A 52,231-nucleotide genomic window follows, 5' to 3' on the forward strand; every position below is an offset into this window, starting at 1 on the left:
CAAAGTTTGAGGATATTACAAACCCACATAAATCATTATATGCAACTAACAAAACCCAGGAGTGAGAACCAAAAAGGGAAATTTCATTTAAAGCAACTACAGAAGCTATGAAATATTTGAGCATGATTCTACCAAGATTCATCCAGACACTATGTGAATCTAACTATGAAAAATTTTTTGTAGAAATAAAGACAGACCAAAGTAATTGGAGAAATTGCTCATGGTAGCAATTGTGCATGTTAAGTCGATACAATATAATAAAAATGACAATAGAACCTAAATTAATTTACTTATATGGTGCTATACTAATCAAACTCCCAAAAGGTTATTTTGTAGAGCCAAAACAAAAAGTAATAAATAAATAACAAGAGGTAAAGAATATCAAGGGTAATAATGAAAAAAAAAAGTAGGAAAGAATGGGGTATTTCAGTACCAAATCTCAAATGGTATTACAAAGCAGTACTTATTAAAATGATTTGGTCCTACTTAAAAAGCAGAGGGGGAGGGGAAAGAAAAGAGAGAAAGAGAAAGAAAGAGAGAGAGAGAGAGAAAGAGAGAGAGAGAGAGAGAGAGAGAGAGAGAGAGAGAGAGAGAGAGAGAGAGAGAGAGAGAGAGATCACCAGAACAGATTAGGTACACAACATAAAGAAGAAAACAAACACAATATCATGATGTTTAATAAGTCCAAAGACCCCAGTTACTGGTATAATTTCTCATTATTTGGCAGAACTTGCTTAGAAAACCGGACAGAATACTCAAAAAAATTAGGTTTAGACAAGAATCTCAGAAGTTATGTTAACATAAGCTCCAAATGGCTACATGACCTAGATATAAAAGGACACATAGTAAACAAACTAGAGGAGCAAGGAACAAATTCCCTTTCAGACCTTTAGACAGGGGAAGAATTCATGACTAAATAAGTGATAGGATCACACAAGATAAAATGGACAATTTTGATTGTATAAAATTAAGGTACTACAAACCTAAACAAATCTAATACTATAAAAATTAAAAGGCAGAGAGGTTACTGGGAGGAAATCTTTGCAACAAGTTTTTCTGATAAAAGTCTCATATCCAAGATATGAAAGGAACTAATTCAAATTTATAAGACTAAAAGTCATTTCCCCAGTGGTTATAGCATATTAAAGGGCATTTTTCAAAGGCAGAAATCCAAGCTATTAACATTCATGTGAAAAAAATGCTCCAAGTTACTAACAATTAGAGAAATGTGAATGAAAACAACTCTGAAGTTCCACCTCACTCCTATCAGACTGCCAAAAATGACAAAAAAGGAAAATTACAATGTTAGAGGAGCTATGGGAAAACAGGCATCCTAATGTACTGTTGGTGGGGCTGTAAAATAGTCCAAACATTCTGGAAACCAGTTTGGAGGTACACCCAGAAAGTTACCAAATGTATATGCCCTTTGACTTAGCCATACTATTACTATGCTTATGCTCCGCAATAGATAGATAGATAGATAGATAGATAGATAGATAGATAGATAGATAGATTATGAACGAATGAATGCATAAGTAAATGAATGAATGAATGGACATGAAACTATATGTAACAAAATATTCATAGCAGCCCTTTCCATGGTAGCCCAACATTGGAAACTAAGGGAATATCCTCTATTGGGTAATAGCTAAACAAATTGTGGCACATGAATATAATGGAATGCTATTGTGCCATATTATGAAGTAGGCAATTTCAGGAGAAACTGAAAAGACCACTATCAATAGATGCAGAGTTAAGTGAGCAGAAATGAGAATTTATACAACTATAACATTATAGAAAAAAACAATTTTGAAAGTGTTTAAAACTCTGATCAACAAAATTATAAACCAGAAGTGTAAAAGGTTGAAGATGAAAGATATTGCTCAGTTCTTGACAGAGATGATGAACTTAAAATGTAGAGACATACATTTTTCAGATAAAGCTAATGTGGGGATCTATTTGGACAGACTGTGTAGATATGTATGAAGGCTTTCATTATTATTTATACTTATTATTCACTGCTATTTATAATTATTCATATTAAGGCTTTAAAAAATTTGCTCAAGTGGGGAGAGGTAGTAGGAGAGACATTAGTCTTTAAAATGCTTATTATTTAAAAATGCTTAAAACTGAAAAAATGAAAACAATAAACTATTTAAAAAGAAAAAATATAATGACTATTAGCCTGTCCCCAGTCTAAGAGCACCTTTCTCATTATCCAAGATTTTCCTTTTAAAACATAGTTTTATTTGTTGTGAGGACTGTTTTGCCATATAATGTGGGGGTGTCACTGTATGACTAAAAGGGAGGCAGAATGGACATCTCTAGTCTCTTCTCCCCCTACCCTTCTCCAAAAAAGATTTTAATTTCTAGCTGGAGGGGAAGCAAGATTGGAGCCTGAAGTATGGCTTCTCTGCTCTCCTCAGAGGGAGATGGTACCAGGACTAGAATTATATCTGTCTGCTCCCTTAAATATGATCAATCGAGGGCATTAGGTTTTCAGGTTCAAGCTAAATTCTGATCATCGTTTCTTTAATGGGGAAAGGAACACCCCAAACTCTATATCAAAGGGTTTGGCCCTTTTCCCACCTAACCCCATTTCCACAATGAACACTCATAGCACTTGGCCAAAAAACTCATTTATCCAAATGGGTAGCAAAGTAGACATCAGGGAAAATATATCTAGGAGAATATGTAGTAGACAATACAGAATGGGGGAGCTCTCCCTTTGAGAGTGAGATAAGTCAGCTCTGCCAAGAGAGTTCTAAATGTCACCCAAGGGGAAGTTTCCCAGTCTCCAACATAGCAAGCTAGGGATAGTGACATGATGGAAACTGCCAGCTTGTCTCATGTTGGCTTCTTCCCAGAATCTTTTCTTTCAAACAGCCTAAAGGAGGTTGAAATCTTCCATATTCTCTCTCAAAGATGGAAACCAGAAGCTCCTGAAGTGACTGCAGAACCTAAAGAGATTCAAAGAGCTTGAAGAGAACCGAAGACCTCTCCTCTCTCCCACTCTTGCTGCTCATGCAGGCACAGAGCATTGAAGTATACTAATGAGGATAGAGTCCTTTCATACCAATGGGCTTTGGGATTGGATTACATTCCTCCCCTGGACCAAAACTCTTTGCAGTCCTTCTCAAAATTTGACTGGGGCAAGTCTAAGACCTTTAAATATACAACATAAACACAATCATCAGTGCTTTAAAACAGTGAGAATTATTTTCTTGGTGTTCCAGATAACCAACCTTCAGTACCATTGAAACAGAAATAAACAAATTCCCATTAACAATGCATGCAGTTGACATGCTATACAGAACATCACCTAAGAGGAAACTACAGTGTCAATATAGCTAATTCCACACAGAATAAAACACATACACATTTAGAAAGTACATAAAACTATTATGTAATATTTTATAACATTGTATAGTAATTTAAATATTATATAATACAACCATTTTTGGAGAGCAATCTGGAATTATGCCCAAAGAGTTGTTAAACTGCCTATACCCTTTGACCTAGCAATACCACCACTAGGTCTATTTCCAAAGATCATTAGGGGAAAAGGAAAAGAACCTATATGTTCCAATTTATTTTATTTATAGTAACTCCCTTTGTGGTGGCAAAGAACTGGAAATATGCCATAATTAACATGTATAGCATTATATGCAAGGTCCTTTTTACCTGGGCAATCTCTAGTATTGTCACCTAACAAGTATAACATCGTAACTTAGCCCAGCGGACTGGTTTAATAGGCTTGTTACACTTATTACTGACCTCTCTGATCCTGCAGTAGGCAAGCTAGTAGTTGGCTGTGGCTGACCATAAGGATCATTATGGACCAGTTTGTCTACACCTGGGCTGGCAGTCATTACAGGTTGGTTATCAGTATGTTTAAGTTCTATAAGTTGAGTCTGTAGTAATTTTGAGCAAGAAAGAATTTACCTCTAGGTTGAGTTCTCTTGCCCTGTAATAATGTATGCAGTTTTTTCTTCCCTGGATGCATTACTTTCAGTGCCCAAATTTCGGTCAGAAAATCTTTGAGCAACTGGTGGACAGTTTCTTTTTCTCAGTCTTTTCCTAGTTGAGTATCCATCGGTCTTCTCCAGTTGCTCCTTAGAAAATCTAACAAATTCACCTATAGGCAATAAGTGAATGTAGTGAATAGCACTGATAAGGCCTCTTCCATTCTCTGGGGCTCTTTTGTAAACCGATAAGTTGCTAAGTCTCTTGAACTGGTAAAAATCCAGTGGGATAGAAGAAAGCAGTCTTTCCTTGTTCTCTTCAGACACAGAAATATAGTAATATCTACTACACCAATCTAAGATTACTAGATTCTATGATGATGCTATTAACCAGCATTCTTTGAGATGGTTTCTGAGATCTTCCATCAGAAACAGGAATTCCCTTAGATCTTTCTCTTAATGATCAGGAATCAATAAGCTAGATTCTTTTGCACCTCGAGGACATCCCACATTTCATTCACGCAATAAGAACACCCTATATCCTCTTGCTGAGTTCTAGCCTAAACCTATTTTTCCACTCTTGTGGTAATGGGGAGTCCCCAAAGTCAAATACCTCAGGGTCTGGCACAGAGGGTGAACAGCTGAGACTACTGCTGTGTTCACTGGAATCTCTTTCTTCTACCCTCTTATAAGTCTTAGCATAATCCACATGGATGGTCAAAGTGTGCAGGTATAAGGTCCCAGCTTGTCCCTTAAGAATTTTGAAGAGACTAGAACTTCCAATCAATGCCAACACTCCAGTGAGTGTTAGAGGGTTTGGACATATCGGAACCAGAGTGTCCACTTTCCTATTAATGCCAATAGAAACTTCCTTGGGAAATTTCAAGTTCACCTGGATGTATCCCAAGTATGAATAGTCTTTATTACTCAAATCATCAAGTCCAAGCCCTGTCATAGGCTTTAAAGGTATTTTACCCAAATATCTGTCATAAAAAGATTGGGAAATGATGGTAGCTTGAGATCCACTGTCCAGGAAAGCATTGAAGTCCACATTCTCAATTTTCACCATTTACTCCTGCATGAGGTCCTATGAGTCCAAGTGGAACAGATCCATAATGAACTGATGATGAATTCAATGTGACTGTCTTTGGTACCCAGGGTGACCTCTTTCCCTGGCTCTGCTCCAGTTTCCCAAACCTGGATCTGAAGATTTTAACTTTTTGATGATCAATGCTGTATTATCTTTGCCAACATGAGTATAGCCATCCACAATTATAAGGAAAGGTGGATTTGTTACTCTGATTCTTACCTGATGGAGGTGTTATTATGTTAGGCTTTCATGTCTTCCATTTCCTTGGCGCTCTGTCTCTCCAAGGAGAATAAGATTATGCAATGCCCCAACTTAGACCTGATTATCTCCGGTTTTGTAACTGCAGCTCAGCATTGGTGGTGCTGTTGTCCTGCTTTGCTCCTATGGCCCACACTTGAGAAGGCCTGGAGACTGCTAAGGCTGAGTCCCAAGGATTATATTGATCCTTGAAGTTCAGAAGCACCTGTCTCACCTCAGCCATCGCTAGCAATGGTTTCTGCATCTTCATAGATGTGATGACATCAGATGCATGAGGGTTATGTACCAAGTCCTTGAACAGTCTCTGCAGTGTAATTTTTCCTGCATTCTCAGGATCCACAGAACCTATCTGTATCAGTCTTTGCATACATTACCCCACCTGAGGAGGAATTCAATAGGCTTTTCTCCTTTGCACTGCACCACATTAGAGACAACATTAGCATGGGAGCTTCTGATTTACCCCCACTCCCATCCCAAACATCTCAGCTAAAGTTTGTATACATTGATGCCAGAAAATATTTGGCCTTACTGCCTTTGTAGCTACACGTTTTATGTTATCTGTCAGTCTCATCACTTTGCCTAGTTCAGGGGCCTTCCAGTGTGTTCCAGGCATACTCTTGCCTGTCTAATCACAGTCTCCCAGGACTGTTCGGGGGACATGGTTCATGTCTAGAGAAAATGACAATTTGGCGCTTATGGTATCTGTTTACCACAGGAGATGTGGCATCCACTTTACTCATAAATGAAGTGGAGTTCTTGAATTTAATGGTGACATTCAGTCTCTCTGTAGGAATGCTTCCCTTAATTAGAAAGGGCTCCTACCTCTTTAAGCAATTCCTCATCCTCAGAGGATGGAGAAGTCTGAAATTCCCAGGAACAACTCCCTACTTGTCAATTTCTCAGGCATCTCTCCATGGTCAAAATTCTCAGGAAAGATTAGAGAAACTTGCTAAGTTGCCTCACTTGTCTTAACATCAGTGGCCTTAATTATACACTCTTCTAATTTTTTCACTTTTCTGCCTGAGAAAAGCAAAGTGATATTCTCTCTCTCTCTCTCTCTCTCTCTCTCTCTCTCTCTCTCTCTCTCTCTCTCTCTCTCTCTCTCTCTCTCTTCTCTCTCTCTGTCTCTCTGTCTCTTGCAATTGATTCTCTTCTGTACCAACCACTGTACCAACCACAAGCATTTTGTATAACTGCTTAAGTCACATTTCTTTGTCTCTGAGTTAAGTTTAGACATTCATAGGTTCAGAAGTTCAGTCTTCTTGAGTTGTTTACAAGTTCTATTTCCCTGTAAATCATTTTAATTCAAAGAAACCTGTTGTCTCTATGCCACTAGCTGCCCTTGACCAATTAGATGAAATCTGTTATCTCTGTGCCATTACTTATTATTGAAGCTGGACTAAATTAATCAGAATTTCATAGTGATAAGATGGAAGGAGGGATTGCTAGTCCTACATCCCCAATTTCCAACCAATCATGTTGTTCCCCCATACCTATGATGCTTCTAACTTTGCAACCAATTATATTGTTTTCCCTATTTATGATGCTACAGGATTCGTAACCAATCATATTGTTTTCCCCATCTGTGATGCTGCTTTCTAGTTTTTTGAATGCTTTTCCTTTTGTACATAAAAATAATCTGTCAGCCCTCATTCAGCATCTTTTGGCTTGCAGAGGAGCTATATTGTACATTGTACACAATTTTCTGTACTAGTCTTCTACCTTTCTGTTGTAAAGGAGGTATATTTCACCATCTGTTTTAGACTGTGACTTGTTTTTAGTGATCTTTTCATTTACATTTTTGTAACTATCATGTATGGTGTTCTCTTGGTCCTGTTTATTTTATTCTGCATCTATTCATACTGTCTCTGTCTGTATACTGTCTCTTTAAGGTCCTATTCATAAGGAGCAGTCCATGGTAAAAAGGGTCAGAAAAGTGATTTGTTTGTAAAGAAAGATATTTATATTAATTTTCAAAGTGTATGGCATTTGTTGTTGTTTAGTCATTTTTTCAGGCTTATATGACCCCATTTGGGGTTTCTTGGCAAAGATACTGGAGCGGTATGCCATTTCCTTCTCCAGCTCATTTTACAGATGAGGAAACTGAGGAAAATAGAGTTTAGAGACTTCCTCAGGGTCACACAGTAGTTAGCATCTGAAACCAGATTTGAACTCAGAAGAGGAGTCTTCCTCACTCCAAGTCTGGCACTCTATCCACTGTGCCACCCAGCTGCCTGTATGTTACCCCTACTATGGGTGAACATTTTGATATGAAATATGAGTAGAACCATTACTTTTGTATAAACTGCTACAATACCTGTATAAAAGAGCTTTCAGATGAAATTTTGGAAAGAAAATGATCTGTGGTATAGATTTGAGGACTTGGATCTTTTTGTTAACATTGTGGAGTGATGCTTAGATTGTGTGGGAACAGTTTAATGTCATAAAGAGACAGAGAAAGATCTTTATTAAAAAGCAGAGAAAACTAAGTGTGAGGAGACCATTTCAATGGCACTAAAGTGACAGGTTGTCTTCTTGGAGACTTCAGAAGTGAGGCATGTGGATTATCTCATCTATGCTGTATCTATATATTTAATTGCTAAAGAGGGTAAAACTAAAAAAAATAGGAAGTCACATAAACATTTGGATACAGAGATATGATTTTAAAAGGACTGATGACTACCTATGGAAAATATGATGAGTCATGACTTTGGGAGCAAAAAAAAAAGTCAAAGAGAGTCAGGAGGTTCTCACTTCAGCCACTGAAGACAAGGACAGAAGGACAAGAGAAGAAAGCAGCAGCAGCAGGAGAAGAGGACCCTGTGGAGAAATGAAGGCACAACAAAGAGTCTGAAAATCTTCTCCCTGTTACTGCGGCAGTCAGAGGGAGTCAGCCAGGAGTTGCAAAGAACTGACATCATTAGTCAAGAGCTATCCATTCACATTGCTCTTCCTCGACATCTAGAGGTTGGTGACACTTTTCACATGAATCTGTTGCTCTCTCCTACTGCCACCCCTTCTAAATGAACACAGAATGCAGGTTGAAGATCTACAAACATCATTATGTTGAGTGGCTGGTTGTTTGGTAGATGACATTTTGTATGGGAGCTCAAGAGCTAGTGAGGAAAAGAAATGTGTACCCTTCAATAGGGTTACCTCTCAGACCATGAAGGAATTTGAATGTCACTCAGAGGGGGAAGCTCATCCCTGGGAACTTAGACCTACTAGTATGAGAGGTTGGAGGAAGGAACCACACCCAGAGAGAAGTGGAGTATTTCATGGGACATTGTATAGGTGTTTACATATCACTTTCTCTACAGCCTGAAGCACAGATTTAAGGGGTTACATAATGAAGGCATTAGAACAGACCAGCCCACCCCATAAGTTGTTCATTGCACATAACTCCCCATACTTCTCTGAATTCTTCATACTCGTCATTTCTTACTATAGAGTAATATTACATTTCAATCATACACCACAACTGATCCAGCCATTCTAGAGAGCAATTTGAAACTATGCCAAAGGGCTATAAAACTGTGCATACTCTAATCTAGTGTTACCACTGCTAGGTCTGTATCCCAAAAAGATCATAAAAAGGGGAAAGAGCCCATATGTACAAAAATATTCATAGCAGCTCTTTTTATGGTGGCAGAGAATTGGAAATTGAGGTGATGCCCATCAATTGGGGAATGGCTGAACAAGTTGTGGTATATGAATGTTTATTTTGCTATAAGAATATTACTTGCTGTAAGAAATGATGAGCAGGCAGATTTCAGAAAAACTTGGAAAGACTTACATGAACTAATGTTGAGTGAAGTGAGCAGAACCAGGACAACACTGTACACAGTAACAGCAACATTGTGCAATGATCAGCTATAATAAACTTAGCTCCTCTCAGCAATACAATATCTTAGACAATTCCAAAAGACTAATGACAGAAAATGCTATCCACATCCAGAGAAAGAACTATGGAGTCTGAATGCAGATCAAAGCATACTATTTTTACTTTTTTTGTTTTCTCTTTCTCATGTTTTTTCCCTTTTGTTTGATTCTTCTTTCATAACATGACTAATGTGGAAATACATATTTAAAAAAAACAATCATACACCACAAATTGTTCAGCCATTCCCTGATCGATGGGCACCCAGTTTGTCTCTAGTTCTTTGCTGCCACAGAAAGCAATGCAGGGCAAGAAAGAAGCTATTTCATTAAACAAGAGTTATTCCAAATGCCTGATTCTACTGCAGTGACTGGTTCACCAATCTTCAACACCAACAAGTTGTCCTAATTCTGAATGTTCAGCCTGTACCTTAAGCAGTGTTTCTTGAAGGTAAAAAAGTCAAGAGTCCTGAGCAAGAACCTTAGAGATAATAAGCAATATATCATCAGCAAAGCTTGGACTCCAAGTGAGGCCCTTCCTTTTACATTAGGCTTACATTCAACAAGAATTTCAGCTATTGCTAATTCCACTTACACCTGCATGTGGAACTATGCAACCATCTTCAATAACATTTTTGACAGTTGGCAGGCCTTCTTTTCATCTGATTTGTGTGAACATGTGCTTATTTTGTCTCTTGATCAAGAGGGTGCTAGGGAATTATCAGATTTCTTAACAAAGAGAAATTTCTCTTCTCCCAATGCATTTTCACAGACAAGTATTGCATGTCCTAAATAGTGAGAATTTAAATTATCAAGAGAATTCATAGTCAATTCACCATATGCAAAAGCCTGTCTCTCCATGTTTCTTTCTTTCACTCTCTACAGGGACACTTTGTCTTCTTTTACATTATCTTAAGAAAATGGTTCAATTCTCTTTTGATTAATAAAAAAATCTTTTGTCTGGATCACCACATGCTTTCCTCTTTATTTCTCTTATATTCTTCACTGTATCTTCAATGAATTTTTTTTTCTGTTCTTAATAGATTCTCTTCCTCCTCTGGACTTTTTAAAAAATCCATAATGCACTTGTAGTTTTTCATACTCTAATTATACATTGAATGTAAGGATGGAGACATCTTCTATTCTTTTCCTTCATATAAAAATGTCTAGTACTATGGTCCAAGACCAGCCTTTTCAAGATTGTGTTAATTTCTAACTTACGTTTCATCTCCATGATCTCTATCATGAAGAGATCAAAAGGTTTATTTGGCTTTCTGACAGCCAAATTGAGCCCACCACTGCATTCCTTGTGAATTTTAACATGCAAAGATGTTCTGGCCAAAGTACAGCTAGGTAGCACAGTGAATACAGTATTAAACTTGGAGTCAGGAAGATCTGAGTTCAAATCCAACCCCAGACATCTACTGGCTGTATGGCAGTGGGCAAGTAATTTAATGTTTCTCAGCCTCAGTTTCCTAATATGTAAAATGTGGGTAATAATAGCACCTACTTCATAGGATTGTTGTGAGAATCAAATGAGATAACCTATGTAAAGTGCTTTATAAAATTTAAAGTACTACATAAATGTTGTTATATATAAGTATTTTGCTATCTATTTTCTGGCTTATTTTAACTTGACTGAAAACTTCAAGTGCATTTGTCTTTGTAATGTCAAATCCTTCTGTTCTTGGATGTAGACCTTCAGAGATGCAGACATCAATCTATTTCAGCAGCTCTCAATAATTAGAACATTTGAAGTGGTACCATCACAATAATGTCATACTGGGCTACTGTTACTTTTCCTATTAAGGAGGTTATTGGATATTATATTTGCATCTCATGTAATGCCATATTGCTGTCTTTGGTAAGCTTGATGTCACCAGTGCTACAGACAAATATCTTCATGGTCCTTTTGGCCCCAGGCTTATTCTCAGTTCCCAGGGGTATATGAAATGTTGACAGCCAGCACTCATCTCTGGACTTCAGCTGACATGGTTCAGGGTTAGGTGGTATTAGGCAAGTCAGACCTTAATTCCAAAGTAGTCACAACTTGTTTCCTGTCCATGATTTTTCAAAGATCATCAAGGGCAAGTAAGTAATCAGTTCCACTTCTTCCAGGACCTTGTGATACAATTAATCCAGGTCTTATGACTAGAACTCATTAAGGACCATTAAATATTGCTGTACTATAGTTTCACTTATATTGGCTTTTCCTGTTAACAATTTTTGCTCTTAAAATCAGAAGACTATTCTTCTTGGTAAAAGAGAAACAAAGAAACAATCTAACAGTTTTGCCTTTTCTGTCATTTGTATCACTGTCTGCTCCACTTTAATCAATAGTCTCATCACTATTTAAAAAATGTTTTATTCTGAACTTAAACACACACACACACACACACAAAAAGCATTTCCCAATTAGCAGAATACAAAGAGGATTGTATACAAAACACATTAAATTCCACACATTTCTTTCAAAAATTTTCTGTTTAATCTCCAAAGGCCTCATGATGGAAAATGCTATCCACATCCAAAGAAAGAACTATGGAGTTTGAATGCAGATCGAAGCATACTATTTGCTGTGTTTTGTTTCCTCTTTCTGGTAGTTCCTCCTATTGGTTCTAATTCTTACTTACAACATCACTAATCTGAAAATATGTTTAATAAGAATGTATATGTATAGCCTATATCAGATTGTGCACTGTCTTGGGGAGGGTGGTGGGAAGGGAAAGGGAGAAATAATTAAAACTCAAGTTTATGGAAGTGATTGTTGATAAATCAAAATAAATTGATAAAAAATTTCTTTTCATCCGCACTTCCTTCTGAACTTATTTCTGTTTGGTACTGTGCATTTAGGAAGTGCTTCAGTGGTCTTTTTTTTTTTTCCTAAGCCGGGGGCATCACTACTGCTAACCTGCTCTCTCCTCAACAAAACTTTCCCAAGTAGAAATCAAAATTTAAGAAAAAACCCTTGTAACAAATAATCATAATCAGGGCAATGTTAGCAGGAAATTGCTAATCACTACTATTCATCACTTCTTTCTCTAACTATTACTGGATGATCTCTCCCCAGTGGCATCTGAGGAGTTTCCTAGGAATAAGTAGGAGCATCAAAGTTGCTTCCTTCTAAGATTATCCAGCTTTACCCTCTATGTTAAGAGCCTCATATGAAAAACAACTTTCTTCCCACACCTCCATCCCTTCCCCTATTGCAGAAGTCAGGTGTGGAACATTACATGTCAGGTTTTTTTTTTCCACACCTAACCTTTTCTTTTTTAATTTCATAACATTCAGTTTCAATTGTTTGGGGATTATTATTCTATTTTCATTGTTGTAATCATTTTGTGTATTGTCTTCCTGGTTCTGCTTATTTTACTTTGTATCAGTTCATGTAAGTCGTTATTCTCTACATTTATCATGTTGTTTCTCAGAGCAAAGTAATATTCCATTACATTCACATACAGTTGTTTAGTCATTTACCAATCAATGAACATCTACTTTCTTTCCAGTTCTTTGCTACCACAAAAACAGACCTTTGACCTTTGTTATAATGGATGGTTCTCAGGCTGATTTCAGAAAAATCTGGAAAGACTTACATGAACTGATGCAAAGTGAAGTAATTAGAACTAGGAGAACAGTGAACACAGTAAAAGTAATACTGTACAATCATCAACTGTGAATGCTTAGCTATTTTCAGCAATACGATGATCCAAGACAAGGACTCATGATGAAAAATACTATCCACATCCAGAGAAAGAACTGACAGAGTCCGAATGCAGATGAAAACATATTGTTTTTCACATTCTTTATTTTTTCATGTTTTTTTCCCTTTTAGTCTGTTTCTTTCTTTCACAATATGACTTATATGGAAATGTTTTACATGATTGCATATATTTATGTATATATATATAACCTATATCAAATTTCTTACCATGTTAGGGAAGGGGGAGGTAAAGAAAGGAGGGAGAAAATTTGGAACTCAAAAACAATTTTTAAATGAATGTTGAAAATTGTTTTTACATCTAATTGGGAAAATTAAATATTTAAGAAATAATAACTGGCTCTCTAGAAGGAAGAGGGAAGACGATAAAAGGGGAGATCTAAGTGGTATAAAAACAAAGAATATCAATAAAAATCTATTTTCTTAAAATTTGGTCAAAAATAAAATGACCTGTGACAAAGAGTTAGATCCTTCACAAATACACATATATATATGTTCAACATACACACAGGACCAGAAAAATAGCATTTCTCCTGCCATATTTACAAAAGAACAGATATACCCACTCCCCACCAACACACCCACAGAGGGGCAAGCATATTCATTCCCCACTTATAGAGAGAAGTAAATGCACTCTTTGCCCTCTTTTTCATATATTAATGTATAAGGGTCAGTGCAAATATTCTCTTACACATATACAGAAGGACATACTTGCTTTACTTCTAAAATACCCAAAGGGGTAAATATCTGATCTCACATGCATACACATAGAAAAACCCTCATTCCTGACAAAACACACCCACATTCATCCATCTCTTTCCCACATACACCCATAGGGTGAAGTATCCATTGATATATCCACACACACAAATGAAGGAAAGTACCCCTCACTACGGAGGCAGACACCGATCTCTCCCTATCAACATCACCATCCCATCCCACCAATACACACATATCCATAAGAGAAAATTTATCTCTCAAATCTACCTAGAAGAGACGACACCCATATGAGCAGATGGATGCCATTTTCCATCTCTCCCCCTTCTCCTCTCAAAATGCCTAAGCCTCATTCACTCACTGACTCACATAGACCCTCTGTCCCTATCTCTTTCTCAGTCATACACACACACACACACACACACACACACACACACACACACACACACACACACACAGGGATAGACACCTCTCACATCCATCCCATTCTGTACAACCCCCAGTCTTTCATATACACATAACACATCACATACCTTGAGACATCAAACTACAATCCATGAACACTGCTGTTATAATAAAATTAATTTAATATTAAATCATACAAGTGCATAGTCCAAGCTTAGGTATAAAAAAATGGAATGTTGAAGTCTATATCCTTGATTTGTCAAACATTCAAATCAATTAAGTCCTTTCCTTAAAGGAATCTAAAAGCCAGTAGAAACTACACTTTGCAGCAACACATAAAAAACATACCTTGCAGCAATGTGTGCCCCAAAATACACATCTGCTCCACCTCAGTGGCAACTTTAGGAGCTGGCAGAAAAGAACTATTGCACCAAGATCTAGGGTAAGAGCAAGTGGGGGGGGGGAGCCTCCATTCCCTGAGCTCGCCACAATGCTGTAGCTTAACAGGAAACCTGAGAGGCAGTGCTAGTCTCCCCTGCTTCCGCTCCCCACATATGTCATGTCCCTAGTTAAGGGCTTCCTTCCTAAGGGCTACATGAAAGGGGGGTGGGGTGAGGAAGGGGAAAGTAGGAGGAATTAGATTCCCCAGTCTCAGAGAGCCTGCACAAACAGGGAAATCCCTAAAGGTCAGACCAACCCTCAAGGGCAGCCTGCACTGACAGCAGTCTGTACCCTGAGTTAGCGAAAGGTTTCAGCAAGAGGTACCTCAGCTCTGAAGGGCAGGCACCTAACCTGGGTAGATGGTAGGTCCTATTGTAAACAAACAGTACTCCAGAGCTTAGCCTTCCTTCCTTCTCTCTCTCCCACCCGCCCTGCCCACTGAGGGCCAGGCACAGTGGAATGCATAAGGTAGCAAGCGACAGAAACAATTTCCAAGAAGCAGGCAACACAGTATTTCTGCACAAAATACACTGTGGTCCCTACAACGAAGACCAACCCTGGCTCCAGGCCAACAGGCTGATTTCTTCTTTCTTCCCTCTTCAGGGAGAGGGCAAATCTGTTTGCTCATCTGACATCATGGTAAGCTCATGTTCAGACAGCTGCAGCTGATGCCCTGAAACAGACAGAATCCTCCTGGGGACAGCTGAGTCCTGGCCTGCAGGACAGCATAGACAGGTGCAAAGCAAGGCCTTCACTGCAGAGGAGCAGGAAGAAGGGGTTGCAGGCATTCATCCCCCCCACCCCCACCCTTTGCCTGACCCTAACTCAGAGGTATCTTGGCTGCAGAGGTACAGCCATAAGGGCAAATACAGCATTTCTAGCCTTACTGCTATTGCGCATGGGGTACTTGGGCTGGGTCTGCTCCAGCCTCTACTCCAGGCAGCCCTCCACACCACTAGGCTTACCTGGCCTTGCACTTCCTACCTGACAAAGACAGCATTATTGCACAACTCCTCCCTTCACATTACAATAGGAGCTTCTCCCAAAATAGCTAGTGCAAACTATAGTTTGTTGGTTTGAATTTGGTTTTATGCTGCTGCCCAACCCCAAACCTCAGGCCAGGGTATTGTGGAAGCAGTATTAAGTTCACCAAGACATATCGGGTGTAGTTACTTATTAGGCCAGGGGCAGTGGTATGCTAAAGGATAAATGCCCATCCCCTCCAGAAAGCTGAAGAAGGTCACCTTGGTCAGTCAGTTTACCTGCTGTGACCTCACCCTTCTACCTGGATGCCAGAATCCTTCCCATACTCCCTGTTCTAGCCAACACTAATTGGCTACTTTAAATACCACAACAAAAAAAGACCACATCCAATGTACAACATTGACAAGCAAAATCATGGCCACAGATCAACAATTAGATTTTAAAAACAGTCCAGGAAAAATCAGTTTGTTTGTTTGTTTGTTTTTAAGCATCTTCTCTAAGGGTTCTCTTGCTTCACCCAGAATCTTCTCAGATCAGCACCATGGATGAACTCCAGAGTTGGGTTTACAGCAGAAATCCCTTGGGCCTCCCCAAACCCCTCACTCTGCATGGACAGAGAAGAGGCTACACTGCACCTGGAGGCTTCTCAGTCAACAATCTGGCCAGAACACTCTTACTAAGAGCACTTAAAATAGGGCAAGAAGAGTCTGGGTTACTCCTCAACCTGTTCTTTATCCTTTTTCTCTAAGATTAAAAAGCCAAATGGTTTTTCTATTCAGATAATAATGGTTTCCTCCTTCCCTCCAGGGGGTAGGAGAGGAGAAAAATGTTCTAAAGAATCATGTTATTGCTGGTTCTCTCTGAAGGCTTGGTCCTGGTCCACTTTGGTCTACTGAGTTCATGTAAGCTAGACATCAGAGGAAGTCCCCCAGATTCCATCAGTCCCCACTGGCTGCAGTCACAAAAGGCACATGAGGATGCACTAAGTGAGGCTCCCTTGGCTGGGAAAAGGGGACAGAAAAAAGGGGAGGATTTTTGGTCAGGTTTGTTTTCTCATTGGCATTTTGTAAAATAAAGTACAAGATGCTGGACATTCCTGGTGTCGGAGAGGAAAAAGTCTCAAAGAGATTGCAAAACCATCAGGGGGACAGGGAGAAAGGGGTAGCCATTGACTATCCACCTCTGAGTGCACAAATAAGCCTTCTGGCCCAAGAGAAAAGGCCTATGAGGGCTATGTCTTAGTGGCAGACAGCTGGCCTCTGACGGACTTGCACTGAGGAAGCCAGGACACAGCATCCCTTCTTGGTGTAGAAATCAATGAGCCGTTGCCACATTGGACAGCAACTCAAGAGGTAGTGATTTCCTGCAAAGGAGGAAACAAGAATTAGAAGCCTTAACGATCCCTCACAGGCGTACTAGACTTTATGAGTTATAGAACTTCCATATTCATAACTTGATTTGATCCTCATAATCCACTTTCCCCTCTCTATTCTATCCCTCAGGAGATTTCCCTATTTCCCCATTTCACAGATGGAGGCCCAGAAGACCTTAAATGACCAAAGTAACACAGCAAGTTAATGTCTACCCTGGGACCCCGAGAACCAGTATCCTTGATCATCCGGTGTTGAAAACATCTACCCTAAATGAGGATAGACTGAAAAATCAGGTCTCTAGCCCTCCATCATCTCTTGGGACCAATTCATCCAAATGAATCTGCTTTCACCCAACCTCCCACCTACTCTCCTCCACCATATTCAAGCTAGCTAGTTCTCTTTCCAGATCATACCATGGACCTGAATGTCCAAGATCCTGGCCATTGCTGTTCCACTACCCTTGGGAAAAGTCAGTTAGTGAAGCCCCAACCACCACCCCATTTTCTTTCCTACCTCCCCCTTCCTCCACCCTGTGTATCACAGCCCTCTGCATGGGTACTTTTTCTGAGAAGCCCTGCCCCAACTCACCAATGATGCAGAGCCCCTCTTGGGCCCGAGTGATCCCCACATTGACCTGATGTGGGTCACTGACAAAGCCCAGGTGTTTCTTCAGCCAGCTTTTGGTGGGCCTCCCATCAATTTCACCAAGAGGGCAGGAGCGAACTGTACTTAGTATAACATATCGCCACTCACTTCCTAGGAGGTGAAAGTGAGGAACAGGAATGACATCTAAGCAATGTGTACCTCAGTCCCACTCATCTGAAGTCTACCCTGATTATCCCTCCTTTCTGAGCTACTTAAAGCACCTTACTTTACCCCACACCAAAAGCAATTCTTCTTCCACTCCCTGCCCCCAACCAATTTAAACTCTCAGAATCTCTTTCATCATCTACTTCTCACATCAGAAGTCCTTTTCCCATATAATCTCCTCCAGGAAGCCCTCCATGACTAAGGAAGGGTTCTTTATTTACCCTACTGCCCCATATTCAAAGTCCTATTTCTATCCTACCTCCTTCAAGGAGCTTTCCCTAATAGAAGAGTCATTTATACACTGAGCACTCTAGCAACACTGCTCAGAACACAGACCAAACAGCAGCTTCCCTCTTCTACCAGGTCTAGGGCCCACCTTGGCTCTTCTTGATGGAGGAGACGGTCACTCCAGTAATGCCCTCCTTTAAGAGCCGCTTGTTGATCTCTGAAACCTGGGCATTGTATGGGCTGAGGATTGCAATGTCCTTGGGTTTGATGGTCCTATCCAAGGTCAGCTGCTTTGCTATTCGAACCTGTAGATACAGGAAGCACAGGAAAGTTTAGGGTACAACATAAGGGTAATTCTGTTCTAGGCAGCAATCCATCTTAGTGAATTTGTCAATCTATTGTGCCAAAAAAGGCTCTTATTTGTCCTATCCAGGTTACTAGGTAATGCCTGAATCATTTTAAAAAATATTGTTTTATTCTTCCCCAATTACATGTAAAAATAATTTTTAACATTTTTTTAAAATTTGGAGTTTCAAATTCTATCCCTCCCTCCTTCCCTTCCTGAGATAATAAACAATCTTATATAGGTTGTATATATGCAATCATGTAAAACATTTCCATATTAGTCATTTTCTGGAGGAAGAAAGAAAGAAAAGGAAAGAAAGAAAGAAAGAAAGAAAGAAAGAAAGAAAGAAAGAAAGAAAGAAAGAAAGAAAGAAAGAAAGAAAGAAAGAAAGAAAGAAAGAAAGAAAGAAAGAAAGAAAGAAGGAAAGAAGGGAAGAAAGAAAGAAAGAGAGAGGAAGGAAAGAAGGGAAGAAAGAAAGAAAGAGAGAGGAAGGAAGGAGAAAGAAAAGAAAGAAGGAAGGAAGAAAAAAAATAGTATGCTTCAGTCTATATTCAGACAACATCAGTTCTTTCTCTGGATGCAGATAGCATTTTTTCATCATAAGTCCTTTGGAATTATCTTGCATCACTGTATCGCTGAGAATAGCTAAGTTATTCACAGTTGTTCATTGTACAATATTGCTGTTATGATGTACAATGTTTTCCAAATTCTGCTCACTTCACTCTGCACCAGTTCATGTAAGTCTTTCCAGGTTTTTCTGAAACCATCCTGCTCATCATTTCTTATAGCACAATAGTATTCCATCACAATTATACACCACAACTTGTTCAACCATTCCCCAACTGATGAATACCCCCTCAATTTCCAATTCTTAACCACCACAAAAAGAGCCACTATCAATATCCTTGTACAAATAGATACCTTTCCTTTTTTTTTTTAATGTCCTCCTTTAATGTTAATTTTAATTTTTAAAATCTAGTAGTGTGTTAAAGGGTATGCGTGGTTTTATAACCCTTTGGACATAGTTCCAAATTGCTTTCCAGAATGACTGGTTCAATTCACAACTTCACCAAGAATACATCAGTGTCCTGGTTTTTCCACCTCCCCTCCAACATTTATAATTTACCCTTTCTGTCATATTAGCCAATCTGACAGGTGTGAGGCAGTACCTCAGAGTTGTTTTAATCTGCGTTTCTCTAATCAATAGTGATTTAGAACATTTTTTCACATGACTATAGATAACTTCGATTTCTGCCTGAATCATTTTTTAAAGATCAGTTCCTAAATTCCAGGACATTGGTCAATAATATCTTTTACATTTCCATGATATATAATGTGACATCATAGTATCAGAGATTTAGAGAGAGAAGGGACCTTAAGAGGCCAATAAGCCCAAACTTCTCATTTTTACAAATTAAGAAACTAAGTCATGGAGAGGTTAAGTTACTTACGCAGCACATAGTTAATAAGTATCTAAGGAAGGATTTTAACTCCAATTTCAATGCTCTATCCACTATATCACACTGCTTCTCAATAGGGCAACCAAAAAAACTAATGTGAGAGATCCTAGGTTGTTTTAAGAGGCACAGCATAGAGAATGTGTATGCTCTGCTCTGGTTAGAGCACAGTTGGAGTATTGTCTTCAATCTGTTCCAGTCAAATGGGACCACTCGCTATTTCCCATACACGACATTGCATCTCTTGTTCTGATGGATTCCAGAGGGCAGGACAATGAGTGGAGGATAGAGAGAAGCCAATTTTAGCTCAGTATGGAAGGCCTTCTTAACATCTAGCACTGTCCAAAAGGGGAAAGAGTAAACTAAGCAGGAGCCCATCAACTGGCTAATGGCTAAAAAAAAACAAAAACAAAAACAGGGCACATAAATATACCTGAATGTTACTATGTAGTTAAAAATGACTAATTCAGATAATCGGGGAAGATTTGTATGAACTGATATACAGCAAAATAAGAGTAAAAAGAAGAGTAATCAACTGAAAAGGGTATTCAGAATAAATAATAATTACAACAATGTAAAGAATAACTGACAGTGTGAAATGTGAGCCGTAAAGTATGAAAAAAAAACTTAAAGGAACTAATTGAAAAAAAACAATCATGGAAAACAGATAATGAAATATGCCTCTTTCCTCAGCAGAAATATATGAGAATTCTAGGGCACAATGTTCTATAGTGGGTCAGATGTAATCATTGTATTGGATGTTTTTGCTTTATACATTGTGGTTCAGGCTGGAAGAGAGGAGATATTAATAATAGTAGCATCTAATATTTACATAGCCATTAGAAGGTGCCAGGAACTGCACTAAATGCTTTATAATTATTATCTCATTTGATCCTCACAACAACCCTAGGAGGTAGGTGCTATTATGATCCCTATTTTACAGTTGAGGAAACTGAGGCAAACAGAAGTTAAGTGACTTGCCCAGGGTCACACAGCCAGGAAATGTCTGAGGCTGGATTTGAACTCGCCTTCCTGAGTCCAGGCCCAGCCCTCTATCCACTGCATCATCTAGCTGCTCTCATATTTCCAGAAATGACTGTGATGTAAAAAAAAAGCATCAATAAACTTATTTTTAAAAGGCGGCAAAAATAACTTCTAAAAGTAATGTTGATAGTAAGAGCCTACTAAATTTCCCTCCAAAATGGGGAAAGAATTGCCTCAGGAGAAGAAATGGCCCATTGTTAGAAGTTTTTTAAGTAGAAGCTGGATGATGACTGTCAAGGTAGTTTTAAAGAAGATTCTTACTTGGAAAAGTTTGGAGTACATCTGATGACCTCTGATGGCCTTTCTAACTGAGACTAGGATCCTGGTATGTCCAGGGTGGTTATCCTCCACGAGTTCTGCTCCAGAGCCCCAGGCTACTGAAGCAGTTGATAAGGTAACAGGCTGTCCCCAGCCAAAAGGAGAGAATTTGTTTTTGGTTTTGTTTTGAGAGAATTTTTGACTTAACTTCTCAATAAGGGTGGGTGGGAAGGAAGGAAGGGAGAAAATCTGGAACCCAAAGTTTCAAAAACAAATGCTAAAAAAAATAGTTTTCACATACAACTGGGAAATAAGATATACAGGCAATGGGGTATAGAAATCTATCCTGCCCTACAGGAAAATAGAAGAGGAAGAGGATGAGAGAAACGGGGGGGGGTGGGATAGAAGGGAGGGCAGATTATGGGAAAGGGCATTCAGAATGCACACTATCTTGGGGTTGGGGGAAGGACGAGATGGGGAGAAAATTCAGAACTCAAAATCTTGTGGAAGTGAATGTTGGAAACTAAAAATAAATAAATTAATGGAGAGAATTTTTGAAAGGATAACAGCAGCATTTCAGGTAAATGGTCCCTTTGAACCCCTGAACTCTGTGATTCACAGCACTCACTACCAGTCTCTTGCACCTAGGATAATTTCCAGCCCTTTAGTTGACCCTCCACCTCCCAGCTGTGACCTGAGCACTCACCACCTGCTCCACTTCATCCTGGTTGGCCCTGGAGTTTTCATTTCCTTCTTCAGTGGAGACCAAAAGGCTCTTTTCCTCTCCCTGGACATAGCCAAAGATAATGGGGCAGCTTTCTTGATCTTGGTGGCTGAAGACACTTGGTGTTCGCCTTAGTTCCACACTAGTCTTCAGTTTGCTGTCATAAAATTCTTTGGAAGGGAATTTGCAGATATCCTTGTGCTATTAGGGGCAAGAGACAGAGTAAGTTGGAACAATGAGCACAATCCATTTTGCCCTTCTTGTATCCCCGGCACCTAGCAGAAAGCCTGACACAGAGTAAGCATGTAATAAAAATTGGTTGACTAACATCCCAAGGTAAAGGAATTTGCCAGTCAAGAGGCTATAAATGGGCAGAATGGCCAAGGCAGCAGCCAGATAAATTTGTTCCACCATGGCCTCAGGACAGGAACCATCTATAATATCTGTGGAGAATACAGTAAGTACCAAGATCCATCCCCTTAGGGCACAACCACTGTTACCGATGATGCAACATCTCAAATAAGGATGTCCATCCTGGTGGCCTTTTCTGGTTATCTCACTCAGAACAGAGCCTGTCAGTTAGAAATCCTTAAGCCCCCTCAGCTTGTTCAAATGCCCATGTTCATGCCTTCTATATCTTCATTAGACTTGTCTTTTTCATTATATTCATACAACAATGTAATGTAGCACCAGTCTGTCATACGGCTGAGAAGAACACAGACCTCAAAGTTGAAGAGAAAGAGTTATGACTCAGGGGTGGGGAACCTGTAGCCTTGAGGCTACATGTGGCCTTTCAGGTCCTTAGGCGTGGCATTTTGACTGAGTCCAGGTTTTATAGAACAAATCTTTTTATTAAGGGGGTTTGTTCTGTGAAGTTGGGATTCAGTCGAAGGGCCACACATGAGAACCTAGAGGGCCACATGTGGCCTCAGGACTGTGGGTTCCCCACCTCTGACTTAGGTGGTTTATTAGTTGATAGCATTTCAAAAGGTAATAGGTAATAATCGCCAGAGGACCAACACTCAGAAGACACAAGGGTGGGGAACCTTCAGCCTCAAGGCCACATGTGGCCCTCTAGGTCCTCAAGTGTGGCCCTTCAGCTGAATCCAAACTTCACAGAACAAACCCCCTTAATAAAAGGACTTGTTCTGTAAAACTTGGACTCAGCCAAGGCTGCAGGTTCCCCACCCCTGCACACAGCCCAAGTGAACTGCAAGATATTTGACCTCTACCTTGAGGCTACTGTGTCAAGACCTCCTGAGCTTCTCTCCCCTTCCTACTTCTTCTTCTGTCCCCTTCTCTTTATCTTGCTCTTTCCCTAACTTCTCTCTTTCTCTCCCCTTGCCTCTTCTTTACTATCATTCTCTCCTTTTTCTCCTTATTTCTGCTTCACTCTACTCTCTATTCCCCTCCCCCCATGTCCACCTTAAGGGTACACTATAACCTTTGGCTTGGTCTCCCCAATGCCTAAGACAGTGCCAGGCATGTGTAGACATTTAACAAATGTTTGTTCAATTGAATTGCCTCCTGTTTCATTCCCCTTGTGTCTCTCACTTCCCTCTATACTTTTCTCAACTGTCTTCTCCCTCCCTCTTTTTTCTTCCATATCTGTTCTTTTTCCTCTTCTTCTCCCCTCCTACTTTTTTAACCAGACCTATGATTTCATTAGCATAAAGAGCTTGCAGTGAACACCATCCTCCACTAAGGCAGATCAGTACCTCTTCCACAACTTACTGGAGTAAGTGACTAGCCCAAGATCACACAGGGAACAGATAGCAAAAGAACTCCTGATGTCTGGGACAGTTGTCTATATACCCCAGGCTATATCTTACTCCTCTCTTCACCTGGCCATAATATGGAATTGAAGTATTTGTGCTACTTGCTATGTAGACTAATATTTCTATATTTTTTTTACTTTAAAAGCAATTAAGGTTTACACATGTCAATAAAAAAATTAAATTGATTTATGACCCTCTATTAAATATTCCTGTTGGTCAGTGGCCCTAAATAGTTCTCTTATCCCTGCTCACTGAACTCAGCCTCTAACCAGTGTGGTACAGTGAGAAGACCTTGGCTCTGAGGGCAAAAGACTAAGGTTCAAATCCTGTTCCTAGTTGTACCTATAGGGCCTTGGTCAAGTCATTTAACCATTCTGACCTTCAATTTCCTTTTTCTAAAATGAAGGTTTTGAGGTAGGTGGCCCCTGCAGTGCCATCTATCTCTTGATTTATCATCCTTTCTCCTCGGTCACAATGCCTCTTACAGAGCAAATCAAGCCCTCCTGATCAAAGATCTTCTCTCTTCCAGTACTTGGGAGATTACTCAACTATATTCATAGAACATTCTTCCCTGGCTCCATTCTACCACCAGCACCTTCCGATCCATCACTGTGACCTCAAGAAAACCTAAATGCCACATTGCTGCCATGTGACCAATGGTTCAGAAAGTGGAAATTGGATGGTGTGAAAGAGCACATCTAGATGGGTATCTGTATTTGCAGTAGGGGAGGGGTAAGTGGCTATGTATATCTCTCTATCTGTAGGATGCTATGTGAATACAATAAGTTGCATATGTGTATGTATTTAAGGGGGAGTTGTATGTATATGTGCATATGTATAGGACTGTGATTGCATTGGTTCATGTAATTGTGCAAAAAACTATTTTTATATATGAGCATCTGTGCATTCATCTGTATATGTGTAGGAATGGGAGTATGATTGTGTGTATGGCTGTATTTATGGGTATTTGTGAGGCAGTTGTGTACGTGTATGAATATGTATATCGAGGAAATCGAAGGGATTAGGACAGCAAGTGGTTAATTGTGGAAACTGAGTGAACCACACTGACTCCATCTTCTAACTCAATTCTGGAGCTAGCTTAGTTTCTATTCAATTACAGAGCTAGTCCAATTTCTGTCTTGTGATAAAACTTCATTCAATTGTGAGAATTGGGAGAAAACCTTATCATATTGTTTGAACCTAGCACTGTGTGGCTGGGAAGCTGGACCACCTCTACCTGTTACTTAGAGACCCTTAACTAAGGACCTAGGTTATGCTCATCAAAACCCAGTCAGATCCAAAGATTGATGCAAGGAGTTTTTTCACAACTGTACAACTCAAACAATCCATATGCCTTATCTGAGAACTGGCCCTGTACTGATCAATTGGTTATTTTTTCCATGTTCCTTTGACCATTTACAGACACTTGGGAGGATTGGGTCACCTCTTTTCTGAATTCAGGAAATTGTACCTGTTCCCTCACCCCTCCCAACTTGGAAAGTCCTTAATCTTTCATCCAATTAGAAATCAGATTATCTGATGTTGTATTGTTTCCTTTTAATTAATTGGTCTTATTTAATTAATTGTTTTTGATGTAGAAAAATCTGTCTCTCCCCTTCCCTCCCTAAGTTGAAGAGTCTGGTCCTGGTTTGTTGGTCAATTGCCATGCATTGCTTAATAAATCAAAATGCTTGGAAGCTTGAACCTTTGTTTCCTCAGTCATTTCATCTTTCATCTGCCACAGTATGCATGTGCCTATGTATACGAATATACATACTGGTGTGACTGTGATTATTTGTGTGGGAGCAGAGACTTGGGGAGCAGAGTATTAAAGGAATAGGAAAAGGGAAAGGAAAAGGAATGGACCAGGCCTCTCACCATTCGGTACTGTGTGTCCAGCATCCAAGCTTGATGATGGTAGCGCTCAAAGAGGGACTTCTCCAAGCCCAGATTTTGACAGTGATCATTCTTTACAAAAGGCTGAAGCTGTTTGTGGTCCCCTAGCAACACCACCTGGAGCCCAAAGAGGAAAAGAGTTTCAGCCAGGCCCAGAGCCACACGTGGCCAGGATCTCCAGCCTTTAATTTGTTTCCCTTCAGCCATCTTTTGACCTCATTTCCCCTACTAATTGTACCCAATGCAGTCCAGCTGGTTCGTAGCAGTTCCTACGTCTCTTTTTTTAGGCCAGAGGAGATCAGGCACTGAAGGTACGTGCAATAACTATTCATACCAGGTATCATTCCAACTATTCCACTTGCTCTACCTCCTCATTACCCCAGAGGAAAAGCAGGGCCAGGAGCATTGGAAAATCAAAGTGGGCACTATCTCACCTTCTCAGCCTGGGGAAAGTTAACGAGGGGGATGAGGCTCTCAGGCTCTGTGGACATGCCAGCTTCATCAATGAGAATTTGTTTGATGTTGAGCTGCTTAGTGAGAATGGAGGAGGCTGCACAGGAGCAAGTACAAAGGATGATGTCGTGGGTGCTTAATTCATGTTTCCGGGCCTTTGCGGTGATTGACTTATATCTGACAGGTCAAATAAAAGAGATCAAAAGAAGTCAGGAAGGCTAAGGGCAAACACTAAGGTTAAGAAACACGGGCCTAGGGACAGCTAAGTGGCACAGTGGATAGGGTACTGGCCCTGGAGTCAGGAGGACCTGAGTTCAAATCTGGCCTCAGACCAAACACTTAACGCTTACTAGCTGTGTGACCCTGGGCAAGTCACTTAACCCCAACTGCCTATATTAAAAAAGAAAAAAAGAAAGAAACATGGGCCTAATGCGTGAGTACACATGTTTGTTATACATCTTTACTGTTTTCTCCAGTGGGGGTTGGGCAGAGGGAGAAAACAGAAAGCTAGAAAAGACGGAGAGTGGGTGCAGCTAGGTGGTGCAGTGGATAGAGCACCAGCCCTGGAGTTAGGAGGACCTGAGTTCAAATCCAGCCTCAGAGGCATAACCACTCACTAGCTATGTGACTCTGGACAAGTCACTTAAACCCAATTGCCTCACCAAAAAAACAGAGGCCTCATATACACCAAATATTCATTGCAATACTTTTGTAACATACAGGTGCCCACTGACTGGGGAATAGCTAAACAAACTGTATACATGAATGTAACAGAACATATACTACACTAAGATGAATGAAGAGAAGCAGAGGATTTTTACAACTGATACAAAGTAAAGCAAGAAGAACCAGGAATAATCACAACAATGTAAACAGAAACAAAAAAAAGATAAACTGAATGCTATGTAATTATAATCACCAAGTTTGACCCCACAGAAGAGATAAGAATGCACTTCTCCCTCCCTTCTTTGGGGGATGGGGCGTACTATATATACACGTGGGTACACTATTGGACTTGATGTACTGATTAGTATATTGCTGAACTTTTTCTTCCTTTTTAATTCTTTATTATAAGGAGAGGCTCTCAGGTGTGTGGGGAATGGGAGGGGCAGGCAGAAATTTTTACAAAGAAACTTTGCGCCATTCAAGAAGATCAGAGGTCATATTCCAGAATGTCTAGATCCATCAGATATGACAAAATTATAACTGTTACAGAGTGTCTCCATTTATCACCAGTATAGTAACAATATGACTGTTCTAGAACCTGGAGAGCAGATTGGTACATTTATATCCCCTCCTGCTCCAGAACATTTAAAGCTATCTCTGCAACCGTTTTCACTCTGCCTCTTCTCTCACCACACCACCCCTCACCTCAGCACACGCACACACACATGTACATGCATACACACCACTCTCCTAACTCCCTAGACTTTCCAGCCAGGCCTTCAGGAGACACTACTTTCCCAACCCCTTCCCTGGAGCTACTCACAGTTCAATCTCTTCCTCAGAGAACTGATCCCCCATCCTCACTCTGGTATCAAATTCCATAATCTTGCGACAGAATGGATTGGATGGCATCCGGATACGATGATGGAGAATGATGTCTCTGTAAGGAGAGAGGTCATGATTCAGTTTCTATCACCTACTTCCTCCTGAATATCTTATCCTACTCTGAGGCAAGGCAACCATAGGCCTTACCTCAAGACTCCTGCTCAGGACTATATTCCTATGGAGATCCAGGCTGACCATTCCACACTCACCATGCCCTATGAATAGGTCTAGACCTCTACCCAAATCCAACCTGATCACCAGCTTGGCCCTCACCACTGCTTATGTAACACATGCATACATCAAAATAGCAAAGAGGGGTAAGGATGGGGAGAAGACTCACATACTTATACATACATGCACACAGAGACACATTAACAGAGAGAAACACATTATTACATGCATTAACATGGCATACAAACACACACCCTTCCTACCTGAGCTCAGGTTTTGGCTTCCCTTCCCGGATATTTTTGCGAAACATATTTCTGTAGCTCCCTGGTACAGGGAATTCCATGGCCTCCATCTGTTCACTATATACTTGCAATGGCCTGAGCTCTTCCTTCCATTGAAGGAGGATTTCTGGGGAAAGAAAGGCTAATATTAGTGTCTCATCTTCCATAGCTCCTAGTCCTGAGTATGGAGACACTTGGACTATCACGTACTTCACCAAGCATCATTGTCTAAGTGGCTGAGCCAACTTACCTGAAACAACATCAACAGATTTGTTGGATGGCCCACAATATAGGATGCACTTCTCCCCTTTGTCTTTCTTCTCCCCTTTCAAGGGCAATGGCGCAGTCTCAGGCTTCTCCTGGTTAAGCTTATGGAACCAGTATACAATATGGACCCCGACCACCGTCTTCCCAGTGCCTAGAGCCCCAGGAACAGGTATCAGCAATGTGAGCTCATTCCTCCCCCATCCTGGCCTACGTTCTCACTTCATCCTCATTCAGTTATTGATGATTTCCTCAAGCCCCGCATAGGAGTCAAGTGACTGCATGCTCTGGTAGCAAAAATTACTGGATTTCAAATCAGAGGATCTGATTTTGAATCTGGGCTCTTACTAGCTATGTGACTTTGGGACAGCCATTTAACGACTCTTGGACTATCTATAGGTTGAATCTTCCAGTGTTAGGTAGTGGCCTTCAGTAGGTAGTGGCCTACAGTTAGGTACTGGCCACAGGTAGTGACCCATACTGGCCACAAGCCATGGGATAAGAAAAATAACTTCCTTCTAAGCATCTTACAAACCTTCCTAAGTCTGTTTTGCATGCAGTGAGGAAGGAATATGACAATTCTGTGTTATATAGTCTTCCCAATACTCCTAGTTTCTGAACTCTGTCCAACCCCCTCATTTTATAGAGAAGAAAACTCCCTTGTCCCTACATGGTGAGAACTGAAAAAGGAAAGATAACTATAGACATCCAGGTCATAGCTTTCCACATGCTCAACCTGAACCCAGAGATGAAAAAGAATTAGAACCAAATCCTTCAAGTTTAGCAGAAAGCACGCTCAGAAAACATGTGTTCCGATCCCAGAAGTGCTACCTGTACGGTCTTGGACAAACCATTTCAATTCAGTTTTCTCATTTTAAAAATGAAGGGGAATAAGAGATTGGTCTAAATTATATCAACTCACTTCTCAGTCTAAACCTTTGATTCTATTAGCTTTCACATTCAGAGGCTGCATTCAGGCTATCTTTCTATGCTCACCAGCCTAGCATGGTGGGTCTGGAAATGGGGATGATGGCACTGGCCACATCACTGGTCTAATGAAAGTTCTCCAGTGGGGAGCTTTACCCAAGGTCATTCCCTACCCAGTATGCACTAGAGGCTCTGCCTCACCTGGTGGCCCTTGGATAAGAGTAAAAGGCTTTTGAAGAGCCTCTAGCACAGCACTGTTCTGACTCTTATTGAGCCTGAATTTTCCTCGTGGAATGTCAAAGGTCTGACGCTTCAGGACACTGGACTTCACGGTCATGCAGGACACTGAAAAGACAGAACAGAGAATAAGAGGGAAATCTAGGGATAGGATTTTTTTTTTCATTAAATCAAGAGAGAGAAGAGGGGGTCACAGAAGGGATAAACAGTGCCAGAGGCTGGAATAAAGGGAAAGAATATTTGAATGTGAGACAAGGGAGAAAGTAGAGCTAAAGTCAAGCCCTTGGGACCCTGTCCCAAGGTCCTTCTCCTATACCCTTCTCTGCCTGCCCATCCCCCTTACTATTCATGGACCAGACAGGATCACAGGGGTACTGAGGAGCTAAGCACCCAAATGCCATTCTGTGACTGACCTTCCTTGATGGGCTGGCCTAGGGCAATGCTGGTGACAAGTGGTGAGGCATGTTTCAGTTTCCAGATGGCCTCCTCTTTCCGGCTTGGGAGAAAAAAAGAAGGAAATCCTCAGTTATAATTAGCAGGATCCATGAGACAGCTCAGAGAACGGGAAGAAGGGAAAACATAGGCAACTGCCGCTTCAGAGAACTGCCTGGCAAGAAGGTTAATGAGGAACACAGAAAGACTTAGAGGCCCCAGACACAAGACCAAAAAGTCAAGGGGCTAGAAAATACTCTGACCTCTCCAGACTAAATGGAACTTTGGCAAAATGGCCTAAAAATGATCAGGACATAAGAGCCCAACCTCTGATCTTCTAGGTTGGGATGCTGCTTTCCCAAGGTGAGAGTACTGGCCCAACTGTGGTCACCTCTGCCCCAGTCACACACACACACACACACACACACACACACACACACACACACACACACACCCTCCACCACTACCATTCTGTGAGCACTTACATATCTGGCAGTAGTTTTGGGATAATCTCAATGGTGAAGCAAGTTCCCTTTCTGGTGACCTCCATAGGGATGCCATCCATGGCTACATGGTGTAGGGAAAAATGGATTCTCTGTTGCTCTTCTCTTCGGTCAACCTTTTTGGCATCCAGCTCTATCTCATCTGTTAGCCCATGAGCCACCCAGGTATAGGTGTCAGGGTCTACATTCAAACAAGAGTCAAGAGTATTGACCACGGGTGGGTCTACTGCCTTCTTGCACAAGCTGAGCTTCCCAAAGCCTTGGCACAGAGCAGCCTCCTTTTCTTTCTCCTTCTCCTCCTCCTCTTCTACTGGACCCTGGAGTTTTAGGTTCTCCAACCGGATGCAGAGGTAGCAGAAATTGAAATTGATATCAATTGCACATTCCTTGAGGAAGGTATAGGTTAAGCAGAAGGAACCTTGCATCTGTCCCTGGCTGTTCCGTTCTTGGTCCCAGGTAATGGGAACACCATGCAAGAGAATAGAGTCATTCTCAGCCACAGCACTAGAAGCAGACTCCATGGCACAGAGTGGTTCCCACACCCGGGAATATTCTTGTGCCTCAGAGTACACATCCTTGGTTGCCTGGGAAGCATAGCGAGAAAAGCAGTCAATGGGTTTCTCAGCATGCTCCAGGCAAATGGCAAAACCTGGTGTCAACATCCACATCTGGATGGAGGGCACAAGGAAGCCCCTCTGGACATCAGTGGTCAGCTGCATTTGTAGTGCATCCCCAGTACTTAGCTCTAGGACCACCTCTACATAGTGGGAGCACTTGCTTCGAATCACCTGGCCTAGGGGCCGATGGTAGGATGTCTGGGCAGCCCCTCTAGACCTTAGGAGCAAGGCTGCTGCTTTCTGAAAGTCCTGGTTCTGGATGGCCACTAGCAGGTCCTGCCACAGGACACTGCTTACTGGCATGACATGTGTGTCCACCAGGGTTTTGGAGGATGGAGTCCATGCTTTGCCCTTATCCAGAGAGTACATTCGCCTTTTCCATACCAACTTTATGTTCTGGCGTTCGGGGATGAAGGTGGGCTGCTCTACCAATTGCAGTGCACGATAATTGACAAGATGGGGGTCAGGCAAGGTATCCCGGTTCATGGGGAAAATCACCTTAAAAAAGCGATTCGCAGATTCCACATTCACAACAAAGCACAACTTTGTCAGCAACTGGGCCTTAAGCTGGGTGGCCAGGTGAAGGCAGTGGGCCTTGCGCTCATAAGCCTGTGCACGCCCATTTTTCCGGTTGAAGTCATGACACAACAAGTCAATATCTTCAGGGGAATAGCCAGGCTGGCCCTGGCCCATGGCAGCATGGAGCTGCCGCTGGAGCACCACATCAATGTAGCGTCTTATAGGGGACGATGCCCAAGTGTACCAGTCCACCTGCAATGAGTAGTGTCCAGTCCTGGACAAGCTAGTAGAGTTTGAGCGGCTAAAGTAGGAACGGCTGAGCAGCTTTCGGAACTCCAGCCCAGCTGGGGCCAGAGTGGGGTGGATGTCATCTGTGGCAATGAGGTCCACCATCTTGTTATAGTCTTTGCTGTCAGCAGCCTGACACAGGTGGTCCCAAAGTGGACGCAGGATGCAAAGGTGATGTCCTGAGCTGGTTGGTTGGGAAGCACTGGTGGGCTGGCCAGAGAGACGGTAAGAGAGATGGAGGGACAGAGGGAGCAAGTGATTGTACTTTTCCTTTAGCTGGGCTATTTGCTGAGGATTGGGCTCAGCCTGGCACCTCAGTGGGGTGATCAACTTTGTGTTATCCTTGTGCACTAGGAATTTAGCTACATAGCTATTGAATAGGATCATAAGCTCCTGAACCATCTGGTGGGAGCTACGTGAACCAAGAGGGCTGTCTTCATCTGGTTGGTCATAGTAGCAATCTCCCTGAAGGCGGCGTCTGCGGAGGACTTGGGAAAAGTGATAAGCAGCCACAACACAGCCTTCCACAGTGCCCAGCCGGAGAGGCAGCCTGGCCCCACCCCCAGGGTGACTTTTAATAATAACTTCAGCCTCCTCATAAGTCAGCTGGAGGTTGGAGCATATCATAGACGGCGTGATATGCCATTGCACTACTCGGTCACCTTCCTTCTCCACTGTAAGAATCAGGGAGATGGTTCGACGTTCTTGTTGGGGAAGGAGACTGAATAGGTCCTGGCTGAGCCTGGATGGGAGCATGGCCACAGGATCCTTTCCAGGAGCATAATATGTGGCACCTCGCTTCCTAGCCTCACGGTCAAGCGCCCCATCCTTTGGCATGAAGCTGGCCACATCGGATATATGGACAGCTATCTCATATTGGCTTCCCAGGTCCCGGACACTGATAGCATCATCCAGATCCCGGGAGCCCTGTGGATCCACAGTAAAGGTTAAATAATCCCGGCAGTCCTTCCAGTGTCCCCGGTGCAGACTAAGTTTACCGCAGCTGTGCTGGTTCACTTCCTTAATGACAGGAGTTGGGTATCTTCCATTGGCATTCAGAGAGTATTCCATGTCCAGAATCTTAAAACCTTGTTCTAAGGTCAAAGGCAAGGGAAGAATCTCAAGTATGATACCTAATGGATAATAGAACCTCTCTTTCCAGGAGATGATCTGTACACGAAAGAGCTGATTGCGCTTGGTCTCCTCTGTTATTTTCTCGTAGCTAATAAGTTTAATGTGTCCTTGTTGTAAACGGCGGATGGGAATGGTGTTGGGCTTATCCTTTAGCTCTGGTACAAAGATCTTGGTGACTGAAGGGTCAATGGGGATCATTACTCGAGGGTCAAACTCATCCATCTTGCATATGAAGATGAGTTCACGGTCACGCCTTTCCAGAACACCTACCACTCGGCCCATGGGGCGCCAGGAATACCCCTGCTCCTCCAATTCTGGGGTCAGGATTTCCACTAGAACTTGGTCACCAGTGAAGGCCATACCACAGTTGGTGCGCCCTCTGATTTGAATAATGAGGGGTGGGGAGTCATCTATGGTGAAGGCAGATGCCTTCTCAAAGGCCTCCTTAATCAGTTCACATTTCCTATATATCTTGGGCTGCATGCGTAGATATTTCTGCAACACTGGCACAGGGAAGCTTAAATACTGCTGTCCCTGATGGCGGGACCGGGCACCTGATGTCACATTCAGCAGCCCATCCTCGGTTACCGTCACTGCCACATTCTTGCTCTCATCCAGCAACTCCTGCAGGATGGGGTCATCAGCATTGAGTTCAGCATCAGATACCCACGAAGGAATGTCATTGTCATTGTCCTCCTCTTCTAATTGTTCTTCCCTGGGGGCCTTCACAGGGTACAGTCCATTTTGCCAGGCCCAGCGCTGCCTGTGTGCCACATCTTGCTTGATTTGTTCCATAGTGAGGTCCACAGGGGACACACTGCGCATCTCTACACACTCTTGAATGAAGTGCTTCCATACCTTGCTGCAACGTCCGAAAGAACAAAGGGCCACAGCATCACCCACAGCAACCACCTGTGACTGGGCCCTGGTCATTACTGTGTTCAGCACTCGGGCCTCACTGAAGAATTCCAGGTGGGGGACCGAGCTGCTGAGCAGGCTGTCCCGGGTGTGGACTGTGCTGAGGATGATCACTCGGAACTCTCGACCTAAGAGAAGGGCCAAGACCAAAAAATCAGAACATAGCCAGAAGAGCAAAAGCAGAACAGGAAAGGGTTAGGCCAGGTGGGAACCCCAAATGGTCAAAGAGCCAGATGACCCTGGGAAGGACTCTGGGTGGGGGCAGGCAAAGGGGGAACCTGCCCTGGGGACCCTTTCCCATTACAGGGAAAAGAAGCAGCCAAGGCCAGAGCTCTCAGACATTTGACTCTCAGCCCCTCTGGATAGGTCTAGCTCTAAAGAAATCATGCATCTCTATACTACATGATGAAGATTATCAAGGTGCTTGACATCTATCATCAAGAACTATCCAGGTGGATGTGATCCAACAGAAAGCTTCCCTACCCCACCACCTCCCACTCCTGGCCCTATACCTTACGAGTCATGGCTCCCCCAACCCTTAGTGTGCGCTAAAGAAGATCACACATGCAGTGTTGTATCTGTAATCAGGCTAACCAAAGACTCCCTACTGTAGTTATAAAGAGGACCCGACACTCGGCCTCTTTAAGTGTGCCTCTTCCCCTCCCTGAAAAGTTGCAACTAATAACTAATCATGGTCTTAGAGGGGCTGAGAAGAGATAGTAAAAATTTCTATACTGCTCCCCTGTTCTGTGAAGTTTAGATGGAGTCAAAGGGCCACACCTGAGGACCTAGAGGGCCACATGTGACCCCCACATACATACATAATACATACATACATACAGTGACCTTTGAGGGACCCCTGCCCTTAATAAGTCTCCGTATCAAAGACTCTAGGAATTAGAAAACAGGGCCCCTCCACCATCTATTGCCCAGGAGCTTGGCTGTAGTAATAGTAAATAAATAAGGTTCTAAATAGACAGCTAAGGTCACCTTAAATAGGGTCCTCCATGTCCCCATCCTCACAGGACCTAGACATGTTACCTTCCAGCTTTACACTCCTGGCACTAGACACCCACCTGGCAGATTTTCAAAATTCTCCACTGCTACTTCTCCTAGTTGTTTCTTTCTCAGTTCCTGCCTCAGTGTTTTTACCTGAAAAATAGACCAACAGGGGGATCGATTAGTGACCTCATATTCCTCAAGACTCCCACCCTATATGACCAAGCTTAATACCCAGACCTCAGCCTCCAAACTAATTCCATCAGAACCAAATAGCACCATCCAGTGCCTTCACCTGGAGAAAGAATACATCATCTGTATACTCACCCTCCCTTTCCAAAACCATTCAGAATAATAAAAAGATTAAGCCACATTCCTCAGATCATTCCACAGTTTACAAAATCCCACCTCCTCCATGAAGCCTTCATAGACTATTCAGAGAAAAAGTTAAGTTTCTATCAGCTTCACTCTGCTAGATGATGGGTCTCACACACTCACACACACACACACACACACACACACAAAATTTCCAGCCTCCGTTAGAAATACTGGTACCTGGTACCAATATAGTGTGATCACAAAGGACATGAGCTACTGTAATGTTTGCTAAAGACAATCATTCTACTACTTGTGCATCTTCCTATGTTTCTCTACAAGGGATAAGAATAAGGATAAGGGCTAGATCTGAGATTTCATTAGCATAGGGAACTCCCAGGTGAGAAAAGTCTCTACAAATATAAGTTGGTACCTTCTCTTAGAGAGTGGTCTGAGAACTCTGAAAGAGTAAGTGAATTGCCCAGGGTCAAACATCCAGGACAGGTTGGAGTCTGGACTTGAACCCAGGTTGTTCTGCCTTCAAGGACTTCTCTCTATCCACTAGACTATGCTGCATCTGAGCATGTTTATCTGCAGACATATACTTGATGAAGATGAATCATTGAGAGTAACGATAATGATGAAGGACCCCAGAGAGCCCTTCCTTTCCAGGAAAAGGAGAAAAGTTTAGACCACAAAAGGGTCCAGAAATGATCATTACTCCCCAGTCCATACACAGGATACTTCTTGAGGATCCTGAGAAGAACCATGGGGCTCCTAAAGTGCCCAGTGGACATCTAGAGTGGCTGTCATTTGGAGGTAGGAGTTTAAATACAAAATTCTGCCTGCCCATTGACAAACCAAGATTCTGTTTCTAATCCCTGCAAGAGAGAAAAGACAGAGATGGAAAGAGGGCCAATCACCTGAGAACCATGGGAAACAACACAAATTTGCTTCAGATCAGGGCTATTCCACTGGTAGGCCCAGATACTATAGAATTCTTGCACCTTCTCAATCACCTCCACTATCTCGGCCCTGTTGAACCATGATGTCATTGTTATATCTCTCTCAGGAGTACCAGCCACATGGCAAAACATGAGTGGGTACTTGCATGGGTGGCCAGGGATCTGTCCACTAGCCTGAATAGGGTTGCCCTTAGCCACATAGAAATTCCGAGACACGAAGGAAATGATGGCTTTGGTAGAACGGTAATTTTCATGGAAGATGACCCTGCTCTGGGAAGCCAATTCATGAGTCTCCCGCTGGTAGTACTGGAATAGCCGATTGAGCAGTGTATGATCAGCAGACTTCCTGGCCCCCACGCTGAAGAGTTTGGGGGTGATCTGCATGTGGTCCCCAGCCAGGACAATGCGGGTGTTCTGGGTGGCATAGGCCAATGGAATTATCGCTTCACATTCTAACATCTGAGCAGCCTCATCAATGAGAATGTGGGAAAAAAAACCAGGTGACACACACAGGGAGCGGGATAAAGTAGTGGTCGTGATTATAATGCGGTGCTGCTTTAGTTTCTCCTGAGTTGGGAAGCAGAAGGAGCGTCCATCATCTGAGAGGCAGCAATACTGCAGTGTGGTTGGGTCTGTCTGGTTGAGGAAGCTTTCAGTGTTTTTGACCCTCAGTGGCACAGCCTCAGGGTGTCCAGCTGTGACATAGGCATGAAAGTACTCACGGATATAGATGTCAGCAGCACTGTGGAAGAAAAACAGAAGAGGTTCAGGAGAATGGCTACAGGATTTCCTCAATTACTTCAATTCAATTTAACAATTTTTCCTGCCTCTTATTTGCAAGGCACTGTGCTCATTAATATTGGGTATACAAAAATAAAAAGACACAATTCCTATCCCTCAAGGGGGTTACATTCTACCAGGAGATGCAAATTGTATAATGTTTTTAAAAAGAGGCAAAGGAGAGGTCCAAAGTGCTTAAATGAAAATTTAAATTAAATTAAAACATGTTTAAAGTACTTAAGATAAATTTGATAATCTGTTGAGAAACATTTAATAAATATTGTGCTAAGCATTTTTGTTCAGAGAAAGGAGAGAGAGAGGGGGACATGGAAAGAAAGAGATATGTAGGGGTGGTGAGAGGCAGATAGAGAGAAAGAGAGAGACACAGATAAGGAACTCCGCTCTCAAAATTATTCAAAGATAATAATCAAGTGCCAATTATCCAATTTCCATCATAAATATTTAATCTTTGGGTGTTCCCAACCTACTGTCTAGGTAAACTCACAGGTGAGGGAATTACACATGACACTTTTTAAGTTTAATATGCATTATTAACATTTTCTCCATTGATTTCTTAAGTCTAGGCAAAGAAAACAATAAATCAAGCCCTAATTTGTAGGGTTACTGATTTCCAAGTGTGACTGCTTACACTGAAATTTTAATAACCAGTAACTTAACCCTGGCTTAAAGCTGGCTCCAGCACACCCCCAAAAAACTCACCACTATCAATCAATCCCTAACTGTAAAAATCCTTCATTTTGAGACCCATCTTATATTCTACCTCCACCATGAACCTCCCACCCCATGCTGACACCCATATCCAAGTGAAAATAATCTCTCTCCTCCATTTGCCCAATCACATTTTACCTTGTATCAGCCTTATTTATGTAATCTGGAGAAGCAAAGACTGGTGGAGTACATGATCCCTGTCTTCAAATATTTGATGAGCTGCCATATGGAGGAGAGATTAGACTTGATTGACTTGACTCCAGAGGGCAGAAATAGGACCATAAGGGAGGGGAGTTACAAAGAGGATTTATTCAGAAAAACTTCCCAATGATTAGAACCATCTAAAAGTAGAATGACCTGTCTCAATCTCTCTGGAGATCTTTGGCAACTATAACCAGCTATATTACAGAAGGGATTCTTCACATTCCTTCACATTAATCTAGATTAGATGGCCATTGAGGCCCCTCCAACTCTAAAATTCTGTGAATTTGATACTGTGTATATGCTACTTGTAAACAAGAACATTGTCAGTTTTATCTTTGTATTCCTAGGGTATCATCTACTACTCTATAGTGTAATACATGATACTACACTAGATCTCATGGGTACCTAGCAAATGTTAGTAGAATCGAGCCCCAATCCTGACCCAAAGAAAGCTGCATTTGCCCTTTCCACAGCCCAGCTCACCTGTTGGTATGGGTACAGATCAACACTTTTGTGTTTGGTTGTTTGATAACCTCTAGCGTGGCCATAGCTAGCGTGTATGTCTTGCCTGTCCCAAATGGGCCATAAATGAGCAGTGGAGGCACTCGACTCCGACTACCGGCTGTACCCGTGATAAAGGAGATGGCCTGCTTCTGTTTTGGATTACCACGGAGTTCCTGGGGAGGTGGCCTCAAAGAAGGCAGAGAACAGGTAGGTACATCAGGTGCCACCAGTCTGTCATCCTGAAGTGCATCAATGGCTTGGTGCCATATCCCAAATACAGTCTTGTCAATTTGAAACTGGATTTCCATAAGCTGTGTATCTTCATCCTTAAGTCCCAAGGCAGAGCAGCAGTGGGCTGGCAGCAGGAGCCACACATTCTGCTCTGAAGTGGCCTTGACTTCCACCCGAACCTCATACACATGATTGTCAGGGGCAGGGACAAGTGCCACGTAAGCAGTGCTAACAGCTCTACTTAGCAAATAGCCCTGGTCTGTGTCTGGTGTCAGGGAGCAAGGAATTGGAACCTTGGCATACAATTCCCCAGGTGGTGCAAGCTTCATGCCCATTGCCAAGGTCTGCATCTTGGAGGTCAATGTGACTTCCACCTGAAGGTTCAGTCTGTGACAAAGGGATAAATAAGTTAGTGAGCTATGCCTCTTACAGACCTCTTCTCTGGATCCTCTCTAACCCATCCAGATCCCTCAAACTTAGCTGTATTTCTATTCTGGTATTTCCTGATCTCTTCTGACTCTGATTATCCTGGGCATTGCAATGAGGGCATCATAGGGAGACATGGCTCCCAGACCCTTAATTGCCACCTTCCTCTGTTCCCTGTTTCATATCCTTCCCCCTCCCCCAGCCAATGACTCCATCCCATGCTCACTTGGCCACCAGCTCCTGCTGAGCCTCCTCTTCCACATACAAGAATTGGTGCATCCTATCCCGATAGTTGACTGGAGTTATGGGGATCTGGTCAGAGGCCATTGACTTGTAGTATTCCAGTTCCTGGGGGCCCACTTTGTATTTGGCTAGTAGCTTCATCTGTTCAACTGTCCTAGCCACATTGGGCACCACACAACGATTTCCACTGTGCCAGCGTATCAACCCAAGAAGACAGTTGTGGTCCTGCGTACAGGTAGGCAGGATCCCAGGTGCTTCCCTCTGTCCCACTTGTACATGTAGCTTCTGTACCAGGACAGGCCGGCGTCCAAAGTCAAAAGCTACCCACTGGTCGTAGCTGCCAAAGGTGATACACTCCACCAGCACCTCCACCTGGAAGGTCATCACTGCCCCCTGCACGAGGAACCTTGAGCCTTGGGCATAAAGCTGTCCTCGTGGAAGCCCAGGACTCACCAAGGAAAAGATTGCTCCCATCTGACGTTTGAGGAGGGCTACGTGCTGCAGTGGGTCCTATAGAGGTGATGGGGAAAGATGTTGCAACATCAGCAGTTTGGCCCACCTACCCCTAAACTCTCTCTCTCTCCCTCCATTTCCCCCCAGTCCCCTTTATTCCCCCCAAGAGCCAGGCCAGGGTCTCAGGCCATAGCTTTTCCTCTACTAGTTGCTCCAGATGACAGGATCCACTGTGGCACCAGTCTTCTAGATCCCTCACTTCCTCAGTAATATTGGCATACCTCTGTGGGTCATCATGCAACCCCATCATCTTGGTGACTGCTTCCACTGTTGTGAGGAGGGAGCCGGAACACTTCACATACACCCCACTTCCCCAAACGGTGTCACAAACCTTAGAACGGATGATAAATTTCCATCTGCATTGGGATTTCTTGTCCTCTACCTGGCATTGTAAGGGCTGGTCACAGTGCACAGTTACATCACATATAGACTCGGAAATCTGATGAGAGGCAGATGGGCACAGGAGGCTGTTAGCAGAAAGGATGCTGCCCCAGCTCCCCATCCATGTCCATGAGATCAGACCCAGGCCCTCCCCATTCTTCACCCCTCTTCTGAAGTCCTTCCTCAAAGTCCTTTCACTAAAGCCTACTCACCACCAGCATTTCACTGCTGCAGTGCTGATATTCATGTAAAAGCCGGTCCTGGTAGGAGAGAAGTCCATCCTGCCGGGCTGATTCCTCTCTCATCTGGGCTGCCTGAGCCCGCACAATCCATTCCTGCAGCTCTTCCAGGGAGTGTGCTCTGGTGCATCCATTCCCATACTCACAGATATCCAGCCTGATAGAATGAGAAATCCAAACATAGTAGTCAGCTGGATGATTAGAGCAATAAAAGTCTTGTCCTATCCTTTTCCCATGCTGCTGAGGCAGTAGCAAGGTCAGATGGAAAGCATATTAGATTTGGAATCAGAAGACCCTGGGGTTTAAATGCCAACTCTGATACCAGTTTTATGACTAAGCAAGCCACATCATTTTGCCTCAGTTTTCACATCTATAAACCGAAATGACCTTGACCTAGAAAATCCCTTCCAACTTTAAATCTATGATCCTGTGAGCCCATCTTAGTGTCTGGTTTGGTGAGAGACAGGAACATGTAAAGGGAGTGACATTTATGGATTCTTCCCATAGGCTGGAGCCCTGAGTTTGGGGGCTGAGGGCTAGTCCAATAGCTTATATGAAATGCAAGTTTTGATGAGAAAGGAAGGAAGGTAAGGAGTGGCTAAGATATCCAGTCCTTCCCCTAGAGAGGCCAAGCCTTGAGTGGCTGGAGTTGGGGACACTAAAAAGCAGTCTGCTTCCACATTCGATAGAACAGAAAGAACACTGAACTAAGGCAGGTACCCAGCATTCCAAAATTGGATCTGACTCCTTACAATCACCTTTACCTGCGTCACTTAAATCTTTCTGCGTCTGTTTCCTCTCCTCTTACCTCATAGAGCTGCTGGGATAATAAAATGAGATAAAGAGCTGAGAAAGCTCAAATCCCACTTTTAGCATACAAGAGGCCTTTCCTGGTGTCCCTTCCTTCCCTCTCCTCCCCCCCCCTTCACTGCCAGTGACTCCCTTCTGAAATTAGCTTCCATTTACACTCCACATATTTGTGTATGTACATAGTTGTCTACATGTTATCTCCTCATTTGGAAAGCAGGATACAAGCTCCTTGAGGACAAAGGCCGTGATTTTGTCTTTTTCTGTATCCCAAGCACTGCTCAGTGCCTGGCACATAGTAAGTGTTTAATATATGCTTGCTGATTAACTCATTGTAAGCCATGTACTGTACAGAAGTAGGGTACCATTATGGAGCTAAGTCCAGTTAATGTCCTGCATACAGGAGTTTAATATTTACTTATGAATGGAGGAGAAGAAGGGGAAAGGTGGAAAGAGCTCCTTGAGGGGAGACACTAAGCACTAATTCCTTCTCTTCTCTCCCTACACAGCGCCTAGCCTAAAGCCGGCCACACAGTCCACACTCAAATGTTTGCTAAATAAAGTGCTGCAGGAGCAGCTAGGTGGCGCAGTTGATAGAGCACCAGCCCTGGAGGCAGGAGGATCTGAGTTCAAATCCAGCCTTACACACATAACGCTTACTAGCTGTGTGACCCTGGGCAAGTTACTTAACCCCATCGCCTAGCCAAAGGAAAAAAAAAACAAAGTGCTGCCTTTTCCTGCCCCAGAAGCCTTACCTGCTGCAAAGTTTGAATTTGCAGAGCCCAATGGGAGGGGCTCGGTATTCCCACAGGGCCCCCTGGTCATAGGACACCATCTGTGCGTGCTCCAGGGTTGAGCAATGGTTCTCAAAACTCTCTTGGGAGTTGCAGGTCACGAGGCAGGCTCGGCAATATAGCTGAATCTGGGGTGGAACTGATGGGCTCCCATTTCTACCACCATCCTCACCACTGGTCCCAGACCCTGCTCCAGATTCCAGGGTGGCTGGAAGCTCAAGCAAGTCAGAGCGAGTGAGGCAGCCCATGGACTCAGCTTCCCACACGGCCTTCTCCACATCACTGTGAGCATACTGACAGCGAACAGTCCCATGCCGACACGGATGTCCTCGAGACACATACATACAATATTCCAGGAGGCGGTTCTGCCGGGGCAGGGGCCGGATCTCCACTAGTTGTTTCTTTCTAAGACCCTCACTTGTTACATGTACGATAAGCAGGTTAGAGGCCCCATGCTGTGGGCACGGCAGGTTTGGACCCCGGACGGTCACCTGTGGAGGGCAGTTCCGGAAGCAAGGCTTACAAAGTTCCTGAAAATAGCCTCCAAATTCAGCCCCTATTTCCTCAGCTGCAGTCAGGATCCTGGGAGTCCCCTGGTACAAGCTGCCCTGTACTTTAGCTTTCAGCCACAGTCTGGCGATATTGTTTTCCCTCTCAAAAGTCCAAACCAGTGCTTCCTCTAAGCTTCGGGCAAATGTGCACTGGTTGTGGTGTTTCCTGCAGCCCACCCCAGGTTTGTAGTAGCGGCACACTTCATAACGTCTGGGCCGGGGGAAGCTCGGCCTGCGTCCAACCTTTCTCCATTCTCTATGCTCAGGTACTCCCTTGGCCCTTGCCAGGAGGATCTCCCGGGGGCAGTTGTGTTCTATGGAATGCCATATATATGTGCTCTCATTCAAAGGCTTTGAGCACACTGAGCAGCCCACACGTAGGTCCAGTTGGCTCTGGAGACGATTCAGTTGGCCCTGGAGCCGAGCCAGATGCCCCTTTTTGAGTGACGGCATCTCCCTCCACAGGACACTTGAACTAGATATAAAATATCCAATGACTCCAGCTAAAGGTGCTTCAGATGCCCCAAACACTGGGTCGGTTTGCAGCAGGCACAGCAAGGTCCTCAAGGTAGCTGGACCTCAGGATCAGTGCATCCTCCAACTCATGTCCTGAACTCAGAACCCTAGGGAGATGGGAATAGTCATCACTCTGAACTGGGGATTAGAAGAGGAGGGGGACAGAAGAGATGACTCCTTCCAGGCAAGGATAGCCACTTGCTCCATCAAGAAAAAGAAAGAAGCATGGCCCTGCCCTAGAGAAGCCCCCATTATATCATGGGATAAAATCTAAATACAAACAAAGCTTTAGAACTCACAGAGGAAAACATGGAAATGAACATCTAACTAATTATCGCTGTGGCTACAGGACAAAAGGTAAAAGCAATAACCATAAGGACAAGGTGACCAGAGGCAGGTGAGGTTCATTTTGAAAGACTAAACTTCAAGGAGAAGGTAAGTTTGGAGCACAATGTGGAAAGATAGATGGACATGGTTTTGTGAAAGAGAAGGAAAGCTTTAGGTTTTGGTACTTTTCCAAGTTGAAGAAAATGATTTTCTCTTTTACTCAACTACAAAAACCAAATGACAAAATCCTGGCAGCCTGTCTATCCTATAAACATTTTTTCCTTACCATGAATACTGAAATGTCACCCAGGCCTCCCCCAGAAGCTCATAGGGCAGGGCCCGCTTGAGATGTGGGAAGGGAGGTTCCTATGATGACCACTCTACGCTGGAGAGGTAGAAAGGTAGGAAGACTGGCAGAAACAGAACTCTCTAACCACAGTTGGGGAGAAGACCATGGGCTCTTCCTTCTGTCCCCATGCCAACTCTTTAAGGTCACTTTTTCCTAGGGGTAGAGATGCTCCCGAATGCCAGGATGGCCCCTGATTGGGAGAGAATATCACCATCATCATCATCACCATCACCCAAAACCTCCACTAATATTTCATAGGGACACAGCAACTTTATGCAAAAATTTCTCTGGGGACTAATATTCAGTGAGCTCTTCCTCATTTTGATCTTCCAAGGCTTAAGAGACTTAATATCTGATTCTACCAACTAGTAAACTGAGGACCTTTTCAAGCTTTCTCAGTCTATCTGCATCCAGTACTGCTGAGCTCCCACAAAAACATTTCCATTTAGGGGTGAGATAAGGGGTAGGAGAAAAGCAAAATCTGTGACCTTTGGGAACCCTGCAGAGGAGCAGATTCCACCTGGCCTCAGGACACAGGATTTCATCACAGTAAATTCTCCCTCTCTTCCCCCACTCCACATGACTGAGATAGATTAGGAGAAGCAGTTGGGGTGGAGAGAAGGAAAAGCAAGCTGGACAGCTTTGTAGATTCTCAAGGAATAGGTCATTTCATGGGGAAAGGAAGCAAAGACTGGATGTTGACCTCTGCCTCTGCACCCAAAGGTACAGATTGGACAGGCTAGAACTCTTAAGTGTTCCCTCCTAACCATATTCCTATTTCTTTAAATCCTGAGGTCTGATTTTCCCAAGTAATAAAATAAGCCTTTGGTTTACCTCATGCACCTCAGTTTTCCTACCTGCATAATGGAGAATCATATTACTTTGGCTTTTGAATAACTGGAATCAAAGTCCCAGAGAAATAAATCATCTCCTAGAAAAACCACAACCTCCTTCTCCTTTCTCTTTCCATTTCTGTATTAAGCAGACCCACAGGACCACATGTGCATTAAGTCAGGTAAGTACAGTTACAGTATCCCACTCACCACAGTGGCTAATCTAAACCTTTTACCCCTGCTCCCCCCTTCACACTTTCAGCTGAGGAGGTTGCCTCACACATCCCCTACAAAACATTGAACCCGTTCATAGAAGCTCCTTCTTCTTCCCTTCTCATTTCACTTGACTCATAAATCTCCCACTATCTCATCCTTCACCCCTGCCTCAAGGGACTCCCCTTCTTGCTATGACAAACCCCTCAACATGTACCCTTGATCCCATCCCCTCCCTTCTCCATTAGACTGCCGCTTCTCTTATCCCTACTCTTTTACTAATCTTCTGTCTCCCCCATCTCCCTATTTCTCCTATAGATTCACCCATGTCTCCTCCAACCTTAAAAAAAAAAGTCCTCATCATCCTACCTACAATAACCATGATAGCTATCATCCTATCTTTTCTCTTTTTAGTGTCTAAATTTCTTGAGAAGGCAGTTTACAAAAAGGACCCATATGTATAAAAATATTCATAGCAGCAAAGAACTGGAAATTGAGGGGATACCTGTCAAACTGGGGAATGTCTGAACAAGGTGTAATATATAATTATGATGAAATACTATTGTACTTTAAGAAATAATGAAGAGGGGGCAGCTAGGTGGTGCAGAGGATAGAGCACCAGCCCTGAAGTCAGGAGTACCTGAGTTCAAATCTGGCCTCAGACCAAACACTTGACACTTACTAGCTGTGTGACCCTGGGCAAGTCACTTAACCCCAATTGCCTAAAAAAAAATAATAATGAAGAGAATAGCTTCAGAACAGCCTGGGAAGACTCATTTGAGCTGATGCAAAGTGAAATGAGCAGAACTAGGAGAACACAGTACGCATAATGGCAATATTGTAGTGATCATAGTGAACCATGAAAGACCTAGCTACCCTGATCAATACAATGATCCATAACAGTTCCAAAGAACTCATGATGAAAGATGCTATCCACCTCCAGAACAAGAACCGATAAATGTAAGTGCAGACTGAAGCATATTTTTTCACTTTCAAAAAAAAAAAAAGAACGAAGTTTATACTAGGTACCTCTACTTCCTCTTCTCTCACTCTCTTCTAACTACTAACTACTACTAACTGGTTTTCAACTGAAACAACTCTCTCTAAAGTTACCAGCAATCTTTTAATTGCTAAATCTAATGATCTTTTCCCAATCCTCATCCTTCTTGTCCTCTCTGCAATCCCTTTCTGGGTTTTCATGACATTACTCTCTCCTGATTCCCCTCCTACCTATATGACCACTCCTTCTCAGTCTTCTTTGAAGTATCTTCATCCAGGTGATGTCCACTAACCATGGGTGTCCCAAAAGTCTATATTGGGCCCTCTTCTCTTCTACCTATTTTGCTTGGTGATCTTTCATTAGCTACCATGGATTCAATTACTATCTCTACTATAAAATGATCCTAAGATCTACTTATCCAGGCCTAACCTCTCTCCAGATCTCCAGTAGCACATCTCCAACTACCTATTATACATCTCAAAACTGGATGTCCTATAGACATCTTAAACTCAAAAACCAGAACTTAGTATCTTTCTCTCTACCCCTAAAATGCCTAACAATATCCAATCTGTCACCAAGTCCTATAGATTCTACATCGGTAACATCTTTAATATATGTCCTCTTCTTTCCACTCATATAGCCACCACACTGGTACACTTCATGCCTGGATTATGGCAAAAACAGACTGCTGGTTGGCTTCTCTGCCTCAAGTCTCTCCCTACTCCAGTCCATCCTCTCTACTCACTTGTCAAACTGATCTTCCTAAAGGACTGGTCTGGCTATGTTACTCCCCAACTCCCATTTCAATAAACTCCAGTGGCTCCCTATTCCTTTCAAGATCAAACATAAAGGCCTCTATTTGGCTTTTAAAGACCTTCGCAACCTGGTTCCCCCCTACCTTTCCAGTCTTACTCCCACATACTCTATGATCCAGAGACATCGGTCTCCTTGGTGTTCCTAGAACAAGACACTCTATCCCCCAACTCAGTTAATTTTCACTAGCAGTTCCCATGCCTAGAATTCTCTATTTCCTTATGGCTTCCTTCAAGTCTAAATGAAAATCCTACCTTCTGCAAAAAGCCCTTTCTGAATCTCCTTAATGCTAATGTTTCCCTCTGTGATTACCTCCAATTTACCCTATACATATCTTATTAATAAATAGCTGTTTGTATGTTATCTCTCCCCTACTCCCCTACTTGAGGGTAGGGGCTGGTTTAGCCTCTTAGTATCACCAATGCTTATCAGAGTGCTTCCCACCTAAGTAAGTAATTAATGCCTGTTGATTAATTTAACAACAAACATTTATTAAGTGTCAACTATTTGCTGATTGATTAGCAGATGGGAAGATGCAAGAGCTTTGTAGGGGAGGAAAAAAAAAGAGGGACACAAATTAATCAATAACACAAAGTTAACACACCAAGTAATAGACTCAATCAAAACGTTGTGGCCACCTCTCCAGATCTGGGAAGCCATTCAGATCCTCCCTATTACTCACAAGCAAAATCAATGAAGAAACAACAGGACTTCAGGATTGTTTGTCCTCGAAATGTTACATTTTTCTGTTGTTTTTTTTTTTGTCTAAAGGGAGTGCTGTTGGATGTTGGGGTTTTTTTTTTAAGGAGACCCTTGGAAGGGTAAATAAAGGATCAATGAAAAAAGTATTCATAACACTAAGTTCATTCCCCAAACAAAAACGTTTTTTCCAGACTGACAGAAGAGGGTCAATCCTCTGAGAGAATGAAAGCAGACTGAAGAGCCTTAACCAGATTTGGTAGTGCTCTACAAGACACAACCCAACTGAATTAATGTCTAGTCCAGGTCCCCAAATCCTCAAGAGGACAGCCTCCCTCAAGGGCTTCTAGCTATAGTCTCCTCCCATCAATACTCTCCTTTTTTTCTCACCACAACTCCCAGGGCCCAATAGCCTGATGACTCAAAGGGAGGCAAGACTCAGTCAAAGCAGCTATTCCTCTACTCCCCTCTACTCTGAAGGTGGGCAGGTTTCTCTCTGGCTCCAAGGTTTTCTCTCCTGCTTATAAGCCAAGGGCCTTGGTGCTGACTCAAAAGCACCACCAAGGGCAGGAACACCCATTATCCTCTCGGATCCTCAAAGCCAGAACCCTGCCAAGTGCCCAAGGACTCAGCTCACTCCTACTGCCCTTTCCTTCTCCCCTAAGGCAGGTTCCCCAAGCCTCACTAGGGGTGTCTTTCAAGCCGAGCCTCCCGGTGAGTCAGCAGAGGTACATCTCGGGTCAGGCAAGGCCAAAACCCGGACTATTTCTTTCCCAAGGGTCCCGGAGTCAGAGAACCCCAGAATGCTGCCTCGGGGTTCTTAGGCTTCACTCAACTTCAGTTAAACTACAATCAACTCTGGCTCCCATACCTAAAAGGTTTCAGGAACAGAAGAAATAGGCCACCTCCAGTTGTGGGCTTTACCCATCTCCAGTCCCTCTGTCAGCAACCCTTAACAAATAGCAATCACTCCTTCATCACTCCCTTGAAATTAAGAAGAAACGCCTGAAGGGAGAGAAGGGTACGTACTGGGAATATATTGACAGAGCCGAGAAGGGAAGACTAGAAGAAAATAAAAACAAGATACGAGAGAAAAAGAACTGGGAAGCTGCAAAGGTGCACTGACACCTCAGCCACTGTGTGACTCCAGTCCTGCCTCCCTGATTATCTGTGTGTGCTGTTTCTTAGCTTCTTCCTTGTGGAGAGAACGATAGCATCCCCCAACCAAAGAACAGAGGCCGGGATCTGGGAATAATGGCTGGAGGTGTCCCCCTCATTCCCACCCCCACTGCATCCTAATCCATCCCCTTCTGGGTCTGGGCCTCGCGGGGACAGGGATCCTGGCTCATTCCAAGCAAAAGCAACAACCTGGGACCCCTGGTTTGTTCCTTTGGGACTCAACAAAGTCTGGGGCTGGAATCCCAATGCAACGTCTGTCCAGAGAAAGAGCAGGGAGTCCCTAGTCTTTGCTCTCTTCGCCCCGCCCCCGCCCGACACCCACCCTTGCCCGCTGTCCCGGACCTGGCTCTGGTTCTCGTAGTCCCCGGAGCTCTCTCTCTCGCCATTCAGCTACGCCCCGGCCTCCAGTCCCAGGCCGCAATCCCAAGGCCTCCTGCGCTCCAGAATCATTTTCGATTCTGCCCCCGGGGCTATTCAAACCTCCAACGCCGGATCGCGGAAATTACCTCACAGCTTAGACAACTCCCCCCCTTTCCCCCACTCCCCCGGCCAGTCACTTTCGCCCCGCCCTGCCAAGCCCAGCCCTCCCCAGCCCTCCCCAGCCCTCCCCAGGCCTCCCCAGTCCTCCCTATGCTCTGCATCCCCCACCGGGAGCCACTCCCAGTCCAGGCTCCTCCTCCATTCGTCTCCCCCCTCCCCTACCCCGCCAGCTTCTCCGCTCCACCTTTCCCCTTCACCCCTGGCTCCTCCTCCTCCACCCCACTCCCGCCCCTTCCCACCCCCAGCATCTTCACACCACCTTCTAGTTAGGTGGAGTGTTTAGTGTTGACAGTTTGCATCACACACACATTCACTCGCACGTAGTGGCCATCTTCTCCCATAAGCTCTGTATGTGTTTCCCTCACACACAGATCCCCCCTCTCTCATAAGCTCTATGACTGTCACACACTAAAACACATTCAATAGGTAAACTCTCAGTACATACAAGTACCACTCTCTCCTAGTGTCTAGCACAGTGTGCTGCAGACAGACGCTTGCTCTCTCTCTCTCTCTCTCTCTCTCTCTCTCTCTCTCTCTCTCTCTCTCTCTGTCTCTGTGTGTGTGTGTGTGTGTGTGTGTGTGTGTGTGTCTGTTTATTGACTCAGAAAAAAAAATAGGCACGGGCAGGCCCTCTCTTCCACAGACTGGCTCTTTCAAGAACAAAGCTACTTCATCTTCACAGGTTGACACATTCAACCTTAGGAGTCTTACAGGTCAACTTTGCATTCCTTTTGACTCTTGAAATCCCTATGTCATTGGCAGCACCAAACATCTAATTCATTTTGGATTCTGCCTTTAACTTCAACTCTATTATCACCAAATGCTTTCTGTCTTGAACTCTGTAGGATTCCTCCCCCTTCCCTGATCCCATATTCATCCCTAACAGCCAAACTTCTATGATCATAGATGTAAAGCAAACTCACTGCTTAGTCCCAGCTTTCATTTTCCTAACAGTGCTCCACATTTCCAATCTCTCTCGAACCTATTTTTTTTTAAGAATCTATCTTAACAGGCAGTTAGACAAAGATGTACATATTAGATGTACAAACTGACACACAATGGGGTGGGGGTGGGGCATCACCATTGAAATTTCCAAGGGAGATAGCTTTGTCTGGGCCAGTATCTTCCCTTCATCAGAAGGGCCATGCTTTTCCCAAGGCACAATGGCACCTCCCTGCTCCACACACATTGATTTGGTCCATGATCTCTCTCTATGCCTATGCAACCAGATTGGTTTTCCTATAATGCCAATAAAATTATGTCTTTCCTCTGCTTATCCCACAAGATAAGACTCCAGATCATTAGGTTTGCATTCCAAGGTTTACACAATTTGGCTCTGGCCTACTTTTTCAGCCTTCTCTTTTGCTTCACTCCAAGAATCCCAGAAGCCCCAAGCACATTTTCTCAACAGTTGTTTTAATCACACTTTTCAAGTATCTGGAATTCACTTTCTTCTTCTCTCCATCTATTCAAACCTTAAGTTATCCTTCAAATTCCACTTCCTTTTCCAAGCCTGCTCTGACTACTCACATCTTTTGTGTTCTTTGCCAAATTCTGCTACCACCCCACAGCTTCCCACAGACACACAAGCCCACCTTGATAGTAGGGGTTTGTAACTCCACCAGACCACCAAAGGGGACTTTTTGGATATTTTGGTTGCTTTTTCTGCAGGGGCAGAAACCAAGCTAAGAGTAATGGTGCCATTTGAAGATTTTAAGCTCTTGTGTGAAGATTTGAACTTTACATTTTACATTTAGGCAAAATGTCTAAGGAAGGGCAATGTTACATTTTCTTAAAAGATTCTCTAAGGAACTCATTGAAAGAGCAATGCACTTTAAATCATTGATTGAATTCAAAACATTGATTGAAGCCATTCTCCGACTTCAAACACGTTCCTTTGATCTGTAGTGAAGCTAATGGTGTCTGGGAGGGGTTCACCAACGGAACTACATTCTGAGTGAGCACTAACGACGATGCGCCAGAGTTCCCAAAACATCCACTCAGATTGGGAAAGGAAGGCTTTATTGTAGAATCCCCAATAGTAGGGGAAACTGAGGCACCCCCGTTTCGTGTGGTGACTGGGGAAGGGGTTTTTAAAAATCACACACACAAAAAGCACGTGCTAAGCGTTAGCTCAGACGTGGACCTACAGAGGCAGTCTTAAACCTAGTCTGAGAAAAGAGCCGGGAATGAGACTGGGACAGGCTGACAGCCAAATGGGAGGGCTATCATGAATGGACAGGATAGACTTACGTCAGATGAGTTTGTTGATTTTTTTTTTTTGAGACTGGGGAAGGGGGTGTTTTGGGTAGGAGGGGAGGCCTGGAAAAGTACCACATTGAATCCAAGAGAGGTACGGAGACACACCACCACCCCGCAGGCCTGGAGGGGATGCTCGGATTAAATCGAGCTGGCCCTATGGGCCAAAGAATAGGCGGGGGAGGGGGATGTGTTAAAAAAAAAAACCCTCCAAGATAACGAAGAGTTTCGGTTTCCATTTTCGAACGTCACTGAGGAGGCTGGAAAAGGGGCGGGGGAGGTGTTGCTGAGGTAGCTGTGGCAGGGGCGGGCCTGGTCTGTTTACCGACTCTACAAAGCCGGGTTGGAACCACCCGATTTGCGGTCTCTAGAGACATTGCTTTTCCTGTGTTGCAAGTGAGAAAAACAAAGCCGGGCCCACTGGGGATGGCACGGTTATTACCTCGAGCCTCCATTAGGACAGCATCCCCATCCCGGGGCGGGACTTTCCTAGTTCTGGCCAGCTCCCAGATAAGGCTTACAGCACTTCGATCGCTCATACAAGGCTTGCGCATTTTGGGGACAAAAGAGTAAAAGGAAAGAAAAAACTTCCCTCCTTTCCAAGCAAGCAATATCAATGTAGTTTGCCAAACACTCCAGTCCTCACCGTCGGTTCCTCTTTAGCTCCCTACAATCTGTCATCTTCCCTGGGGTCTTGTTCCTAATATTATTGTATTTGGCCTCAACAAGTCATGACTGTTATTATCCCAATTTTACAGATTAGGAAACAGGCTGAGAACGGTTAAGTGATTTGCCCAGAACTTCGTGCTTAGAAAGTGAGTGAAGCTGGATTTGAACCAAGGACTTCCTAATTCCCGATTTAGCACTCTATCTACTTGCACCATATTCAAACAAAGGAATATAGTACGCCTGTTATCCAAATTATGATATGTGGTTGAATTGGCAGACCACTGAGTCCATCCAATAAGTCCATCAGTATAGGTGTCTTTCCTAGGTACAGCAGATGGACAATGAGATAGTCTAAAATTTAATAAAAGGAACAGAACAGACTAGATCCCACTTGGAAAATTGTACAGTGCTATGAATAATTCCAAGCTGTTCCTTGACCTAGAAACCCATCTTTTAAAAAAAAAGTGTATGTGTGTATGTATATGAA

At 43.1% G+C, this 52,231-nt stretch overlaps 1 protein-coding gene and 1 pseudogene across 1 annotated transcript; both read right to left on the bottom strand.

The window, feature by feature from the left end:
• Positions 1 to 9,468: 9,468 nt before the first annotated feature.
• On the bottom strand, positions 9,469 to 11,097 carry LOC110205104 (T-complex protein 1 subunit zeta-like; annotated as a pseudogene).
• A 1,882-nt stretch (positions 11,098 to 12,979) lies between these two features.
• Positions 12,980 to 48,782, bottom strand: HELZ2 (helicase with zinc finger 2). Its single transcript, XM_020981596.2, has 20 exons — positions 48,619 to 48,782; positions 41,758 to 42,970; positions 40,169 to 40,352; positions 39,907 to 40,014; positions 39,046 to 39,572; positions 38,142 to 38,780; positions 35,904 to 36,687; positions 34,743 to 34,818; positions 30,173 to 33,794; positions 29,669 to 29,751; positions 29,220 to 29,363; positions 28,078 to 28,245; positions 27,810 to 27,954; positions 27,314 to 27,430; positions 25,806 to 26,001; positions 25,354 to 25,488; positions 21,680 to 21,898; positions 18,017 to 18,173; positions 17,419 to 17,586; positions 12,980 to 16,820 (listed from the first exon to the last, which is right to left on the bottom strand). Exons 2-20 carry the CDS (start codon positions 42,798 to 42,800, stop codon positions 16,696 to 16,698), a joined length of 8,640 nt encoding a protein of 2,879 aa, XP_020837255.1. The 5' UTR covers positions 42,801 to 42,970; positions 48,619 to 48,782; the 3' UTR covers positions 12,980 to 16,695.
• Between the last annotated feature and the right edge of the window lie 3,449 nt (positions 48,783 to 52,231).

Source organism: Phascolarctos cinereus, unplaced genomic scaffold (assembly GCF_003287225.1).
Source record: "Phascolarctos cinereus isolate Bilbo 61053 unplaced genomic scaffold, phaCin_HiC Scaffold_2;HRSCAF=192, whole genome shotgun sequence".
Lineage (NCBI taxonomy): Eukaryota > Metazoa > Chordata > Mammalia > Diprotodontia > Phascolarctidae > Phascolarctos > Phascolarctos cinereus.

What these genes read in the sequence shown, in the direction of transcription:
- HELZ2 (XM_020981596.2), bottom strand. Translation starts at nt 42,800, where the DNA reads ATGCCGTCACTCAAAAAGGGGCATCTGGCTCGGCTCCAGGGCCAACTG. An exon ending in AATTTATCATCCGTTCTAAG is followed by an intron (nt 39,573 to 39,906) that starts GTTTGTGACACC and finishes TCACCTCTATAG; the next exon opens with GACCCACTGCAGCACGTAGC. An exon ending in AAGCCAAAACCTGAGCTCAG is followed by an intron (nt 27,431 to 27,809) that starts GTAGGAAGGGTG and finishes CTCTCCTTACAG; the next exon opens with AGACATCATTCTCCATCATC.